The sequence below is a fragment of the Carcharodon carcharias genome, chromosome 13 (assembly GCF_017639515.1).
Source record: "Carcharodon carcharias isolate sCarCar2 chromosome 13, sCarCar2.pri, whole genome shotgun sequence".
Classification (NCBI taxonomy): Eukaryota; Metazoa; Chordata; class Chondrichthyes; order Lamniformes; family Lamnidae; genus Carcharodon; species Carcharodon carcharias.
In genome coordinates, this window is record NC_054479.1 from 77,601,834 (window position 1) to 77,673,922 (window position 72,089).

The 72,089-nt window shown below is 39.6% G+C and overlaps 1 protein-coding gene across 1 annotated transcript; it reads right to left on the reverse strand.

Moving 5' to 3' along the window:
* Nucleotides 1-10,957: 10,957 nt before the first annotated feature.
* On the reverse strand, nt 10,958-49,606 carry LOC121286088 (NUAK family SNF1-like kinase 1). Its single transcript, XM_041203083.1, has 7 exons — nt 49,595-49,606; nt 47,813-47,933; nt 37,068-37,219; nt 36,506-36,564; nt 34,654-34,675; nt 14,655-14,874; nt 10,958-12,060 (listed from the first exon to the last, which is right to left on the reverse strand). The coding sequence occupies exons 1-7, from the start codon at nt 49,604-49,606 to the stop codon at nt 10,958-10,960; spliced, it is 1,689 nt and encodes a 562-aa protein (XP_041059017.1).
* Between the last annotated feature and the right edge of the window lie 22,483 nt (nt 49,607-72,089).

The window sequence follows — 72,089 nt, forward strand, 5'->3', positions numbered from 1 at the left end:
TAGGGTGAAAGACAGGAGATCTTAAATGACTAAAAGGATGATGGTGCAATGGAAATTACTCAGATAAAGATAGATTCACAGGAGGTGTAAATATAAAAATGCAAAATCATTAGCAAAAGATACTGTTCAAAAACAAAAAAAAAGGAAAGCAGAGATTTGACTTGAAATTGATTAGCTTGATACTGAGTGTGGAAGACTCTAAAGTGACCAACTGAAAAAGTGGCCTGGTTACCTGTGGGTCAATGTCTATGGTATCTCACCATCATGGCATTTTTCAGTGCTTCCTCCTGATCCTCCTCAAACTGGTACGGAGAAATGACACAGAGAAAGATTTTTTGAGGGTGAGGCAATCTCCAAAATTAGAGTGAGCAGCCAGCTCCTTCTCAAGTTCACATCAAAATGTTATTGATCAGGAAACAGGAACAAAGAAGCTGAATGTGCACATGGTCCAGCTCCACTAGTAATGGTGTAATATTTTGGCAATGGGGAGGCATATTAATGGGGAATTCAGTGATACTAATGCAAAAATGTAAAATATTTCTGGACTGGCAAGATTCAATGCTGATCCTCCCCACCTAATCATCCTTTGTGTAATTTCCAGAAGCTGCCAGGAACAAAGATAAGGGTCTACTTCCTGATGATGCAACCTTCCATACCAGTGCTTCTGAAATGGTTTCTCTTTCCCCTCACTATGGTTACCTGGGCCCTCGACCCTGTCTGTTCCACTTCCCCCAGACCTCCCTCCCAGAGCCATGATGGGGTTCCTCTTGGCCTCACCTTCCACCTCACTGATCTCTGTATTCAACAGATCATACCCCACCACTTCTGCCACCAGTATGATTCCACCACCAAACAGATCTTCCCATCCCCCCACTTTAGCAGTCCAAAGGGACTGCTCCCTCAGTGACATCCTGGTCTACTCCTCGATCATCCCAAACAGCCCCTCCCCTTCCCATAACACCTTTCCATTAAAGTGCAGGAGATGCAAGATCTGCCCTTTCGCCTCCTCCCTTATCTTCATCCAGAAGAAACAGTTATTTACGCATATTTCTTTCAAATTAGTTTACTGTATTTGCTGCTCATGGAGTGGTCTCTTCAATGAGGAGACCAAACGTAAATTGAATGATGAATTTACAGGACAACTCCATTGTATGATCCAAGCTAATCAATACTTCTGTTTAACTTATTCATCCATCCTACTATGTTCAAACTTGCTGATAACCTCTATTCTAATCCTGTGTCCTTCATTTTAGTTACAAGGTCAGGTTGGAAAAGCTGGCCTTGTTCTCCTTGGAGCAAAGGAAAGTATGGGGAGATTTGATAGAAGTGTACAAGATTATGACAGGTTTATAAAGGTAGACAAAGAAAACTTAGCAACATAGGATTTAGGAGCAGGAGTAGCCCTTCGAGCCTGCTCCAATATTCAATAAGATCGTGGCTGATCTGGATGTGTTTTCAACGTCACTTTCCTGTCTGCCCCCTCTTCAACCCTTGAATCCATCTATCAAAAATCTGTTTAACTCTGCCTCAAATAGATTCAATGACCCAGCCTCCACTGCTTCTGGGGAGCAGAATTCCACAGACTAAAAAGCCATAGGGGAGGCTTTTCCCCTCGTCAGGTGGGCCCAGGAATGGCTGCGAGACCATCTGCTGCCTATGATTGGGCTTCGACTGCGATTTCACTCAGGCTGGCCAATAAAAGGCCAGCCTGCATGAAAAGCATGCTAAGAGCCTCAGCGCTGCTGGGGTGGAGGCAGAGGAATGAGAGCGCTGAAGTGTGCACATGCATGGCGGAGCACGCATTGACAGCTCCCTGAAGGCACAGAGCTGCCTCAGGGAGCTGACAGGTTTTAAATACAAAAATAAACTTTTTACATATGGGATAAACATTTCCCTACATGTGATTCAGTCACATGAAGAAGGACATGTAAAAAAAATGTCAAAAACATTTTTTTTTAGTAAGATTTGGAAATCTAATCCTACCTGTGGATGAGATTTCGTTAAAAATGCAAAGGCCACCTGGCCTGTTCGCCCACCCGCCAACCGAACGGTTGAGTCGGTAGCGAAAAATGTAGCTTAATTAATTACTTAAGGGCCTTAATAGGCCTCTTAATTGTCAGCAGGCATGCTGCCGCCTCTTGCATGCCCCCGCCGACCAAAAGATTGCGAGAGTGCGTAATGACGTCGGGTCGCTCGCCCAGGCTTTCTTGAGTCAAAGAAAGAATAAGTTTTAGTGACTAAAAACTTTAGAAAAATTAATAAAAATGCAAGACACACACATACACACACACACACACACAGATCAGAAATTAGAATTGAGTCCAGAAATAAAAGTTTAAAAAGATATACAAATCTTTCGCTTGTCCATGAGGAGTAGATGACAAAATATTGCGGCCTTTAATTTGGGTGATCCTGGTAGAGCTGGCTCTGGTAGTTGAGCAATTGGTTTGGAGGTTAGTTGAAGGAGTTGTCCTGTTTGCTTTTTGTCTGTTACTTTGCTGGTTTGTCTCCAGCCAGAGAGAGACTTTTTGTTTACCTGAAAGCTGCAGGGATGCCTAGTTGATGTTCTTCAGCTGTGACCTTCACAGCGCACACCAGAACTAGCACACACAGACCAGGTTTGCAGCTGGCTTTTTAACCCCTTTTCTTGTGTATTCCTGGAAGGGAAAAAACAAACATGTCTTTCACACAGAATCTGCTTTCTTTTGACCAAACCATTTCTATATTCTGAGATGTAACTCAACAGGAAATGGTTTCTGCTGAGAATAGTATTCAGTCTCTATTGTCTCCGCAATCGCAAGAGATTAAAGTTCAGTTTTTTGCATTGCATCTCTCCCTTTCAAGTGTCTCTGTCTGAAATAGGCCTTGACACCTTTTAGGTACAACATTCCATTCTCTCTGGACTAGTCAGTCAAGTATAATTCACATAGGCATTTTCCAGCAGTGATTACTTTCCATTCTTGGCCAGCTTTTGCTTGTAGGTCATTTTAAAACACACGTCTTCCTTAAAAAAAAGTTCAATGCACCTGTAAGTAATTTGGGATGTGATCTGCTTTCATGCCTTTTCATTCTCGTTTCATTACAAAGGCAGGAAAAAAAATTAAATATTAAACAATAAACACTCACTCAGTCACTGACTCATTCACTCATTCATCTAACCTTGGTCAATATTTTCACCCTTCAGTTCTAACCGGGTCACTTTAAGTTCTGGACAGGGTGTCTGCAATCACATTTGATTTCCTGGCAATGAGGGTGACTTTTAGGTCGTACAGTTGGAGAAACAAACTCCAGTGGAATTACCTGGCATTCTGTGCCTTAAACCTGTCCATAAATGTTAACGGGTTGTGGTCACGATAGACTGTAATCTCTCCATATCAATTTTGAACATGTATCTCAAAGTTTTTGAGAGCCAGTAATAAACCGAGGATTTTTTTCTCCACTGTGGAGCACTGTTTCTGATGTTTGTTTAGTTTTTTGGAGAAGTACCCAATTGGTGTCCCTATCCTTGATTTGTCTTCCTGGAGCAGGACAGTCCCTACCCCAATGTCATTTGCATAGACAGTTACTTTAAATGCTTGGTTAAAGTTCAGAGTTGCAAGCACAGGCTTTCAGCTTTTTGAAAGCTGTTTGGCACATATCAGCCCATACTACCTTTGCTTTTTTCTGTAGTAGGTCTGTCAACGGGGTGGCTACTGTGCTGAAGTTTGGGATGAACATGTGGGAGGACTCACACATGATTTCTTGTTTCCTTATGGGAATGGGGAACCATGCTACATCTTGTACCTTTGCAGCCTTGGGCAGTACTTGTCTTTGACCCACTACGTGTCCTAGATAGGTCACCTAAGCCTTAGCGAACTCACTCTTTCTGGAAAAGGGCTTCCGGTTGCTCTGAGTTTCCTAGGTATCATTGTGGTTGCCTCGGTACACTATGCAATTGGATAAGCCCGCCACTACCTGGTTTATCAGTCTTTGAAAGGTGGCATTTCGGAGTCCAAATGGCATGACTTGACACTGGAATAACCCATCCTGAGTTATGAAGGAGGAGATTTCCTTCACTTGGACAGTCAATGGAACCTGCCTGTATCCCTTGTGTAAATCTCTCTTTGTAATGTAGGCTGCTTTACCTACCCTATCTACGCAATCTTCCAGCCGGGGTATTGGGTAGGAGTCGGCTCTGGTCACTGCATTAACTCTGGTAGTCAATGCAGAACCTTGTGGAGCTGTCCGGCTTGAGCACAAGCACAGCTGGGTAGCTCCAGAAAATGTACATCAGAGCAGTGGGAGTCATTCAAAAAAGAAATAGAGAGAGTGCAGGGCCAATATTCCCATAAAGGTGAGGAGTGGGACCAACAAGTCCAGAGAACCCTGGATGTTGAGCAATGTACCTGATTGGATAAGGAAAAAAAGGGAAGCTCATGGTAGATACCGAGGGCTCAAAACAGTGGAAGCCCTAGAGGAGTATAAAAAATGCAGGAGGTTACTTAAAAAAGAAATTAGGAGAGTGAAGATGGAACATGAAAAAACACTGGCGGGTAAAATAAAGGAAAATCCAAAAGCGTTTTATAAGCATATTAGGGACAAGGGGATAACCAGAGGAAGAGTAGGGCCCATTAGGGACCAAAGTGGCAATCTGTGCGAGGAGCCGGAAGACGGGGTTAGGTTTTAAATGAGTACTTTGCAACTGTGTACACAGGTCTATGGAGAAGGACGATGTAAGTATAGAAATGGAGAAGGACTGTGATATATTGAGAGGGAGGAGGTTTTAGCAGGCTTAAAAGTGGATAGATCCCCAGGTCCCAGGCTGCTGTGGGAGGCAAGGGAGGAGATTGCAGGGGCCCTGACATTATTTTTCAAATCCTCCCAGGCTACAGGAGAGGTGCCAGAGGACTGGAGGAGAGATAATGTGGTACCATTATTCAAGAAGGGTGATAGGGATAAACCAGGGAACTAGAGGCCAGTGAGTCTAACATCAGTGGTAGGGAAATTTTTGGAAAAAACTCTGAGGGACAGAATTAATCTCCACTTGGAGAGGCAAGGTTTAATCAAGAATAGTCAGCATGGCTTTGTCAGGGGGCAATCATGTCTAACAAATTTGATTGAATTTTTCGAGGGGATGACTAGGAGTGTAGATGAGAGTAGTGTAGTTGATGTAGTCTACATGGGCTTCAGTAAGGCTTTTGACATGGTCCCGTTTGGGTGACTGGTCAAGAAGGTAAGAGCCCATGGGATCCAGGGCAATTTAGCAAATTTGATCCAAAACTGGCTTAGTGGCAGGAGGCAGAGGGTGAGGGCCGAAAGCTGTTTTTGTGACTAGAAGTCTGTGTCCAGTGGCGTACCGTAGAGTTTGGTACTGGGTCCCTTGCTGTTTATAGGGTACATTAATGATCTAGACATGAATGTAGGAGGTATGATCAGAAGATTCGCAGATGACATGAAAATTGGTGCTGTGGTAAACAGTGAGGAGGAAAGCCTTAGATTACAGGACGATATAGATGGGCTGATAAGATGGGCAGAACAGTCCCAAATGGAATTTAATCCTAAAAAGTGTGAGGTGATGCATTTTGGGAGGATTAAAAAGGCAAAGGAGTGGACGATGAATGGTAGGACCCTAGGAAGTACAAAGGAACAGAGGGTCTTTGGTGTGCTTATCCATAGATCCTTGAAGGCAGCAGGACAGGTAGGTAAGGTGGTTAAGAAGGCATATGGGACACTTGCCTTTATTATTCGAGGCATTGAATACAAGGGCCGGGAGGTTATGATGGAGCCGTATAAAGCATTGGTTAGGCCACATCTGGTGTACTTTGTTCTGCTCTGGTAGCCACGCCATAAGAAGGATGTGATTGCACTGGAGAAGGTGAAGAGGAGATTCACCAGGATGTTGCCTGGGCTGGAGTGTTTCAGCTATGGGGAGAGACTAGATAGGGTGGGGTTTTTTCCTTAGAGAAGGCTGAGGAGGGACCTGATTGAGGTGTGCAAAATTATGAAGGGCATAGATAGGAATAAACCTTTCCTCTTAATGGAGGGGTCAATAACTAGGGGGCATAGATTTAAGGTAAGGGGCAGGAGGTTTAGAGGGGACTTGTGGAAAAAATATTTCACCCAGAGGGTGGGGAGTGTCTGGAACTCACTACCTGAAAAGGTGGTAAAGGCAGAAACCCTCACAACATTTAAGAAGTATTTAGATGAACACTTGAAATGCCAAAGCGTACAAGGCTATGGGCCAAGTGCTGGAAAATGGGATTAGAGTAGATAGGGGCTTGATGACTGGCACAGACACGAAAGGCCTCTTTCCGTGCCGTAAAACTCGATGGCAAGAATTTTCCCCCGCTCGCCGACGCGGAATAACATTGGGCATAACTCCCGACGTATTTAACTCCATAACTCATTTGCATCTTCAGGTCGGCGGGGGCACAGCCAAGTCAGCTGCACCAACCTGTTAACGGCCTATTGAGGCCATTCAAAAAACAATTAAAGCAATTAGTGGACCTGCCCGTCCAACCTTAAAGTTGGCAGCTACCTGAAAAAGCATGAAACCTCATCCATGGGCGGAATGAGGTTTCATCACTGAATTAAAAAAATTAAGATTCACTTTTACTTAAAGTTATGTCCTTGTCCCAACTCATGTGACATTGTCACATGAGGGGACATAGATGGTAAATGAAATTTTTGAAAGAAAATTTTTCACTTTGGGAGCCAATCTCCCTGAGCCAGCGGCCTTAATTGGCCCGCCCATGAAAAATGGCATCTGAGGGCCGCCCACCCACGTCTGCTCCCGCACTTCCCCTCCCTGAACGGGGGAAAATTTTGCCCTATGACCATAAACGTTCCCCCAGTCTGAAAATCTATCAGCACAACTTTGTATCTAGGCTGTTACTTTCCCTTTTATTCTACAGGCTTCAACTTTGTTATCATGTGGCAATTTATCAAATGCCTTTCTGAAGTCCTTATACACCACATCAACGTCATTTATCCTCTGTTACTTTAGTAAAAGAAAACAAGTTAATTAAACACCATTTGCCCTTATCAAATCCATGTTGGTTTTCCTTAATTAATCTATATTTGTCCAAGTGACTTTTAATTTTTTCCTGGATTATCATCTCTAAAATCTTTCCCACTACCAACGTTAAACTGACCAGCCTCTTGTTGAAGGGTTTATCCTTACACCCTTGTTCAAACAAAAAGTGTAACATTTGTAATTCTCCAGTTCTCTAGCACCCCTGTATTTAAGGAAGATTGGAAAATTATGGCCAGTGCTTCTCCAATATCAACCTTCCCATTGATGATTGAGCTGATGGCTGAGATTCCATATCAGGTGATCTAGAACTCTCAGGATGTTTAAGGAATATCATTCCCACATTGTTCTGATTGTCCTGTTTAGGATGGAAATGATGCAGTGCCTGATTTTACAATGTAGTTGGAAGTGATTATTGTGCAGCTCAGCACTGTAGAAAGCAAATCTACTGAAAAACTTCTACTTTTGCATAATTTCAAACAAATAAAATCCGTAATGACTTTATTCAGCTTAATATTTGATTCAAACTTAAATTAACTTAATTAGGCTAGGCAGATAACAGTCTCCTCTGTAACATTCAGAGGAAAGTTTATCAGGCTGAAACGGTAGCCAGGATTTTTCGGCTCCAACATGGCGGGACACACCGCAAGGGATGCGGTGGGCCAGCCAAAGGTTCATTGACATTCGGCGGACCGGAAGATCTTGGCTGTGGGTGGGGATGGAGAATCCTGGCCATTAACTCTGTTTCTCTCCCCACAGATGTTGCCAGACTGGCTGAGTATTTCCAGCACTTTCTGTTATTATTTCAGATTTCCAACATTAGTATTTTGCTGCTCTTTGACCAGTTTAATGATGATTGGGATTGGTGTGTTGATTATAGAGTGGAACTATCATATATTTGTTGATGTTCGTATTCCATTTACTGTCCTATCAACAATCGGATGAATGGACATTTGTGGCTCTTGATTTTTTAAATCTGTTTTTGGGATGTTAGCATCACTGACTAGGTCAGCATTTGATGTCCGTCTCTAGTTGCCCTTGAGAAGATGGTGATGAGCCACCGCCTTGAACCACTGCACTACATGTGGTATAGAATAGGAGGGGAACACTCTACAATTACACCTTCAAACTTCTGAAAGTATTATCAAATGCACATTAGAGGAATGAAATGTAGTCTATTTCTGAGACAAGCGTGGGCTAGGATGAGGAAAATATCCATGAAAACTCAGCTGCTCATAAAATCTCAACCGGGAAGGGAAGCCCCTACCTTTACCGTGTCTAGATCTAAATGTGACTCAAGTCTCATACTCACTCATAAGCAAGGGTGATAAACACTGCCTTGCTTTTGTCACCCACATCCTGAGAGCAAGTTTAGACAAGTGACCAGTTGATCTGCTCTTTGAGGGTTGATTGAGGGCTAAGTGTTGGCTGTGACATAAGCAAATAATCAGCACCCAGATACAGCAGTGCAATGACGAGGATGTTTGTAATTTCTCACTGATATGTTATGGGTATGAGCGTATCATGCTTTACCTCTGTGTTGATGAATTGTAAGGATTAATTAAAGACATAACTGTGATTGTCCCAGCAAGAACATGACCAAGTGACTAGGCATTCAGGGTTTAAATTGAAGTTGAGGCAATTACTTCCTACAAACTGCTGCCAGAGAATGAGAGCCAAAGTCTTCCTCCTATAATGAAATAAAAGTAAAATTCTGTGAATGTTGGAAATCTGAAACAAAAACAGAAAATGCTGGAAAAACTCAGCAGGTCTAACAGCATCTGAGGAGAGAAAGACAGAGTTAACGTTTCGAGTCTATATTACTTTTCAGAGTTAAAAAGCTCTGAAGAAGAGTCACAGGGACTCAAAACGTTAGTTGTCTTTCTCTCCACAGATGCTGTTAGACCTGCTGAGTTTTTCCAGAATTTTCTGTTTTTGCTCCTGCCCTTTCTACCTTTGTTCGACTGGATGAAAGATGGTGATTCAGAATGTGTCAAAGACCAAAACCTGCAATCAGCACTTGGTAACACCTCCTCTGAAAGAAATCTAAATAGTTTTGTTCAGATTTACATCTGTCTAGTGAAAAATAAATGTTTAATCAGATCGACATCAAAGAACTATTACCCTGCTCTCATGCCCACATGTCCGTCCTTGGCCTGCTGCAATGTTCCAGTGAAGCTCAACGCGAACAACACCTCATCTTTCGACTAGGTACTTTACAGCCTTCCGGACAGAATATTGAGTTCAACAACTTTAGATCATGAACTCTGTCCCCCATCCCCACTCCCTTTCTGATCCCCCCTTTTCCAATAATTTATATATATTTTTCTTTTCCCACCTATTTCCATTATTTTAAAATGTATTCCCATCCATTGTTTTATCTCTACCTTTTAGCCTATTTTGATCTCCTCCCCACCCCATCCCCACTAGGGCTATCTTGTCCCTTGCTCGTCCTGCTTTCTACCCTTAATGTCCCCATTAGCACGTTTCTTAGCTAATATCACCACTGTCAACACCTCTTTGTCCTTTTGTCTATGACATCTTTTGGCAATCTCCACCTATCACTGGCCCTCTATCCAGCTCTACCTGTCCTCCCCCCCTTAAACCAGTTTACATTTCACCTCTTTTCTATTTTTCCTTAGGTCTGATGAAGAGTCATTCGGACTCGAAATGTTAACTGTGTTCATCTCCGCAGCTGCTGTCAGACCCGCTGAGTTTTTCCAGGTATTTTTGATTTTGTTGAACTATTTTCCTGGATTCGAAACATACATTTGCCTTTGGCTCGGGGGAGTTGTAAATTCATTATTACTCCTGATTTAGTAAAGCACAGATTACAGAGCACAGCGAATGGTCACATGATGAACTGATATCATTTGTTTTGCAAAGGAAACAGACAACGCCTTTCATTCATAACTAGATTTAATGCATTGAAATTGGAAGTGACAGTTCTGGTGTTATTACTTTTCCTTAGTCAATGATAACTGTAAAGATTGAAGCCAGGATTTTCCGGCCCCGTTGTGGGTGGGACCCGCTGTGCTTGAGGCGATGTCCCAGCCAGAAATCCATTGGCTTGCTGCGGGACCAGAAGATCGTGGCGGCAGGTGGGTGCGGAAAACCCCGCAGTGAGTGTTTTCCCAGTGACACCCTCTGCAGAAACAGACAAATTAAAGGGATTAGCCACTGTAAACTCTGATTTAGGAGTAAAACATTGGCACAGATTTCTCATTTGATACAATATATTACATCTCACAAAAGGCTGAGACACCAATAAATAAAAAGCACACTGAAGCACATAACATCACATCCAACCGGAATATTATCGAGTCAAGTTTCATATAGGAATAACAAGATATTAGTGAGATTCTCCACACGCTGATTCCTGGCTGACACTCACTGGTTTCAGTTTATGAATATACACATGAAGTGCCTTGTTCATTCTCTTATTAATTACAATATCTTTAGTCTTCTCCCAGGAGTTTCACCTTTTTCAAATCTTATTACAGTAGATACATCTATATTGTTCTCCAATCTTTTGTGGTTTTAGCTGCTCCCAACACTAGAGAGAGCATTTGTTAAAAGAAGAAGTTTATACGAACCATATCCCAATAACCAGTATAACCAGTTGTTGGTTTCAAGAGCATAATTCTGTCAGTCCAATTCTTGTTCAAACCTTGAAGAGTTCCTCACATAACTCAATATTCAAAACTTCTTTATAACCACCAGACTTTGCTCACATCGACAAATTCACTTGGTTTTCAGATCCTGCTACTGGCATTGATCTTCCAACCTCCTCCCTCCTCACACACATACTGCAAAGAATGGACTATCAGTGCTGCTGCAAGGATTCTTCACTACCTCAAATAGAAACACTAACACTGAGAAACTAGTTAATTTTATAGGTCTGATGGTTAACCCATGCACTCAGCTGTCTCTCACACACACTTCTCAGTCCAACTTGCTGCTTATCTCTAGAGCTTTCTTGTAGACCTGAGTGAAATTATCCAAGTCTGTGAGCAGTGAAGAGCTGCTGTCCACCAGCTGTTGGTGGAAACACTTCATGTGGCAAATCTGTGGGTGATTCCTGAGATCCTCAAAGTCCTCGAGATGCAGCAGGTTTTCTGCAGATATGCAGCTGCGAATCGGCCTGTCCTCTGGTAAATAATGCAGGTGAAACAATTCTTTAGAAAGGAGGCTGCACTCATTTTTTGTGGTGGGTGTGTGGTCGCAACCTTCAGCCCCCATCATCTGCTCTGCTGATTCTGTAAGCCCTGGTGATAAAGTGGCTGATTGAGTGTTAACATCACAAGCTGAAAATCTGCCAGCGTGCTTCAGAATTCCTTTCTTTCGATATGTAATTATGCCAGGGCCCTTCAATTCTGCACCATGTTTAGTTGAGGAGTTGGAGTTGGTACTAGCATCACCAACTGGGTGCAGGAACTCCGAGGATTCACTGTGTTCTGGTGAGGAGTAGTAGCCGGACTCTCTCTGCTGTGTTTTCTTCAGGATTCTCTTCTTCAGCGTCACAATGGAGTGGTCTGCAGCTTGTGTGGACAGAGGAGTTGGTTCAATCCTCCCACTGGCTCCAGCAGATGGACCATCCCTGTCAAGTTCATGCCCCAACACTCCTATCACAGCCGCTGAACTGTGAGAGCGATAGTCATTGTTAATCTTCTTTAAAATTCCTTTGGGCCTTTTGAAAATGCACTTGGCTGGAGTGTTAGTGGACACTCCTTCATGCAGACTGGATGCAATGTCATTCCCTTTCTTGGATTTCTTCACAGATGTCTGGACTGCTAGCATCCCTTTGTATTTATAATGCTTGATTGGGCATTTTACCTTTGACTCTCCCTCTGACTGTACACAGCGTGAGTGATGTTGCCGATTGATAAACTGAGCGAGGAGTGGAGAGTCCGAGCTTGCAGCTGGATCACAGTCACACACACTCACTTGATAACCCCAGTTCACCCACCAGTGATTAGCAATGTCCTCGATTGTGGCTCGGCGTTCTGGATTCACCATCAGCATCCACCTGATGAGGCCATGGGCATCTGTCACAGACAAAGAGCAGGTAGTTATTTAGATCATTGCTCTACAGTCTCACTAGTTATAGGGCTGCTCTTGGGTTTTTCTTAATTGGTCACTGTGTATGTCCTACTTTTGTGCTCTGACATTCATCAGTACAAATGGCCTCAGTCACTTTATCCCTTTGATGTGTTAAACAGTCCTGTCCTGCCTGAGAGTATAGGTATACAAGGAAGAATAGCCATAGGAAGCTTTTAAAATATATAGCCATATTGGCTTTGTCAGATTTGATTGAATTTTTTGAGGCGGTGACCAGGTGTGTAGCTGAGGGTAATGCAGTTGATGTAGATATGGATTTCAGCAAAGCCTTTGACAAGGTCCCACATGGGAGACTTATAAAGAAGGCAAATGCATATGGGATACAGGGTAATTTGATAAGGTGGATTCAAAATTGGCTTAGTATTAGGAGGCAGAGGGTGATGACAGAAGGATGCTTTAGTGACTGGAAGCCAGTGTCCAGTGGTGTACCACAGGGCTCAGTCCCCTATTATTTGTCATTTATATAAACGACATAGATGACTATGTGGGGAGTCGGATTAGTAAGTTTGCCAATGGCACAAAGATTGGCTGGTGGTTAACAGTAAGGGTGAGTGTCTTGGGCTACAGGAAGATATAGACGGGATGGTCAAATGGGCAGATAAGTGGCAGATGGAATTTAACCCTGAAAAGTGTGAGGTGATACACTTTGGAAGGAGTAATTTGACAAGGAAGTATTCAATGTACGGCATGACACTAGGAAGTTCTGAGGAACAAAGGGACCTTGGCGTGTGTGTCCATAGATCTCTGAAGGCAGAGGGGCACTTTTAGTTAGTGGGGTGATGAAAAAGGCATATGGGACACTTGCCTTTATCAATCGAGGCATATATTACAAAAGTAGGGAAGTCATGTTGGAGTTGTATAGAACCTTGGTGAGGCCACAGCTGGAGTGTACAGTTCTGGTCGCCACATTATAGGAAGGATGTGATTGCACTGGAGGGGATACAGGAGAGATTCACCAGGATGTTGCCTGGGATGAAACATTTAAGTTATGAAGAGAAGCTGGATAGACTTGGGCTGTTTTCGATGGAGCAGAGAAGACTGAGGGGCGACCTAATCGAGGTGTACAAGATTATGAGGGGCATGGACAGGGTGGATAGGGAGCAGCTGTTCCCCTCAGTTGAAGGGTCAGTCACAAGGGGGCATAAGTTCAAGGTGAGGGGCAAGAGGTTTAGGGGGCATGTGAGGAAAAACTTTTTTACCCAGTGGGTGGTGACGGTCTGGAATGCACTGCCTGGGAGGGTGGTGGAGGCAGGTTGCCTCACATCGTTTAAAAAGTACCTGGATGAGCACTTGGCACTGTCATAACATTCAAGGCTATAGGCCAAGAGCTGGTAAATAGGATTAGGTAGGTAGGTCAGGTGTTTCTGACGTGTCAGTGCAGACTCGATGGGCGGAAGGGCCTTTTCTGCACTGTGATTCTGTGATTCTATCCTTCAATGGCTAAACAGGCCTGGAGTATGAGAAACAAAATCATCTTGGAGGAGAGGTAAGGAGTATCATGAGTGTGTGGTAAATCAGTCAATTGACTGTAGGGAGGCAGCTGCATGAATAAGCTTGTGTTCTGGATGTACTGGGAAGACCCAAACTGGGTCCACCAAGGCCTCTCAGCTCCCCCAGAAGTTCCCACTTAGACTGGACACAAGTCGCCTTTAAGCTACATGTGTGCGTGGCCGTGTAAAAAAATTAAAGGGCTCATCTACATAAACGAATAGACCGCAAACATCAAAAAAAACATTGATGGGGTGTTGATCTCAGCCCCAGGACATTGCTGCAGGAGTTCCTCAGAGTAGTGTCTGAGATCCAACTATCTTCAGCTGCTACATAAATGACCTTCCTTCCATCATAAGGTCAGAAGTGGGGATGAATGCACAATGTTCAGCACCATTTGCAACTCCCCACATACTGAAGTCATCCGTGGCCACATGTGGTAAGGCTGGACAAAGTTTGGCCTGACAAGTGGCAAGTAACATTGTGCCACACAAGTGCCAGGCAATGACCATCTCCAACAAGAGAGCATCTAACTATCGTCCCTTGACATTACCATCAGTATCTCAAGTCTCTTCTCATAAATATAATTTTCCATTCCTAGCACTTTAGGAATCCTGAAGGTATGGAAGGAGCTACATAAATGCAATTTCTTTCTCTCTTTTATTTTGATAAATATATATAATAGAAAAAGGGAGCACATTTAAGGGCTAAAGCCATCCCTGTACTCCCCCGAGAGACTATTTCTGACCAGTCCCAACCCGCCACCCCCTGCCATTTCTGACACCTGTTTACCCTGACTCTGTTTCCTGCACTCTGTCCACTCATTACACTTGCGTTTTTCAAAATGGTTTGGTGGTACACCTTTCAGTCACTCTCTGAAAATCCATGGTCACCAATATTGCATTCTGATTATCCATCCAGTCACCTCCTCAGAAACACTTTAACTCAAATTATGGATTCTAAATGGTTCCACAATTGGCATTAGACTTAGCAATATAATTTTAATAGCATCTTCACATCAAGACCCCCATACCTGATGGTGGAGTGGGTTCATGGTAATCCCTACTGCTAATCTGCCTGACGAGGTTTCTGTGGTTGCAACCATCAAATGGCATAGTCCCATAAACCAGAGTGTAGAGCAGCACACCAAGGGCCCAGCTGTCTACCTTTGATAGGTAGGGAGAGAAACACATAATTACATACACCATGCAGCTACATATAACAGATTGTGACAGCTTCCACAGATACACAAGCTCACAAACATTTTTAGATTGAAAATCCTGCAGTATTAAGCACACATATAACCAACGGAGCTCCTGGCTTGTTGTTTGCATTGCAATGGTGCTTTGAGATTGAGCTATTGACCTGTGTGTCTAGTCATTACTGACCTATCTCCCACAAACTCTGTATTGTGGTTCATCTGGCATCTGTCCACCTGAGTCTGATGTTACATTCTTCATGTACAGTTTTTCAATCTAGAGCTTTGGGAACATAGTTTATGCACGTTTATTATAAAAACTGACAAAAGGAAAGATACTTCCATAAATCCCTCACACGGAAGATGCTGTAATACCTTTCTCAAATCAAATCTCAAGGATAATTCAGTAGCATCGTCGTGATTGTGACAACTTCTAACAGTATTTTCACTGTTGAAAGCTCCAAGATTCCTTCCCATTTACCCCTGTTGTTCAGTTTCTTGCTCAATCTGGTGCAGCAGGGTAGAAGTAGGAATCCTCACTACCTCTCTCTACTAGTCTACACAATCCATTTCTTTATCAAATTGTTTGGACTAACTGAATGAGTCACAGTAAACCATTACCTGTTCCATTCGCATGGTTGGTGTTACATTGACTAGACAGGCTTTCCAGCAATACTTAAAATGTAATTACAAAGAATTCCAAAATTATAATTAAAAGACCCTTAAATAAACTGACTGAGAATTAAAAACAATTGACTGCCAATAAATTAAAAATGTCAAATGTTTCATCAGCGAATATCTATTCCATAAGAAGAGAAGGACATTTTTCTTATTCTCTGACACTAACCTGGCAACACACTGGTAAATTCTCCAGCTTCTGGCCCTAACCCAGCAATACACTGGTTAATTCTCCAGCCTCTGGCCCTAACCCGGTAATACATTGCAGCATTCAGTGATATCGCAATGCAGTGTTACAATATATCAGTGTTCAGTGAGCGTGCAGTGCAGTGTTACTATATATCAGTGTTCAGTGAGATCGCAGTGTAGGGTTGCTATATAAATGTTCAGAGTGATTGCAGTGTATGATTACTATATATCAATGTTCAGTGAGAACGTTGTGTGGTGTTACTATATATCAGTGTTCAGTGTAATCGCAGTGCAGTATTACTATATATCAGTGTTCAGCATAATTGCAATGCAGTGTTACTACATATCTGCGATCAGTGATATCGCAATGCAGTGTTACAATATATATCAGTGTTCAGCGAGATTGCAGCATAATGTTACTATATATCAGTGTCCACTGAGATCGCAGTGAAGTGTTACTATATAACAGTGTTCAGAGAGATCACAGTGCAGTATTAATATTTTTCAGTGTTCAGTGAGATCGTAGTGTGGTGTTACTATATATCAGTGTTCAGTGTAATTGCAGTGTAGTGTTACTATATATCAGTGTTCAGCATAATTGCAATGCAGTCTTACTATATATCTGTGCTCAGTGAGATCGCAATGCAGTATTACAATATATCGGTGTTCAGTGAGATCGCAATACAGTGTTACAATATATCAGTGTTCAGTGAGATCGCAATGCAGTGTTACAATATATCAGTGTTCAGTGAGATCGCAATGCAGTGTTATAATATATCAGTGTTCAGTGAGTGCGCAGTGCAGTGTTACTATATATCAGTGTTCAGTGAGTTTGCAGCATTGTGTTACTATATATCAGTGCTCACTGAGATCACAGTGTAGTGTTACTATATATCAGTGTTCTGGAAGATCGCAATGCAGTGTTACAATATATCAGTGTTCAGTTAGATTGCAGCATAGGGTTACTATATATCAGTGTGGACTGAGACGGCAGTATATTGTTACTGCATAACAGTGTTCAGAGAGATCGCAGTGTAGTAGTACTATATATCAGTGTTCAGTGAGAACGTATTGTGGTGTTAATATATATCAGTGTTCAGTGAGATGGCAGTGTAATGTTACGATATATCAGTGTTCAGAGAGATCACAGTGTAGTATTAGTATATATATCAGTGTTCAGTGAGATCGCATTGCAGTGTTACAATATATCAGTGCTCAGTGAGATCGCATTGCAGTGTTACAATATTTCAGTGCTCATTGAGATTGCAGCATAGTGTTACTATATATCAGTGTTCAGTGAGATCGTAGTGTGGTGTTACTATATGTCAGTGTTCAGTGTAATTGCAGCATGGTGTTACTATATATCAGTGTTCAGGGAGATTGGAGTGCATTGTTCCTATATATCAGTGTTCAGTGTAATCGCAGTGTAGTGTTATTATATATCAGTGTTCAGTGAGATCATAGTGTGGTGTTAATATATATCAGTTTCAGTGTGATCGCATTGTAATGTTACTATATATCAGTGTTCAGAGATATCGCAGTGTAGTATTAACATATATCAGTGTTCAGTGAGTGCGCATTGCGGTGCTACTATATATCAGTGTTCAGTGAGTGCGCAGTGTAGTGTTACTATATATCAGTGTTCAGTGAGATTGCAGCGTAGTGTTACTATATATCAACGTTCACTGAGATTACAGTGTAGCGTTACTATATATATGAGTCCAGTGAGATCGCAATGCAGTGTAGTAGTACTAGATACAGTGTTCAGTGAGAAAGTACTGTGGTGTTACTATATATCAGTGTTCAGTGAGATCGCAATGCAGTGTTACTATATATCAGAGTTCAGTGAGCGTGTAGTGTATTGTTACTATATATCAGTGTTCACTGAGATCGCAGTGAAGTGTTACAATACAGCAATGTTCAGAGAGATCGCAGTGCAGTATTACTATATATCAGTGTTCAGTGAGAACGTAGTGTGGTGTTACTATAAATCAGTGTGCAGTGTAATCGCAGTGTATTATTACTATATATCATTGTTCAGAGAGATCGCAATGCAGTGTAACTATATATCAGTGTTCAGCATAATTGTAATGCAGTGTTACTATATCTCTGTCTTTATTGAGATTGCAATGCAATGTTACAATATATCAGTGTTCAGTGAGAACGCAATGCAGTGTTACTATATATCAGTGTTCATGGAGATTGCAGTGTAGTGTTACCATATAAGTGTTCAGAGAGATTGCAGTGTAGTATTACTAGATACAGTGTTCAGTGAGAAAGTACTGTTGTGTTACTATATATCAGTGTTCAGTGAGATCGCAATGCAGTATTACTATATTTCAGTGTTCAGTGAGATCGCAGTGTAGTGTTACTATATAAGTGTTCAGAGAGATTGCAGTGTAGTATTACTAGATACAGTGTTCAGTGAGAAAGTACTGTGGTGTTACTATATATAACTGTTCAGTGAGATCGTAGTGTAGTGTTACTATATATCAGTGTTCAGTGAGATTGCAGCATAGTGTTACTATATATCAGTGTTCACTGAGATCGCAGTGTAGCGTTACTATGTATACGTGTCCAGTGAGATCGCAATGCAGTGTAGTAGTACTAGATACAGTGTTCAGTGAGAAAATACTGTGGTGTTACTATATATCAGTGTTCAGTGAGATCGCAATGCAGTGTTACTATATATCAGTGTTCAGTGAGCGTGCAGTGTATTGTTACTATATATCAGTGTTCACTGAGATCGCAGTGAAGTGTTACAATACAGCAATGTTCAGAGAGATCGCAGTGCAGTATTACCATATATCAGTGTTCAGTGAGAACGTAGTGTGGTGTTACTATAAATCCGTGTTCAGTGTAATCGCAGTGTATTATTACTATATATCAGTGTTCAGAGAGATCGCAATGCAGTGTAACTATATATCAGTGTTCAATGAGAACGCAATGCAGTGTTACTATATATCAGTGTTCATTGAGATCGCAGTGTAGTGTTACTAGAAACATGTTCAGTGAGAAAGTACTGTGGTGTTACTATATATAAGTGTTCAGTGAGATCGTAGTATGGTGTTACTATATATCAGTGTTCAGCGTAATTGCAGTGTGGTGTTACTATAAATCAGTGTTCAGTGTATTCGCATTGTAATATTACTATATTTCAGTGTTCAGAGAGGTCGCATGCAGTGTTACTATATTTCAGTGTTCAGTGAGATCTTAGTGTGCTGTTACTATATATCAGTGTTCAGCGTAATTGCAGCGTGGTGTTACTATATAACAATGTTCAGAGTAATCGCATTGTAATATTAGTATATATCAGTGTTCAGCATAATTGCAATGCAGTGTTACTATATATCTGTGTTCAGTGAGATCGCAATGCAGTATTACAATATATCAGTGTTCAGTGAGATCGCAATAGAATGTTACAAAGTATCAGTGTTCAGTGAGATCGCAATGCAGTGTTACAACATATCAGTGTTCAGTGAGATCGCAATGCAGTATTACAATATGTTAGTGTTCAGTGCGTGTGCAGTACAGTGTTACTATATTTCAGTGTTCAGTGTAATTGCAGCATGGTCTTAGTATATATCAGTGTTCAGTGAGATCGAAGTGCATTGTGACTATATATCAGTGTTCAGTGTAATCGCAGTGTAGTGTTAGTATATATCATTGTTCAATGAGATCATAGTGTGGTGTTACTATATATCAGTGTTCAGAGAGATCTCAGTTTAATATTAACATATATCAGTGTTCAGTGAGTGCGCATTGTGGGTGTTACTTTATATCAGTGTTCAGCGTAATCGTAATGCAGTGTTACAAAAAATCTGGTTGAGTGAGATCGCACTGCAGTGTTACAATATATCAGTGTTAAGTGAAAGCGCAATGCAGTGTTACAATATATCAGTCTTAAGTGAGTGCACAGTGTAGTGTTACTTTCCATCAGTGCTCAGGATGATGGCAGCATAGTTTGACTATATATCAGTGTTCACTGAGATCGCAGTGAAGTGTTGCTCTATAACAGTGTTCAGAGAGATCACATTGCAGTATTACTATATATCAGTGTTCAGTGAGATCGTAGTGTGGTGTTGCTATAAATCAGTGTTCAGTGTAATCGCAATGCAGTGTTATGAGATATCAGTGTTAAGTGAGTGCACAGTGTAGTGTTACTATACATCAGTATTCAGTGTGATGGCAGCATAGTGTGACTATATATCAGTGTTCACTGAGATCGCAGTGAAGTATTGCTCTATAACAGTGTTCAGAGAGATCACATTGCAGTATTACTATATATCAGTGTTCAGTGAGATCGTAGTGTGGTGTTGCTATAAATCAGTGTTCAGTGTAATCGCAATGCAGTGTTATGAGATATCAGTGTTAAGTGAGTGCACAGTGTAGTGTTACTATACATCAGTATTCAGTGTGATGGCAACATAGTGTGACTATATATCAGTATTCACTGAGATCGCAGTGAAGTGTTGCTCTATAACAGTGTTCAGAGAGATCACAGTGCAGTATTACTATATATCAGTTTTCATTGAGATTGTAGTGTGGTGTTACTATATGTCAGTGTACAGAAAGATCACAGTGTAGTATTAATATATATCAGTGTTCAGTGAGTGCGCATTGTGGTGTTCCTATATATTAGTGTTCAGAGAGATCACAGTGTAGCATTTCTATATATCAGTGTTCAGTGAGAACGTAGTGTGGTGTTAATATATATCAGTGTTCAGTGAGATCGCTGTGTGATATTAATATATATCAGTGTTTAGTGAGTGCGCATTGCGTTGTTACTATATATCAGTTTTCAGTGAGATCGCAGTATAGTATTATTATATATCAGTGTTCCATGAGATCGTAGCGTGGTGTTACTATATATCAGTGTTCAGTGTAATCGCAGTGTATTATTACTATATATCAGTGTTCAGAGAGATTGCAATGCAGTGTAACTATATGTCAGCGTTCAGCATAATTGCAATTCAGTGTTACTCTATCTCTGTGTTCAGTGAGATTGCAATGCAATGTTACAATATATCAGTTTTCAGTGAGATCGCAATGCAGTGTTACAATATATCGGTGTTCAGTGGGTGTGCAGTTTAGTGTTACTATTTAGGAGTTCAGTGAGATTGTAGTGTAGTATTACTATATATCAGTGTTCAATGAGAACATAGTGTGGTGTTACTGTACATCAGTGTTCAGTGTAATCGCAGTGTAGTGTTATTATAAATCAGTGTTCAGTGAGATCGTAGTGTGGTGTTACTATATATCTGTGTTCAGTGAGAGCTTAGTGTGGTGTTACTATTCAGCGTAATTGCAGCATCGTGTTATTATCTATTAGTGTTCGGGGAGATTTGATTGCATTGTTACTATATATCAGTGTTCAGTGTAATTGCAGTGTAGTGTTATTATATATCAGTGTTCAGTGAGATCGTAGTGTGTTGTTCATAGAAAACAGTGTTTAGTGTGATCGGAGTGTAATGCAACTATATATCAGTGTTCAGAGAGATCGCAGTGTAGTATTAATATATATCAGTGTTCAGTGAGTGCACATTGTGGTGTTACTATATATCAGCGTTCAGTGAGTGTGCAGTGTACTGTTACTATATTTCAGTGTTCAGTGAGATCGCAATGCAGTGTTACAATATATCAGTGTTCAGAGAGCGTGCATTGTATTGTTACCATATATCATTGTTCAGTGACATTGCAGCATAGTGTTACTATATATCAGCGTTCATTGAGATCGCAGTGAAGTGTTACTATATATCAGTGTTCAATGAGAACATAGTGTGGTGTTACTGTATATCAGTGTTCAGTGTAATCGCAGTGTAGTGTTAGTATATATCATTGTTCAATGAGATCATAGTGTGGTGTTAATATATGTCAGTGTTCAGTGAGATTGCGGTGTAATGTTACTTTATATCAGTGTTCAGAGAGATCGCAGTTTAATATTAACATATATCAGTGTTCTGTGAGTGCGCATTGTGGGTGTCACTATATATCAGTGTTCAGCCTAATCACAATGCAGTGTTACAAAAAATCACTGTTGAGTGAGATTGCAGTGCAGTATTACCATATATCAGTGTTAAGTGAGTGCAGAGTGTAGTGTTACTTTCCATCAGTGTTCAGTGTGATGGCAGCATAGTTTGACTATATATCAGTGTTCACTGAGATCGCAGTGAAGTGTTACTGTATAACAGTGTTCAGAGAGATCACATTGCAGTATTACTATATATCAGTGTTCAGTGAGATCGTAGTGTGGTGTTACTATAAATCAGTGTTCAGTGTAATCGCAAGTGTTATGAGATATCAGTGTTAAGTGAGTGCACAGTGTAGTGTTACTATACATCAGTATTCAGTGTGATGGCAGCATAGTGTGACTATATATCAGTGTTCACTGAGATTGCAGTCTAGTTAGTGGGTGTGCAGTGTATTGTTACTATTTAAGAGTTCAGTGAGATCGCAGTGTAGCATTACTATATATCAGTGTTCAGTGAGAACATAGTGTGGTGTTACTATATATCAGTGTTCAGTGTAATTGCAGTGTAGTGTTATCATAAATCAGAGTTCAGTGAGATCATAGTGTGATGTTACTGTATATCTGCGTTCAGTGAGATCGTAGTGTGGTGTTACTATATGTCAGTGTTCAGCGTAATTGCAGCATCGTGTTACTATCTATTAGTGTTCGGGGAGATCGGAGTGCATTGTTACTTTATATCAGTGTTCAGTGTAATTGCAATACAGTGTTACTATATATCTGTGTTCAGTGAGATCACAATGCAGTGCTACAATATATCAGTGTTCAGTGAGATCGCAATGCAGTGTTATAATATATCAGTGTTCAGTGTAAATGCAGTGTAGTGTTAGTATATATCATTGTTCAATGAGATCATAGTGTAGTGTTAATATACCAGTGTTCAGTGAGATTGCGGTGTAATGTTACTATATATCAGTGTTCAGAGAGATCGCAGTTTAGTATTAACATATATCACTGTTCAGTGAGTGTGCATTGTGGGTGTTACTATATATCAGTGTTCTGCATAATCGCAATGCAGTCTTACAAAAAACCAGTGTTGAGTGAGATCGCGATGCAGTGTTACAATATATCAGTGTTCACTGAAATAGCAATGCAGTGTTACAATATATCAGTGTTAAGTGAGTGCACTGTAGTGTTACTATACATCAGCGTTCAGCGTAATTGCAGCATCGTGTTACTATCTATTAGTGTTCGGGGAGATTGGAGTGCATTGTTACTATATATCAGTGTTCAATGTAATTGCAATACAGTGTTACTATATATCTGTGTTCAGTGAGATCACAATGCAGTGTTACAATATATCAGAGTTCAATGAGCGTGCAATGTATTGTTACTATATATCAGTGTTCAGTGACGTTGCAGCATAGTGTTACTATAAATCAGTGTTCACTGAGATCGCAGTGAAGTGTTAGTATATAATATTGTTCAGAGAGATCACAGTGCAGTATTACTATATATCAGTGATATGTGAGATCGTAGTGTGGTGTTACTATGTATCAGTGTACAGAGAGATCGCAAGTCAGTGTTATTATATATCAGTGTACAAAGAGATCGCAATGCAGTGTTACTATATATCAGTGTTTAGGGCGATCGCAATGCAGTGTTACAATATATCAGTGTTCGGTGAGGGCGCAGTGCAGTGTTAATATATATCAGTGTTCAGTGAATTTGCAGCATAGTGTTACTATTTCTTAGTGCTCACTGAGATCACAGTGTAGTGTTACTATATATCAATGTTCAATGTAATCACAGTGCAGTGTTACTATATATCAGTGTTCTGTGAGATCACAATGCAGTGTTACAATATATCAGTGTTCAGTGAGATTGCAGCATAGTGTTCCTATATATCAGTGTTGACTGAGACCGCATTGTGGTGTTACTACATAACAGTGTTCAGAGAGATCGCAGTGTAGTATTACTATATATCAGTGTTCAGTGAGGGCACATTGTGGTGTTACTATATATCAGCATTCTGTGAGTGCGCAGTGTACTGTTACAATATATATCAGTGTTCAGTGAGATTGCAGCATAGTGTTACTATATATCATTGTCCACTGAGATCACAGTGAAGTGTTACTACATAACACTGTTCAGGGAGACCACAGTGCAGTATGAATATTTTTCAGTGTTCAGTGAGATCGTAGTGTGGTGTTACTATATATCAGTGTTCAGTTTAATTGCAGTGTAGTGTTATTATATATCAGTGTTCCATGAGATCGTAGTGTGGTGTTACTATATATCAGTGTACAGAGAGATCACAATGCAGTGTTACTATATATCAGTGTTCAGCATAATTGCAATGCAGTGTTACTATATATCTGTGTTCAGTGAGATCGCAATGCAGTATTACAATATATCAGTGGTCAGTGAGATCACAATGCATTGTTACAATACATCAGTGTTCAGTGAGATTGCAATGCAGTATTACAATATATCATTGTTGAATGAGATCATAGTGTGGTGTTAATATATATCAGTGTTCAGTGAGATTGCAGTGTAATGTTACTATATATCAATGTTCAGAGAGATCGCTGTTTAATATTAACATATGTCAGTGTTCAGTGAGTGCGCATTGTGGGTGTTACAATATATCAGTGTTCAGTGAAAGCGCAATGCAGTGTTACAATATGTCAGTGTTAAGTGAGTGCAGAGTGTAGTGTTACTTTCCATCAGTGTTCAGTGTGATGGCAGCATAGTTTGACTATATATCAGTGTTCACTGAGATCGCAGTGAAGTGTTACTATATAACAGTGTTCAGAGAGATCACATTGCAGTATTACTATATATCAGTGTTCAGTGAGATCGTAGTGTGGTGTTACTATAAATCAGTGTTCAGTGTGATGGCAGCATAGTTTGACTATATATCAGTGTTCACTGAGATCGCAGTGAATTGTTACTATATAACAGTGTTCAGAGAGATCATATTGCAGTATTACTACATATCAGTGTTCAGTGAGATCATAGTGTGGTGTTACTATAAATCAGTGTTCAGTGTAATTGCAATGCAGTGTTATGAGATATCAGTGTTAAGTGAGTGCACAGTGTAGTGTTACTATACATCAGTATTCAGTGTAATGGCAGCATAGTTTGACTATATATCAGTGTTCACTGAGATCTCAGTCTAGCGTTACTATATTTCAGTGTTCAGTAAGAACAAAATGCAGTGTTACAATATATCAGAATACAGTGAGCGTGCAGTGTATTGTTACTATACATCAGTGTTCAGTACGAACACAATGCAGTGTTACAATATGTCAGAATACAGTGAGCGTGCAGTGTATTGTTACTATATATCAGTGTTCAGTGAGATTGCAGCATACTGTTACTATATCAGTGTTCACTGAGATCTCAGTGAAGTGTTACTATATAACAGTGTTCATAGAGATCACATTGCAGTATTACTATATATCAGTGTTCGGCGAGATCGCAATGCAGTGTTACAATATATCAGTGTTCAGAGAGCGGGCAGTGTATTGTTACTATATATCATTGTTCAGAGAGATTGCAGCATAGTTTTACTATATATCAGTGTTCACTGAGATCGCAGTGAAGTGTTAGTATATATCAGTGTTCAGTGAGAACATAGTGTGGTGTTACTATATATCTGTGTTCAGAGAGATCGCAGTGTAGTGTTATATATCAGTGTTCCGTGAGATCACAGTGTGGTGTTACAACTTTTCAGTGCTCAGTGAGAGCACAATGCAGTGTTACAATATATCAGTGTTCAGTGAGATAGCAATGCAGTGTTACAATATATCAGCATTCAATGAGTAAGCAGTGCAGTGTTACCATATATCAGTGTTCAGTGAGATAGCGATGCAGTGTTACAATATATCAGTGTGCAGTGAGTGCGCCTTGTGGGTGTTACTGTATATCAGTGTTCAGCGTATTCGCAATGCAGTGTTACTGCTTCAATGTTCAATGTATTCGCAGTGTAGTGTTACTATATTTCAGTGTCCAGAGAGATCGCAATGCAGTGTGACTATATGTCAGTGTTCAGCATAATTGCAATGCAGTGTTACTATATCTCTGTGTTCAGTGAGATCGCAATGCAGTGCGAAAATATATCAGTGTTCAGTGAGATCGCAATACAGTGTTACAATATATCAGTGTTCTGTGAGTACGCAATGCAGTGTTACTATATATCAGTGGTCAGTGAGATCTCAATGCAGTGTTACAATATATAAGTGTTCAGTGAGCATGCAGTGTAGTGTTACTATACATCAGTTTTCAGTGTGATGGCAGCATAGTGTGACTATATATCAGTGTCCACTGAGATTGCAGTGTAGTGTTACTATATATCGGTGTTCAGTAAGAACGCAGTGCAGTGTTACAATATATCAGAGTTCAGTATGCGTGCAATGTATTGTTACTATATATCAGTGTTCAATGAGATTGCAGCATAGTGTACTATATCAGTGTTCAGTGAGATCACAATGCATTGTTACAACATATCAGTGGTCAGTGAGATCGCAATGCAGTGTTATAATATATCAGTGTTCAGTGAGATTGCAATGCAGTATTACAATATATCATTGTTGACTGAGATCATAGTGTGGTGTTAATATGTATCAGTGTTCAGTGAGATTGCAGTGTAATGTTACTATATATCAGTGTTCAGAGAGATCGCTGTTTAATATTAACATATATCAGTGTTCAGTGAAAGCGCAATGCAGTGTTACAATATATCAGTGTTCAGTGAGTGCAGAGTGTCGTGTTATTTTCCATCAGTGTTCAGTGTGATGGCAGCATAGTTTGACTATATATCAGTGTTCACTGAGATTGCAGTGAAGTGTTACTATATAACAGTGTTCATGGAGATCACATTGCAGTATTACTATATATCAGTGTTCAGTGAGATCGTAGTGTGGTATTGCTATATATCAGTGTTCAGTGTAATTGCAGTGTAGTGTTATTATATATCAGTGCTCAGTGTGATCGCAATGTAATGTAACTATATATCAGTGTTCAGAGATATTGCAGTGTAGTATTACTATATATCAGTGTTCAGTGAGTGCGCATTGTGGTGCTCCTATATATCAGTGTAGAGAGTGCGCAGTGTACTGTTACTATATATCAGTGTTCAGTGAGATTGCAGCATAGTGTTACTATATATCAGTGTTCACTGAGATTGCAGTGTAGCGTTACTATGTATATGTGTCCAGTGAGATCGCAATACAGTGTAGTATTAGTAGATACAGTGTTCATGAGAAAGTACTGTGGTGTTACCATATATCAGTGTTCAGTGAGATCGCAATGCAGTGTTACTATATGTCAGTGTTCAGTGAGCATTCAGGGTATTGTTACTGTATATCAGTGTTCAGTGAGTGTGCAGCATAGTGTTGCTATATCAGTGTTCACTGAGATCTCAGTGAAGTGTTACTATATAACAGTGTTCATAGAGATCACATTGCAGTATTACTATATATTAGTGTTCAGTGAGATCGTAGTGTGGTGTTACTATAAATCAGTGTTCAGTGTAATCACAATGCAGTGTTATGAGATATCAGTGTTAAGTGAGTGCACAGTGTAGTGTTACTATACATCAGTATTCAGTGTGATGGCAGCATAGTTTGACTATATATCAGTGTTCACTGAGATCGCAGTCTAGCGTTACTATATTTCAGTGTTCAGTAAGAACACAATGCAGTGTTACAATATATCAGAATACAGTGAGCGTGCAGTGTATTGTTACTATATATCAGTGTTCAGTGAGATTGCAGCATAGTGTTACTATATCAGTGTTCACTGAGATCTCAGTGAAGTGTTACTATATAACAGTGTTCATAGAGATCACATTGCAGTATTACTATATATCAGTGTTCAGTGAGATCGTAGTGTGGTGTTACTATAAATCCGTTTACATCAGTGTTCACTGGGATCACAGTGTTGCGTTAAGATATATCAGTGTTCAGCGAGATCGCAATGCATTGTTACAATATATCAGTGTTCAGTGAGATCGCAATGCATTGTTACAATATATCAGTGGTCAGTGAGATCGCAATGCAGTGTTACAATATATCAGTGTTCAGTGAGATCTCAGTGAAGTGTTACTATATATGAGTTTTAAGCATAACTGCAATGCAGAGTTACTATATATCTGTGATCAGTGATATCGCAATGCATTGTTTACAATATATATCAGTGTTCAGTGAGATTGCAGCATAATGTTACTATATATCAGTGTCCACTGAGATCGCAGTGAAGTGTTACTACATAACACTGTTCAGGGAGATCACAGTGCAGTATTAATATTTTTCAGTGTTCAGTGAGATCGTAGTGTGGTGTTACTATATATCAGTGTTCAGTGTAATTGCAGTGTAGTGTTATTATATATCAGTGTTCCGTGAGATCGTAGTGTGGTGTTACTATATATCAGTGTACAGAGAGATCACAATGCAGTGTTACTATATATCAGTGTTCAGCATAATTGCAATGCAGTGTTACTATATATCTGTGTTCAGTGAGATCGCAATGCAGTATTACAATATATCAGTGTTCAGTGAGATCGCAATGCATTGTTACAATATATCAGTGGTCAGTGAGATCGCAATGCAGTGTTACAATATATCAGTGTTCAGTGAGATTGCAATGCAGTATTACAATATATCATTGTTGAATGAGATCATAGTGTGGTGTTAATATATATCAGTGTTCAGTGAGATTGCAGTGTAATGTTAATATATATCAGTGTTCAGAGATATCGCTGTTTAATATTAACATATATCAATGTTCAGTGAGTGCGCATTGTGGGTGTTACAATATATCAGTGTTCAGTGAAAGCACAATGCAGTGTTACAATATGTCAGTGTTAAGTGAGTGCAGAGTGTAGTGTTACTTTCCATCAGTGTTCAGTGTGATGGCAGCATAGTTTGACTATATATCAGTGTTCACTGAGATCGCAGTGAAGCGTTACTATATAACAGTGTTCAGAGAGATCACATTGCTGTATTACTATATATCAGTGTTCAGTGAGATCGTAGTGTGGTGTTACTATAAATCAGTGTTCAGTGTGACGGCAGCATAGTTTGAATATATATGTGTTCACTGAGATCGCAGTGAAGTGTTACTATATAACAGTGTTCAGAGAGATCATATTGCAGTATTACTATAAATCAGTGTTCAGTGAGATCGTAGTGTGGTGTTACTATAAATCAGTGTTAAGTGAGTGCACAGTGTAGTGTTACTATACATCAGTATTCAGTGTGATGGCAGCATAGTTTGACTATATATCAGTGTTCACTGAGATCGTAGTCTAGTGTTACTATATTTCAGTGTTCAGTAAGAACAAAATGCAATGTTACAATATATCAGAATACAGTGAGCGTGCAGTGTATTTTTACTATATATCAGTGTTCAGTGAGATTGCAGTATAGTGTTACTATATCAGTGTTCACTGAGATCTCAGTGAAGTGTTACTATATAACAGTGTTCATAGAGATCACATTGCAGTATTACTATATATCAGTGTTCAGTGAGATCGTAGTGCGGTGTTACTATAAATCCATATACATCAGTGTTCACTAGGATCGCAGTGTTGCGTTAAGATATATCAGTGTTCAGCGAGATCGCAATGCAGTGTTACAATATATCAGTGTTCAGTGAGATCGCAATGCATTTTTACAATATATCAGTGGTCAGTGAGATCGCAATGCAGTATTACAATATATCAGTGTTCAGTGAGATCACAATGCATTGTTACAATATATCAGTGGTCAGTGAGATTGCAATGCAGTGTTACAATATATCAGTGTTCAGTGAGATTGCAATGCAGTATTACAATATATCATTGTTGACTGAGATCATAGTGTGGTGTTAATATGTATCAGTGTTCAGTGAGATTGCAGTGTAATGTTACTATATATCAGTGTTCAGAGAGATCGCTGTTTAATATTAACATATATCAGTGTTCAGTGAAAGCGCAATGCAGTGTTACAATATGTCAGTGTTAAGTGAGTGCAGAGTGTCGTGTTATTTTCCATCAGTGTTCAGTGTGATGGCAGCATAGTTTGACTATATATCAGTGTTCACTGAGATTGCAGTGAAGTGTTACTATATAACAGTGTTCAGAGAGATCACATTGCAGTATTACTATATATCAGTGTTCAGTGAGATCGTAGTGTGGTGTTACTATAAATCAGTGTTCAGTGTGATGGCAGCATAGTTTGACTATATATCAGAGTTCACTGAGATCGCAGTGAAGTGTTACTATATAACAGTGTTCAGAGAGATCACATTGCAGTATTACTATATATCAGTGTTCAGTGAGATCGTAGTGTGGTGTTACTATAAATCAGTGTTCAGTGTAATCGCAATGCAGTGTTACGAGATATCAGTGTTAAGTGAGTGCACAGTGTAGTGTTACTATACATCAGTATTCAGTGTGATGGCAGCATAGTTTGACTATATATCAGTGTTCACTGAGATCGCAGTCTAGCGTTACTATATTTCAATGTTCAGTAAGAACACAATGCAGTGTTACAATATATCAGAATACAGTGAGCGTGCAGTGTATTGTTACTATATATCAGTGTTCAGTGGGATTGCAGCATAGCGTTACTATATCAGTGTTCACTGAGATCTCAGTGAAGTGTTACTATATAACAGTGTTCATAGAGATCACATTGCAGTATTACTATATATCAGTGTTCAGTGAGATCGTAGTGTGGTGTTACTATAAATCAGTATACATCAGGGTTCACTGGGTCACAGTGTTGCGTTAAGATATATCAGTGTTCAGCGAGATCGCAATGCATTGTTACAATATATCGGTGTTCAGTGAGATCGCAATGCATTGTTACAATATATCAGTGGTCAGTAAGATCGCAATGCAGTGTTACAATATATCAGTGTTCAGTGAGATCTCAGTGAAGTGTTACTATATATGAGTTTTAAGCATAATTGCAATGCAGAGTTACTATATATCTGTGATCAGTGATATCGCAATGCAGTGTTTACAATATATATCAGTGTTCAGTGAGATCGCAGTGAAGTGTTACTACTTAACACTGTTCAGGGAGATCACAGTGCAGTATTAATATTTTTCAGTGTTCAGTGAGATCGTAGTGTGGTGTTACTATATATCAGTGTTCAGTGTAATTGCAGTGTAGTGTTATTATATATCAGTGTTCCGTGAGATCGTAGTGTGGTGTTACTATATATCAGTGTACAGAGAGATCACAATGCAGTGTTACTATATATCAGTGTTCAGCATAATTGCAATGCAGTGTTACTATATATCTGTGTTCAGTGAGATCGCAATGCAGTATTACAATATATCAGTGTTCAGTGAGATCGCAATGCATTGTTACAATATATCAGTGGTCAGTGAGATCGCAATGCAGTGTTACAAAATATCAGTGTTCAGTGAGATTGCAAAGCAGTATTACAATATATCATTGTTGAATGAGATCATAGTGTGGTGTTAATATATATCAGTGTTCAATGAGATTGCAGTGTAATGTTACTATATATCAGTGTTCAGAGATATCGCTGTTTAATATTAACATATATCAGTGTTCAGTGAGTGCGCATTGTGGGTGTTACAATATATCAGTGTTCAGTGAAAGCGCAATGCAGTGTTACAATATGTCAGTGTTAAGTGAGTGCAGAGTGTAGTGTTACTTTCCATCAGTGTTCAGTGTGATGGCAGCATAGTTTGACTATATATCAGTGTTCACTGAGATCGCAGTGAAGTGTTACTATATAACAGTGTTCAGAGAGATCATATTGCAGTATTACTATATATCAGTGTTCAGTGAGATCGTAGTGTGGTGTTACTATAAATCAGTGTTCAGTGTGACGGCAGCATAGTTTGACCATATATCAGTGTTCACTGAGATCGCAGTGAAGTGTTACTATATAACAGTGTTCAGAGAGATCACATTGCAGTATTACTATAAATCAGTGTTCAGTGAGATCGTAGTGTGGTGTTATGAGATATCAGTGTTAAGCGAGTGCACAGTGTAGTGTTACTATACATCAGTATTCAGTGTGATGGCAGCATAGTTTGACTATATATCAGTGTTCACTGAGATCGCAGTGAAGTGTTACTATATAACAGTGTTCAGAGAGATCATATTGCAGTATTACTATATATCAGTGTTCAGTGAGATCGTAGTGTGGTGTTACAATAAATCAGTGTTCAGTGTGACGGCAGCATAGTTTGACCAAATATCAGTGTTCACTGAGATCGCAGTGAAGTGTTACTATATAACAGTGTTCAGAGAGATCACATTGCAGTATTACTATAAATCAGTGTTCAGTGAGATCGTAGTGTGGTGTTATGAGATATCAGTGTTAAGCGAGTGCACAGTGTAGTGTTACTATACATCAGTATTCAGTGTGATGGCAGCATAGTTTGACTATATATCAGTGTTCACTGAGATCGTAGTCTAGTGTTACTATATTTCAGTGTTCAGTAAGAACACAATGCAGTGTTACAATATATCAGAATACAGTGAGCGTGCAGTGTATTGTTACTATATATCAGTGTTCAGTGAGATTGCAGCATAGTGTTACTATATCAGTGTTCACTGAGATCTCAGTGAAGTGTTACTATATAACAGTGTTCATAGAGATCACATTGCAGTATTACTATATATCAGTGTTCAGTGAGATCGCAATGCAGTGTTACAATATATCACTGTTCAGTCAGATCTCAGTGAAGTGTTACTATATAACAGTGTTCATAGAGATCACAGTGCAGTATTACTATATATAAGTTTTCATTGAGATCGTAGTGTGATGTTACTATATATCAGTGTACAGAAAGATCTCAGTGTGGTATTTATATATATCAGTGTTCAGTGAGTGCGCATTGTGGTGTTCCTGTATATTTGTGTTCAGAGAGATCACAGTGTAGTATTACTATATATCAGTGTTCAGTGAGAATGTAGTGTGGTGTTAATATATATCAGTGTTCAGTGAGATCGCAGTGTAATGTTACTATATATCAGTGTTCAGAGAGATCGCAGTGTGGTATTAATATATATCAGTGTTCAGTGAGTGCGCATTGCGTTGTTACTATATATCAGTTTTCAGTGAGATCGCAGTGTAGTATTATTGTATATCAGTGTTCCGTGAGATCGTAGCGTGGTGTTACTATATATCAGTGTTCAGTGTAATCGCAGTGTAGTTATACTATATATCAGTGTTCAGAGAGATCGCAATGCAGTGTAAATTTATGTCAGCATAATTGCAATTCAATGTTACTATATCTCTGTGTTCAGTGAGAATGCAATGCAGTGTTACAAAATGTCAGTGTTCAGTGAGATCGCAATGCAGAGTTACAATATATCAGTGTTCAGTGAGTACGGAGTGCAGTGTTACTAAAGGGTGTGGCGGTGCTGCTGGAGGGAGAGGTTGAGTGTGTTCATATGGCGGTGCATGGCACTGGGTGTGGATCTCAGAATGTGACGAGAACAGCAGTCTGAGGAGCGTTGTATGTCCCAGAGATACCTGTAATCCTGGGTGGGTTCAAAATATGAGGGATGGAACTTTAGTTGAAATCCACGTGGGGTAAGTCGGAGACGGAGACAGTCACTGAGGAAGGAAATATGGCTGTGAAAGCGGGTGTTAGTAAACACCTTGTCAAACACCAGGAGAGAAATGGAAAGCAACAAAGGTGAACAAGGCAAAAGAGAGATATGAAAATACTGTCAGAGAGAAGAGCAATACTTCTTCAAGGTAGGCATTCCTTGAAGAGAAGTGGCAGTTAATTAAACAATAAGACAAATGCAAAAAACTGTGGATGCTGGAAATCCAAAACAAAAACAAAAGTATCTGGAAAAACTCAGCAGTTCTGGCAGCATCTGCGGAGAGGAACACAGTTAAAGTTTTGAGTCCGTATGACTCTTCAACAGAACTAAGTAAAACTAGAAAAGAGGTGAAATATAAACTTGTTTAAGGTGGGGAGGTGGGACAGGTAGAGCTGGATAGAGGGCCAGTGATAGGTAGAGATAACCAAAAGATGTCATAGACAAAAGGACAAAGAGGTAGAAAGCAGGACAAGCAAGGTACAGATAGCCCTAGTTGGGGTGGGGTGAAGGAATTGAAATAGGCTAAAAGGTAGAAATAAAACAATGGATGGAAATATATTTAAAAATAATGGAAATAGGTGGGAAAAGAAAAATCTATATAAATTATTGGAAAAACGAGGGGGTGGGATTGGAAAGGGGGTGGGGATGGAGGAGAGAGTTCATGATCTAAAATTGTTGAACTCAATATTCAGTCTGGAAGGCTGTAAAGTGCCCAATTGGAACATGAGGTGTTGTTCCTCCAGTTTGCGTTGAGCTTCACTGGAACAATGCAGCAGGCCAAGGACAGACATGCGGGCATGAGATCGGGCAAGAGACAGGGAGGTCTAGGTCATGCTTGCGGACAGACCGAAGGTGTTCTGCAAAGTGGTCACCCAGTCTGCATTTGGTCTCTCCAATGTAGAGGAAACCGCATTGGCAGCAACAAATGTAATAGACTAAACTGAGGGAAGTGCAAGTGAAATGCTGCTTGTCCTTGACCCCTCTGGGACATCCTTTTTCCGCATTACTGCAATGCACTCCTTAATTGATACCACCACCCCTCCCCACTTTCCTTCCTTTCCTATCTTTCCTGAACGCATTGTATCCAGGAATATTTAACACCCAGTCCTGCCCTTTTTTGATCGAGGTTTCTGTTATAGACACAACATCATATTTCTACATGGCAATATATGCCTGTAACTCCCAAATCTTATTTACTACACTCCATGCACTCACAATCATGCACAGTAACCCTGACTTAGACTTTATTACTCTCTCCCTTACTCTGAACGCATATGCCCATATGCAGCAAGATCTAGACAACATTCTGGCTTGGGCTGACAAGTGGCAGATAACATTCATGCTAGGCAATGATCATCTCCAACAAGAGAAATTCTATCACCCCTTGACGTTCAATAGCATTACTATTGCTGAATTCCCCACTATCAACATCCTGGGGGTTACCATTACCCAGAAACAGAAGTGGGCCAATCATATAAACACTGTGGCCACAAGAGCAGGTCAAAGACCCAGAATCCTGTGCTGAGTAACTCACCTCCTGACTCCCCAAAGCCTGTCCACCATCTACAAGGCACAAGTAGGGAGTGTGATGGAATACTCTCCTCTTGCCTGGATGAGCGCAGCTCCAACAATATCCAAAAAGCTCAACACCATCCAGAATGAAGCAGCCTGCCTGATTGGCACCCCATCCACAAATATTCACTCCCTCCACCACCGATGCACAGTGGTGCAACATCTACAGGATCTCACCAAGGCTCCATGGTGTATCATCTACAGGAACTCACCAAGGCTCCTTCCAAACCCATGACTACTACCATCTAGAAGGACAAGGGCAGTAGATACATGGGAACACCACCACCTGGAAGTGCCCCTCCAAGCCACTCACCATGCTGACTTGGAAATATATTGCTGCTCCTTCACTGTCGCCGGGTCAAGATCCTGGAACTCCCTCCCTAACAGCACTGTGGGTGTATCTACACCACATGGGCTGCAGCGGTTCAAGAATGCAGCTCACCACCTTCTCAAGGACAATTAGGCATGGGCAATAAATGTTGGCCTAGCCAGCGAAGCCCACATTCCATGAATGAATTTAAAAAAATACCAGGAACAGTGTGAAACAGTCAGGAGAAGTGTGAAGCTGACTGGGAGAAGTGATCTCTGCTAACTCAATCAAAAAATTCAATCAAATTAGTTAACTATGATATGGCCTTAACAAATTTGTGCTGGCTTTCCTTAATTAATTTTTTATTAAGATTATTTAAGGAAATTAATTTATTTGTCTAAGTGACTGATTATGTAGTCCTGATTATCTAAAGCTTTCCCATCAGCAAGGTTAAACTGACTGGCCTGTAGTTGCTGGGTTTATCCTTACATTCTTTTTGAACAATGGTGTAACCATTTACAATTCTCCAGTTCTCTGGAACCATCTCTGTATCTAGGGAGGATGGAGGATTATGGTCAGTGCTTCCCCAGTGTCCACCCTCGCTTCTCTCAATAAAGTCCGATGCATCTGATCCGCTCCTGGTGACTCATCAACTTTAAGTACAGTCAACCTTTCTATTATCCCCGCTTTATCAATTTTAGCTCATCCAGCATCTTAAGTATCCCTCTTTTACTATTAGTTTGGCAGCATCTTCTTGTTGGTAAAGACGGATTCATTTAGTACCTCGGCCAAGCTCTCTGCCTCCAGGCATAGGTCTTTATTTTCGTTCCTAATCGACCCCACCCCTTCCTTTATTAGGTGAGGTCTTTAGGTTCCCTTTTATGTTAACTGCCAGTCTCTTCTCATACTCTTCTTTGTCCATCTTAGAGAGTCACTCATCAACGATTGCTGATGACACAAAGATAGGCAGCATTGCTGGCAGTGTAGATGGAAGGGAAGCATAAAATTACAACAGGCATTGATAGATTAAGTGAATAGACAAAACTATGGCAAATAGATTTCAATGTTAGCAGATGTGATGTCATTCACTTTGGACCTAGAAAGGGTAGAACAGGGTGGTTTCAGAATGATAAAAAGCTAGAAACAGTGGAGGTCATCTATGTAGATCATTAAAATGGCTTGGACAGGTATAAATAATAACATAATGCAGGCCTTTGTATTTAGAAGGATAGAACACAAAGTGGATAGCCGTCACTTCTCAGCTATTCAAAGCCCTGGTTAAACCACACCTTAATATCTGGACACGACACCATAGAAAGGAAAATGTTGATTTACTAGAATGTTACCTGGACTTCGAGGGTTAAATTACATGGAGATATTACACAAAAGAAGGTTCTGTTCTTTGAAATTCAGAAGGGTAAGTGGTGACTTGATCAAAGTTTTCAAGATATTGAGGGAACTGCTGGGCTAAATAGAGGGAATCTAGAACCTCGGAGACATAGAATCATAGAGTGGTTACAGCACAGGAGGAGTCCATTTGGCCCATCCTATCCGTGCTGGCTCTCTGCAAGAACAACTCGGCTAGTCCCACTCTCCCACCCTTTCCCTGTAGCCTTGCAAGTTTTTCAAGTAATTATGAATTCTCATTTGCAAACCATAGAAAGGCAGAGTTTAAACATTAGAACCGGACCTTCCATGAGGGAAGTTGAGAAAAACCTGTTTGTGCAAACGGATGACAGGAGATTGGAACTCTCTTCCACAAGTAATAGTTGATCCTGATCAATTGTTAATTTTAAAAATCAGGTTATTAAGATTTTTGTTAACCAAGTGCATTAAAGGACAAGGGTTGGTATATGGAGTTAGGTCATTGAGTGATCGAACAGACTTCTCTAGCTCCTATGGTCCTTATGACTGCAGTTACAATCTCTTACCTTGTGACAGCAGTGAACTGCAGCTACAATCTGCCTGAAGAACATTCTGGTCTCCCTTTCACTTAACTTGTGTCTCTCACTGATGTAATTGTATAACTCGCCTTTGCTTGCACACTCCATGACTATCACAATTTTATCCTTGTTCTCGAAAACTGCTGAGACAAACAGAACAAGATGTACTGGGACCAATAACACTGGTCCAGTTTGAACAAAAACAGATTGGCTTAAAAAGAATATAGGATCAAACACCAAATGCATCATCCAGAAAATTCTGACACAAGTGGGATAACTCTCGGTGGAACAATTAGGGCTAAAATTAGTGTAGGTTAGATTAGGATTACAGTTAAGATTAGGGTTGAAGTTACAGAATCAAATAAATTTACAGTACAGAAGGAAGCCATTCAGTCCATCGTGTCAGTGCTGGCCAACAAGTAGCCACCCAGCCTAATCTCATTTTCCAGCTCTTAGGTCCATAGGCTGATAGGTTACAGCACTTCAAGCATGTCCAACTACTTATTAATTGTGATGAGGGTTTCTGCCTCTCCCACCCTTTCAGGCAGCTAGTTCCAGACCCTCACCACCCTCTGGGTAAAAAAAAAATCCCCCTCGAATCCCTTGTAAACCTCCTACCTCTTCCCCAAAATCAATGCCTCCTTTTTATGGATTCCTCAACCAATGGGAACAGGGCCTTCCTATCACTCTGTCTAGACCCCTCATTATTTTCTACATTTGAATTAAATCTCCCCTCAGCCTATCCAATCTTTCCCCAGACCTAAAACCCTCCAGTTTCCAATCTCAGAAATCTCTCTAGCGCGATCACATCTGTCCTCCAGCACAGTGAGCAGAACTGCACACAGTATTCCAGCTGTGGCACACCCAAGGTTTTATCCAGTTCCAGCTTCACCTCCCTGCTCTTATATTTCATGCTTGGGAAAATAAAGGCAAGTATCCCACATACACCTTCCTGACCACCTTATCTACCTGCACTGCTACCTTTGGGGATCTGTGGACCTACAGTCCAATCTCTCTCTATAAAATCCCCCTCGAATCCCTTGTAAACCTCCTACCTCTTCCCCAAAATCAATGCCTCCTTTTTATGGATTCCTCAACCAATGGGAACAGGGCCTTCCTATCACTCTGTCTAGACCCCTCATTATTTTCTGCATTTGAATTAAATCTCCCCTCAGCCTATCCAATCTACACTTCTCAGTATCCTAACATTTATTTTTTCTTGCTTTTCATTTTTTAAATTCATTCACAGGATGTGGGTTTCGCTGGCTGGGCCAGCATTTATTGCCTATCCCTAGTTGCCCTTGAGAAGGTAGTGGTGAGCTGCCTTCTTGAACTGCTGTAGTCCATGTGGCGTAGGTACTCCCACAGTGCTGTTAGGAAGGGAATTCCATGATTTTGATCCAGCAACACTGAAGGAACGGTGATATTTTTCCAAGTCAGGATGGTGAGTGACTTGGAGGGGAACTTCCAGGTGGTGGTGTTCCCATCTTTCTGCTACCCTTGTCCTTCTAAATAGTAGTGGTTGTGGATTTGGGAGATGCTGTCTTAGGAGCCTTGGTGAATTCCTGCAGTGCAGCTTGTAGAGGGTACACACTGCTGCTACTGTGCGTTGGTGGTGAAGGGTGTGAAAGTTTGTGGATCTGGTGCCAATCAAGTCGACTGCTTGTCCTGGACGGTGTCAAGCTTCTTGAGTGTTGTGGGAGCTGCACTTGTCCAGGCAAGGGGAGAGTATTCCATCACACTCCTGACTTGTGCCTTGTAGATGGTGAACTGGCTTTAGGAGAGGTCAGAAGGTGAGTTACACGTTACAGGATTCCCAGCCTCTGACCTGCTTTGGTATCCACAGTATTTATATGGCTAGTCCAGTTCAGTTTCTGGTCAATGGTAGCCCCCAGGATGTCGATAGTGAGGGATTCAGTGATGGTAATGCCATTGAATGTCATGGGCTGTTGGTTAGATTCTCTCTTGTTGGAGATGGTCATTGCCTGAAACTTGTGTGGCGTGAATATTACTTGCCACTTGTCAGTCCAAGCCTGGATATTGTCCAGGTCTTTGCTGCATTTGGACACAGACTGCTTCAGTATCTGAGGAGTCGCAAATGGTGCTGAACATTGTGCAATCATCAGCGAACATTCTGACCTCTGACTTTATGATGGAAGGAAGGTCATTGATGAAGCAGCTGAAGATGGTTGGGCCGAGGGCACTACCCTGAGGAACTCCTGCTGTGATGTCCTGGAGCTGAGATGACTGACTTTCAACAATCACAACCATCTTCCTTTGTGCTAGGTATGACTTCATCCAGTGGAAAGTTTTCCCCCTGATTCCCATTGACTCCAGTTTTGCTAGGGCTCCTTGATGCCACATTTGGTCTAATGAGGCTTTGATGTCAAGGACAGTCACTCTCACCTCACCTTGGGAGTTCAGCTCTTTTGTTCGTGGTTGAACCAAGGCTGTAATGAAGTCAGGAGCTGAGTGACCCTGGCGGAATCCAAACCGGGCGTCAGTGAGCAGGTTATTGCTAAGCAAGTGCCGCTTGATAACACTGTTGATGACCCCTTCCATCACTTTACTGATGATGGAGAATAGACTGATGGGGCAGTAATTGGCCGGGTTGGATTTGTCCTGCTTTTTTGTGCACAGCACATACCTGGGCAATTTTTCACATAGCCAAGTAGAAGTCAGTGTTGTAGCTGAACTGAAACAACTTGGCTAGGGGTGTGGCAATTTCTTGAGCACAAGTCTTCAGTACTATTGTCGGAATATTGTCAGGGCCCATAGCCTTTGCACTATCCAGTGCCTTCAGCCATTTCTTGATAACACGTGGAGTGAATTGAGTTGGCGGAGGACTGACATCTGTGATGTTAGGGTTTCTGGAGGAGGCTGAGATGGATCATCCACTCGGCATGTCTGGCTGAAGTTTGTAGCAAATGCTTCAGCCTTATCTTTTGCACTGATGTGCTGGGCTCTTCCATCAATGAGGAGGGGGATATTTGTGGAGCCTCTTCCTCCAGTGAGCTGTTTAACTGCCACTACCATTCACAACTGGATGTAGCAGGATTGCAGAGCTTAGGTCTGATCCGTTGGTAATGGGATCGCTTAACTCTGTCTATTGCTTGCTTCTTATGCTGTTTGGCACTAGGGTAGTGGCACTAGGTAGTGCCACACATCATGATGGATAGTATTGTCAATGTGAAGGTGGGACATCGTCTCCACAATGCCTGTGCGGTGATCGCTCCCATCGATACTGTCATGGACAGATGCATCTGTGATCTGTGGCAGGCAGGTTGGTGAGGATGAGGCCAAGTATGTTTTTCCCTCTTGTGGTTCTCTCACCATCTGTCGCAGACCAGTCTAGCAGCTCTGTTCTTTAGGACTTGGCCAGCTGCTCAGTATTGGTGTTACTGAGCCACTCTTGGCAATGGACATTGAAGTCCCCACCCAGAGTACATTCTGTGCCCTTGCCACCCCCAGCGCTTCCTCCAAGTGGTGTTCAACATGGAGGAACACTGATTCATCAGCTGAGGGAGGGCAGTACTTGGTAATCAGTAGGAAATTTCCTTGCCCATGTTTGACCTGATGCCCTTGTTACCCTTCCCCAAATGTATTATGCCACATTTCTCCAGATGAAATTACATTAGCTATGTATCTGCCCCCAACCAGTCCATTGATATCTTCCTGCAATCTACAGCTTTCTTTCTCACTGTCAACCACAAACAATTTTTGTATCATCTGCAAACTTCTTAATTATATGTCCTAGATGCAAGACCATATCATTGATATAGAGCACAAACAGCAAGGGACCCAGTACTGAGCCCTGTGGAACCCCACTGGAAGCAGCCCTCTAGTCACAAAAACACCCTCCCTGCCACTGAGCCAATGTTGGATCCAACTTATCACTTTGCCTTGGACCCCATGGGTTTTTACTTTCATGACTTCTGCCATGTGGGACCTTATCAATGTTAAGATAAGGCTTTGGTTAAGAGGGTTAGGTTAAGTGGATTGGGTTAAGATGATTAGCATCATCCTTTGCTACATGCATTTGTATCTCGCCAGGAATGAAAGTCATCCACCAAAGCCACAAGTGAATTTGGTTTCAAACCAGATAGATATTGCACATAACAGATCTAAATTCAGTGCAACTTCTGACCATATCAGCAACCTAACTAGAAAGTATGCTCGCAGATTTGGGAAGAGGAAACATTACAATGATTATAATCCCCTGATACCTCCCCCTCCTTTCCCCAGACTTTTTCATTGTGGACCAAGACCCACAGCCTAAAGCTGCCTGGGAGAGGAGCAGCATTTGCATTGGGACTGGACTTGTTCTTGGATCATCAACAGCAAAGACCCAAAAGGGCACAACCCTTCCCCATCCTGTACCCCTCCCAGTGCAGCCTGCACCTTGACCCAGCTTGCATCTGCATCCCCAATCTAGTCTTTGACAAGAACTACCCTCTCTCAACCCAGCCTGTGCACCCATTGCCATGACTCAAGCTCTAACTCGCCCATACCAAGCCTGCGCCCAATCCATCCTATTCGTCTCTGTCCTAAAACAACTCCTGACCCAGCCTGTGCCACCATTTGCTCTGCATTTCCACCCACCTGGACCAGTGCCGACTTACCCCCCCTCAATCCAGCTTCCATCCTTACCCACCCTACTAATCCACCCTGAAGAGTGCAGCTAGAGCCAAGTCCAGGGCCCATGAGTGGCTCTATTGCATGGGGGATGGAGGAGGATGAAGATTGCAAAAACAGCAACTAGAGGGGAAATCCTATAGTTAGGGGTACAGAAGGGCTCTCCCAATTTTGGCACAAGATCCCAGATGTTAGTAAGGAGGACTTTGCTGGATTAACAGGGCTTGGGTTACCATTGTTATTTCTGGTGCCTAGGTCAATGCTAGGTGGTCCATCCAGTTTTATTCCTTTTAGATGTTTTAGCCGTTTGATACAACTGAGTGGTTTGCTAGGCCATTTTAGAGGGCATTTAAGAGTCAACCACATTGCTGTGGGTATGGAGTCACCAGGGCCAGATCAGGACAGCAAATTTCCTTCCTTTAAGGACATTAGTGAACCACGTGGGTATGACAATGGTTTCAAGGTCACCATTACTGAGACTAACTCTTAATTCCAGATTTATTAATTGAATTTAAATTTCACCAGTTGCCGTAGAGGGATTTGAACCCGTGGCCCTGAGTGTTAGCCTGGGCCTCTGGATTACTAGTGCAACAACATTGTCAATATGCCACTACCTCTCCTTAGTTATACATTACAAACCTGTACCCCCTCACCCAATAATCACAGTTTCAGTCTGTTCCCATTTAGAACTTGGGGTCCAAGAAACTGAAGGCACAGCCACCAATGGTGGTTGAATTGAAGTTGGGATGCTTAAGAAGCCAGAATTAGATGAGCACAGAGATTTCAGAGTGTTATGGGGTGGAGGAAATAACAGAGATAGGGAGGGGATGGAGAGACTTGAAGACAAATATGAGAATTTTAAAATAGAGATGTTGCTTGACTGGGAGCCAATGAAGATCAGTGACCAGAGGGGTGATAGGGGAATGAGACTTGATGTGAGTTTACACACAGGCAGCAGAGTTTTGGATGATCTCAAATTCACAGAGAATATGGGAGAGCAGCCAGTGCATTGGAATATTTGAATCTAGAAGTAACAAAGGAACAAACGAGGGTTGTGGCAGCAGATGAGCTGGGCGAGGGCAAATCTGTGATGTTATGGAGGTGGGAAGAGGTGGTGTTAGTGATGGAAGGTCAAGAAGGAGGAGAAGGCAGTGCAAATGCAAGGCAGAGAAACGTTGCAAATTGTGTTACCACACAGTCCTTACAGCATGTATTGGGGTGGGTTCCTGGCTATCAAGTTTAAATATAGAAACAAAAACAGAAAATTCTGGAAAAACTCAGCAGGTCTGGCAGCATCTGTGGAGAGAGAAAAACAAAGTTAACGTTTCGAGTCTGTATGATTCTTCTTCAGATTTCCAGCATCCACAGTATTCTACTTTTATCTTAGGTTTAAATATAGAATGTGTTCCAACTCCACAACCAGTATCACGAGCCTGGGGAAATGGATCAAAATTGCCCAGGATTTACAAAACAAAAACAGAAACAGAAATACCTGGAAAAACTCAGCAGGTGTGGCAGCATCGGCGGAGAAGAGCACAGTTGACATTTCGAATCCTCATGACCCTTCAACAGAACTAAGTAAGAATAGGAAAGGGGTGAAATATAAGCTGGTTTAAGGTGGGGTGGGGTGGGGGGGTGGGGGGGGCTGCTGGTGGTGGTGGCGGTGGGGTTCAGGACAAGCAGCCAGTAAAAGATGTCACAGACAAAAGGACAAGGAGGTGTTGAAGGTGGTGATATCTAAAGGAATGTGCTAATTAAGAGTAGAAAGCAGGATGGACAAGGTACAGATAGCTCTAGTGGGGGTGGGGTGAAGGAATACGAAAAGGGCTAAAAGGTACGGATAAACAATGGGTGGAAATACATTTAAAAATAATGCAAATAGGTGGGAAAAGAAAAGTCTATATAAATTATTGGAAAAAACAAAAAGGAGGGGAAAGAAATAGAAAGGGGGTGGGGATGGAGGAGAGAGGTCAAGATCTAAAATTGTTGAACTCAATATTCAGTCCGGAAGGCTGTAAAGTGCCTAGTCGGAAGATGAGGTGTTGTTCCACCAGTTTGTGTTGAGCTTCACTGGAACAATGCAGCAAGCCAAGGACAGAGATGTGGGCATGAGAGCAGGGTGGAGTGTTGAAATGGCAAGGAACAGGGAGGTCTGGGTAATGCTTGCGGACAGACCGAAGGTATTCTGCAAAGCGGTCACCCAGTCTGTCCAATGTAGAGGAAACCGCATTGGGAACAACGAATGCAGTATACTGGGTTGAGGGAAGTGCAAGTGAAATGCTGCTTCACTTGAAAGGAGTGTTTGGGCCCATGTACGGTGAGGAGAGAGGAAGTGAAGGGGCAGGTGTTACATCTTCTGTGGTTGCACGGGAAGGTGCCGTGGGAGGGGGTTGAGGAGCAGTGGGTGATGGAGAAGTGGACCAGGATGTCATGGAGGGAATGATCCCTACGGAATGCCGCTGGGGGGTGAAGGGAAGATATGTTTGGTGGTGGCATCATGCTGGAGTTGGCAGAAATGGCGGAGGATGATCCTTTGAATGCGGAGGCTGGTGGAGTGATAAGTGAGGACAAAGGGGACCCTATCATGTTTCTGGGAGGGAGGAGAAGGCATGAGGGCGGATGCGCGGGAGATGGGCTGGACACGGTTGAGGGCCCTGTCAACCACCGTGGGTGGAAAACCACGGTTAAGGAAGAAGGAGGACATGTCAGAGGAACTGTTTTTGAAAGTGGCATCATCAGAACAGATGCGACGGAGGCGAAGGAACTGAGAGAATGGGATAGAGTCCTTACAGGAAGCGGGGTGTGAGGAGCTGTAGTCAAGGTAGCTGTGGGAATCGGTAGGCTTGTAATGGATATTGGTGGACAGTCTATCACCAGAAATTGAGACAGCGAGGTCAAGGAAGGGAAGGGAAGTGTCAGAAATGGACCATCTGAAAATGATGGAGGGGTGGAGATTGGAAGCAAAATTAATAAATTTTTCCAGGTCCCGACAAGAGCATGAAGCAGCACCGAAGTAATCATCGATGTACCGGAGAAAGAGTTGTGGGAGGGGGCAGGAGTAGGACTGGAACAAGGAATGTTCCACATACCCCATAAAGAGACAGGCATAGCATAGCCACACCTTTTATTTGGAGGAAGTGAGAGGAGTTAAAGGAGAAATTGTTCAGTGTGAGAACAAGTTCAGCCAGACGGAGGAGAGTAGTGATGGATGGGGATTTTTCGGGCCTCTGTTTGAGGATGAAGCGGAGTGCCGCCAGACCATCCTCTTGGGGGATGGAGGTGTAGAGGGATTGGACGTCCATGGTGAAGAGGTGGTGGTTGGAGCCAGGGATCTAGAAATTGTTAGGTGTCAGAGGAATCACGGATGTAAGTGGGAAGGGACTAGACAAGGGGAGAGAGAAGGGAGTCGAGATAACGAGAAATGAGTTCCGTGGGGCAGGAACAGGCATCCTCCCATGGCACCTTCCCATGCAACCACAGAAGATGCAACACCTGCCCCTTCACTTCCTCTCTCCTCACCGTCCAAGGTCCCAAACACTCCTTTCAAGTGAAGCAGCATTTCACTTGCATTTCCCTCAACTTAGTCTACTGCATTCGTTGCTCCCAATGCGGTTTCCTCTACATTGGAGAGACCAAATGCAGACTGGGTGACCGCTTTGCAGAACACCTTCGGTCTGTCCGCAAGCATTACCCAGACCTCCCTGTTCCTTGCCATTTCAACACTCCACCCTGCTCTCATGCCCACATCTCTGTCTTTGGCTTGCTGCATTGTTCCAGTGAAGCTCAACACAAACTGGAGGAACAGCACCTCATCTTCCGACTAGGCACTTTACAGCCTTCCGGACTGAATATTGAGCTCAACAATTCTAGATCTTGACCTCTCTCCTCCATCCCCACCCCCTTTCCATTTCTTCCCCCTCCTTTTTGTTTTTTCCAATAATTTGTATAGATTTTTCTTTTCCCACCTATTTCCATTATTTTTAAATGTATTTCCACCCATTGTTTATCTGTACCTTTTAGCCCTTTTCGTATTCCTTCACCCCACTCCCACTAGAGCTATCTGTACCTTGTCTGTCCTGCTTTCTACTCTTAATTAGCACATTCCTTTAGATAATATCACCACCTTCAACACCTCTTTGTTCTTTTGTCTGTGACATCTTTTGGTTATCTCCACCTATTACTGGCTGCTTGTCCCAACAACACCCCGTGCCCCTCCCACTCCGCCCTTAAACCAGCTTATATTTCACCCCTTTCCTATTTTTACTTAGTTCTGTTGAAGGGTCATGAGGACTCGAAATGTCAACTGTGCTCTTCTCTCCCGATGCTGGTAGAGCTGCTGAGTTTTTCCAGGTATTTCTGTTTCTGTTTTTGTTTTAGATTTCCAGCATCCGCAGCTTTTTTGCTTTTATGCCCAGGATTTACTGCAGGTCTTCTTCAAATTGAGAGTTGTACTGAGTTTGAGTGAGAAGTTGAAAACTTTACACTGGTGCACAAGAGAAGGTGCTTCTCTGGTTGTGACATAAGATTTATTGTTAGAGTGGAGCGAGCTTTCTCTTGTATCTAACCAAGCTAAACCTGTTCTGCTACTCTGAACACTTTGTGTAGTGTTGAGTGGTTTAATTGTTCTATATTTGATTGGTTAGTCTTGTTCACTGATCCTTGTACCTATTCTTGATTGTTTAAACCTGTAGGTGGAGCTAGACAGTTAAGTACTGACACCAGATTGGGAATGTTCTGGAAAGGATCTGGGATCTATCAAAGACTGTGTGTATTGGAAATCCTGTAAGTGCTGAGATGTTCTAAAGTTCTGTAACTAAACAGTTTGGATTTAGAACTAGAGTCATCTTTGCATTGCTTTAACGAAAAATATGTATGCAGCAACCTGGTGAAAACATAAGTCGCACTGGTGTCCAGTGTATAATCATCGACAATCGGTCAGCACAAATTCACAAAAGAAAATGATAACAATGGGAAAGATTTTTTGGGGTGTAGCAGGTGGATTTTTGTGCAGAGAGAACAGCAAACTGACACCCTGCAAACACACCAAAAATACACTCCAAACAATAATGTAAGAACAAAGGTATTTTAAATTACTGACAGTATACTTTTGCCTCTCTTTGTATCCTACTGCAGTCAGGTGTGAGCCACAGGCAACCTACCAATATATAGTATGTTATTCATATGGGGTTATCGCACGGTCATCATAGGGTCATCGCAGGGTTATCGCAGGGTTATCACAGGGTCATTAAAGCTGTAAATATGCAATGTTGTACATTGGAAAATGCTGGGAATGAGGTCAAGTCAAGAAAAGCTTCTTATGGTGAATTATAATTCACCTACAATCGATGGAGGGGGGAGATGGAAGGTGTTAAAATTTAAACATTGTGCAAATCTATTGTGTACATGCCTGTTGACATTTTAACAGTAGCAGTTGCGAGGTGGGTCTGTGTCTCACTCTCGAAAGGAACGACACCTCATTGTAATATTTAAATCCAACTCCCAGTATATTTGGATTTAAATTCAATGCTGCCTGGGATTCACTGGGTTTGGGAAATCTGTCAGTGAAATGGAGATGGTGGATCCAGCAGGTTAGTGTATTATATATTCTAGCAATGCTTGTGCAGTAGGGGAAACAGTGCACCTTCAACCGCCTGTCATAAAATTCTGCTGCTGCAATCAACCACACCTTCCCAAATCCATGATCCCAAGCCGTCTGCCCCCAATTGTTCCCCTTGCCCCCATAACACCTGACAATTTCTCCCAGTGTCCCCTCTATCACATGCCCATCATCCCCAATTTCCCCCAGTGCTCCCTCCATCACCAACAATCTCTGCCACTCCTCTCATTGCCTGACATTCTCTTGCACTTCCCCCTTCCTCGTGATTGCCACTCTAACTACACCCACCCCCCTGATCTTTCCAGTTTTTGAGGACCATCCCCCAGGGTTTTTTAATGTTGTCCAAGAACCAGGCTCCCCATTTCCTTGCAATAGCCATCAGGAGTCTTGGAACCCTTGTTTCTGTAATGAAGGCCCACCATGCCAGTGGAATTGTATCAACTGCCACAGACAGAACAGCAAATTGAATAAAGTCACAAACCTTCATAAATGCTGATGATATGGGGGTGATTTAGAGATGACATGATCTCAATATCTTCTCTGATGTGTATCATGTCCTGCACATTCTTAATTCGATCTTTCCAGATTGATTTTATTGCAACCTGTTAAACAAAAAATGGCAGACTAACATTAATGGCACAGAATCTCACAGTGCAGAAGAGGGCCTTTGGCCCATCTAGTCTGCACTTGACACGTGAGAAACACCTGACCTACCTACCAGCACTTGGCCCATAGCCTTGAATGTTATGATGACCAAGTGCTCATCCAGGTACTTTTTAAAGGATGTGAGGCAACCGGCCTCCATCACCCTCCCAGGCAGTGCATTCCAGACCGTCACCACCCACTGGGTAAAAAAGGTTTTCCTCACATCCCCCCTAAACCTCCTGCCCCTCACCTTAAACTTACGTCCTCTTGTGACTGACTCTTCAACTAAGGGGAACACCTGCTCCCTATCCACCCTGTCCATGCCCCTCATAATCTTGTACACCTCGATCAGGTCACCCCTCAGTCTTCTTGGCTCCAATGAAAACAACCCAAGTCTATCCAACCTCTCTTCATAACTTAAATGTTTCATCCCAGGCAACATCCTGGTGAATTTCCTCTGCATCCTCTCCAGTGCAATCACATCCTTCCTATAATGTGGCGACCAGAACTGCACACAGTACTCCAGCTGTGGCCTCAGCAAGGTTCTGTACAAGTTCAACATGACTTCCCTACTTTTGTAATCTAAGCCTTGATTGATAAAGGCAGGTGTCAAAAAATGCCTTTATCACCATCCCACTAACATGCCCCACTGCTTTCGGAGATCTATGGATACACACACCAAGGTCCCTTTGTTCCTCAGAACTTCCTAGTGCCATGCCATTCATTGAATACTTCCTTGTCAAATTACTCCTTCCAAAGTGTATAACCTCACACTTTTCAGGGTTAAATTCCATCTGCCACTTATCTGCCCATTTGACCATCTTCCTGTAGCCCAAGACACTCAACCCGGCCAATCTTTGTGTCATCCATAAACTTACTAATCCTACCTCCCACATAGTCATCTATGTCATTTATATAACTGAAAAATAATAGGGGACCCAGCACAGATCCCTGTGGTATGCCACTGGACACTGGCTTCCAGTCAATAAAGCATCCCTCTGTCATCACCCTCTGTCTCCTACAACTAAGCCAATTTTGAATCCACCTTGTCAAATAACCCTGTATCCCATGTGAATTTGCCTTCTTTATAAGTCTCCCATGTGGGACCTTGTCAAAGGCTTTGCTGAAATCCATATAAACTACATCAACTGCACTACCCTCATCTACACACCTGGTCACCTCCTCAAAAAATTCAATCAAATTTGTTAGGCATGACCTCCCTCTGACAAAGCTATGCTGACTATCCCTGATCAAACCTTACCTCTCCAAGTGGAGATAGATTCTCTCCTTCAGAACTTTCTCCAGTAGTTTCCCTACCACTGATGTGAGACTCACTGGCCTGTAGTTCCCTGGCTTCTTTCTACAACCCTTCTTAAATAGTGGATCCACATTAGCTGTTCTCTAGTCCTCTGGCGCATCCCCCCGTGGCCAGAGAGGAATTAAAAATTTGGGTTAGAGCCCCTGCGATCTCCTCCTTTGCCTCTCTCAGCAGTCTGGGACACAAATCATCTGGACCTGGACATTTGTCCACTTTTAAGCCTGCCAACACTTCCAATACCCTGTCACTCCCTATATCAATTTGCTTAAGAACCTCAGTCTCTCTTCCTGAGTTCGATACCTTCATCCTCATTCTCTTGGGTGAAGATGGATGTGAAGTATTCATTCAACACTAGCGATGTCTTCTGGCTCCATCCATAGATTGCCCCCATTGTCCCTTATGGGCCCTACTCTTTCCCTGGTTATCCTCTTCCCATTGATAGACTAATAGAATATCTTGGGATTTTCCCTACTTTTGCCAGCCAGAGCTTTCTCAAATCCCCTCTTTGCTTTCCTAATTGCTTTCTTAAGCTCCACCCTGCACTTTCTGTACTCCTCTAATGCCTCCACTGATTTGCATCCCTTGTACCTGCTAAAAGCCTCTCTTTTCCTTGTCATCGTAACCTGAATATCTCTGGTCATCCATGGTTCTCTGGGCTTGTTACTCCTTCCTATCACCCTAGAGACATGCTAACATAACAGCATACGTCATACAAATGTAACGCGCCAAATCAAGGTATTGAAGGGGAAAGTAACATACAAAGCCCCATTCACTGAAATAAACAACCCGCTCACTGAAATACACAAAACACAGAGCAGTAAAATATACAAAAGCCCCCTCTCTGAAATATGAAAATCACCTCACCACTGGAAAAAAAGCCCCATTACTAAAATATGCAAAAACACCTCATGGAAATATATATAGGCCACTCACTGAAATATACAAAACCTCCTCACCAAAATGTACAAAACCCACTCAATAAAATACACAAAAATCCCTCACTGAAATGTCTATACGCCACTCACTGCAATATACAAAACCTCATCACTGAAATATACAAAACCCCACTTACTGAAAAATAACCACACCCTCACTGAAATGTACAAAACACCTTCACTGAAATGAACAAAACCCTTTCACTGACATGTACAAAACCCACTCAATGAAATGTATAAAACCCACTTAATGAAATGTACAAAACCCACTCAATGAAATGTAAAAATCCCACTCGATGAAACGTACAAAAACCACTCAATGAAATGTACAAAAGCCCCTGACTTAAATGTAAAAAATACTCTCAATGAAATGTACAAAACCCCCTCACTGAAATGAACAAAGCCCCAACGCTGAAATGTACAAAATTCACCTCAATGAAATGTACAAAATCCACTCAATTAAATGTACAAAATACACTCAATTAAATGTACAAAATATACTCAGTGAAATGCACAAAATACACTCAATTAAATGTACAAAATACACTCAGTGAAATGTACAAAACCTGCTGAATGAAATGTACAAATCTCACTCAATGAAATATAAAAAAACCCAATCAATGAAATGTACAAAACTCACTGAATGAAATATACAAAACCCACTAACTGAAATGTAAAGAACCCACTCAATGAAAATATACAAAACCCACACAATGAATTGTACAAAACCCCCTCACTGAAATGTACACAACTCACTCAATGAAATATAAAAAAAACCCAATCAATGAAATGTACAAAATTCACTGAATGGAATGTACAAAACCCACTAACTGAAATGTAGAAAACCCACTCAATGAAAATGTACAAAACCCACACAATGAATTGTACAAAACCCCCTCACTGAAATGTACAAAACTCATCTCAATGAAATGTACAAAACCCCCTCCTGAAATGTAAAAAAAACCCTCCTGAAATGTACAAAACCCCCTGCTGAAATGTACAAAACCTACCCAATGAAATGGCCAAAACACACTCAATGAAATGGATAAAACCCACTGAATGAAATGTACAAAACCCACTCAATGAAATGCACAAAACCCACTCAATGAAGTATACAAAACTCACTCATTGAAATGTACAAAATTAACCTCATTGAAAAATACCTTCCTGAAATGTACAAACCCCCCTCACTGAAATGTACAAAACTCAGCTAAATGAAATGTACAAACTCACTCACAGAAATATACAAAACACCCTCACAGAAATGTACAAAACACCCTCACTGAAATGAACAAAACCCGCTCACTGAAATGTACAAAACCCGCTCACTGAAATGTACAAAACCCACTCATGAATTGTACAAAATCCACTCAATAAAATACACAAAATTCACTCAATGAAATGTACAAAACTCCCTCCTGAAATGTAAAATAACCCCTCCTGAAATGCACAAAACACCCTCAGTGAAATGCACAAAACCCACTCAATGAAATATACAGAACTCACACACTGAAATGTACAAAACCCATGCACTGAAATGTACAAAAATGTACAAAAACCCTCACTGAAATGTACAAATCTCAGTTCAATGAAATGTAAAAAACCCACTCAACGAAATGTACAAAACCCACTCAACGAAATGTATAAAACCCACTCAATGAAATGTAAACAAACCCACTCAATGAAATGTACAAAACTCAATGAATGAAATTTACAAAACCCACTTACTGAAATGTAAAAAACCTACTCAATGAAATGTACAAAACCCACACAACGAAATGTACAAAACCCCCTGACAGAAATGTACAAAACTCACCTCAATGAAATGTACAAACCCCCTCTGAAAATGTAAAAAATACCTTCCTGAAATGTACAAACCCCCCTCACTGAAATGTACAAAACTCAGCTAAATGAAATGTACAAACTCACTCACAGAAATGTACAAAACACCCTCACTGAAATGAACAAAACCCGCTCACTGAAATGTACAAAACCCGCTCACTGAAATGTACAAAACCCACTCATGAATTGTACAAAATCCACTCAATAAAATACACAAAATTCACTCAATGAAATGAACAAAACTCACCTGAATGAAATGTACAAAACCCAATCAATGAAATGTACAAAATCTCCTCACTGAAATGTACAAATGCCACTCACTGAAATAAACAAAACCCCTCAATGAAATGTACAAACCTGCTCACTGAATTGTACAAAACCCACTCATGAAATGTACAAAACTCACTCCATAATATGTACAAAATTCACCTCAATGAAAATTAGAAAAACCACTCAATCAAATCTACAAAACCGACTCAATGAAATGTGCAAAACCCACTCAATGAAATGTACAAAACTCACTGAATGAGATGTACAAAACCCACTTACTGAAATGTATAAAACACACTCAATGAAATGTACAAAACCAGATCAATGAAATGTACAAACCTAACCTCAATGAAATGTCCAAAACCTCCTCACTGAAATATACAAAACCCCACTAAGTGAAAATAACCCCACCCTCAATGAAATGTACAAAGCACATCTCAATGGAATGTACAAACCCCATTTAATGAAATGCACAAAACAGCCTCACTGAAATGTAGAAAAACCAGTAAACAAAATGTACAAAACCCACTCAATGAAATCCACAAAACCCAATCAATGAAATCCACAAAACTCACTCACTGAAATGAACAAAACCCCTCACTGAAATGAACAAATCCCCCTCATTGAAATGTACAAAACCTACTCAATCAAATTTACAAAGCCCATTCAATGAAATGTACAAAACCCACAAAATGAAATGCACAAAACCCACTCAATGAAATATATGAAACTCACTCACTGAAATGTACAAAACCCCTGCACTGAAATGTACAACCCCCCCCCCCTCACTGAAATGTGCAAAACTCAGCTCAATGAAATGTACAAAACTGACTCACTGAAAGGTACAAAACCCCGTCACTGAAATGTACAAAACCCGCACAATGAAATGTTCAAAACCCGCTCACTGAAATGAACAAAACCCACTCATGAAATGTACAAGACCCACTCAATGAAATGCACATAATTCACTGAATGAAATGTACAAAAGTCACCTCAATAAAATGTAAAAATGCCACTCACTGAAATGAACAAAACACCTAAATGAAAAGAAAAAAACACCCTCGCTGAAATGTACAAAACTCACGTCAATGAAATGCACAAAACCCACTAAATGAAATCCACAAAACTCACTCACTGAAATGAACAAAACCCCTCACTGAAATGAACAAATCCCCCTCATTGAAATGTACAAAACCTACTCAATCAAATTTACAAAGCCCATTCAATGAAATGTACAAAACCCACAAAATGAAATGCACAAAACCCACTCAATGAAATATATGAAACTCACTCACTGAAATGTACAAAACCCCTGCACTGAAATGTACAACCCCCCCCCCCCTCACTGAAATGTGCAAAACTCAGCTCAATGAAATGTACAAAACTGACTCACTGAAAGGTACAAAACCCCATCACTGAAATGTACAAAACCCGCACAATGAAATGTTCAAAACCCGCTCACTGAAATGAACAAAACCCACTCATGAAATGTACAAGACCCACTCAATGAAATGCACATAATTCACTGAATGAAATGTACAAAAGTCACCTCAATAAAATGTAAAAATGCCACTCACTGAAATGAACAAAACACCTAAATGAAAAGAAAAAAACACCCTCGCTGAAATGTACAAAACTCACGTCAATGAAATGCACAAAACCCACTAAATGAAATCCACAAAACTCACTCACTGAAATGAACAAAACCCCTCACTGAAATGAACAAATCCCCCTCATTGAAATGTACAAAACCTACTCAATCAAATTTACAAAGCCCATTCAATGAAATGTACAAAACCCACAAAATGAAATGCACAAAACCCACTCAATGAAATATATGAAACTCACTCACTGAAATGTACAAAACCCCTGCACTGAAATGTACAACCCCCCCCCCCTCACTGAAATGTGCAAAACTCAGCTCAATGAAATGTACAAAACTGACTCACTGAAAGGTACAAAACCCCGTCACTGAAATGTACAAAACCCGCACAATGAAATGTTCAAAACCCGCTCACTGAAATGAACAAAACCCACTCATGAAATGTACAAGACCCACTCAATGAAATGCACATAATTCACTGAATGAAATGTACAAAAGTCACCTCAATAAAATGTAAAAATGCCACTCACTGAAATGAACAAAACACCTAAATGAAAAGAAAAAAACACCCTCGCTGAAATGTACAAAACTCACGTCAATGAAATGCACAAAACCCACTAAATGAAATCCACAAAACTCACTCACTGAAATGAACAAAACCCCTCACTGAAATGAACAAATCCCCCTCATTGAAATGTACAAAACCTACTCAATCAAATTTACAAAGCCCATTCAATGAAATGTACAAAACCCACAAAATGAAATGCACAAAACCCACTCAATGAAATATATGAAACTCACTCACTGAAATGTACAAAACCCCTGCACTGAAATGTACAACCCCCCCCCCCCTCACTGAAATGTGCAAAACTCAGCTCAATGAAATGTACAAAACTGACTCACTGAAAGGTACAAAACCCCGTCACTGAAATGTACAAAACCCGCACAATGAAATGTTCAAAACCCGCTCACTGAAATGAACAAAACCCACTCATGAAATGTACAAGACCCACTCAATGAAATGCACATAATTCACTGAATGAAATGTACAAAAGTCACCTCAATAAAATGTAAAAATGCCACTCACTGAAATGAACAAAACACCTAAATGAAAAGAAAAAAACACCCTCGCTGAAATGTACAAAACTCACGTCAATGAAATGCACAAAACCCACTAAATGAAATCCACAAAACTCACTCACTGAAAAGAACAAAACCCCCTTACGGAAATGAAGAAAAGCCCCTCATTAAAATGTACAAAATTCACCTCATTGACATGTACAAAACCTGCTGAATGAAATGTACAAATCTCACTCAATGAAATGTACACAAGTCGCTCAATGAAATGTAAAAAAAAACCCAATCAATGAAATGTACAAAACTCACTGAATGAAATGTACAAAACCCACTTAGTGAAATGTAAAAAACCCACTCAATGAAATTTACAAAACCCAAACAACGAATTGTACAAAACCCCCTCACTGAAATGTACAAAACTCACCTCATTGAACTGTAAAAAACCCCCTCCTGAAATGTACAAAAACGCCTCCTAAAATGTACAAAACCCACTCAATTAATTCTACAAAACCCACTCAATGAAATATACAAAACTCACTGAATGAAATGTACAAAACCCACTTACTGAAAAGTAAAATACCCACTCAATGAAATGTACTAAACTCACTCACTGAAATATACAAAATTCACCTCATTGAAATGTACAAAACCTACTCAATGAAATGTACAATACCACCTCACTGAAATGTACAAAACCCACTCATGAATTGTACAAAACCCACTCAATGAATTGTACAAAATCCACTCAATGAAATGTACAAAACTCACCTGAATTAAATGTACAAAACCCAATCAATGAAATGTACAAAGTCTCCTCACTGAAATGTACAAATGCCACTCACTGAAATGAACAAAACACCTCAATGAAATGAAAAAAAAAACACACTGAAATGTACAAAACTCACTCCATAATATGTACAAATTCAGCTCAATGAAGAGTAGAAAAACCATTCAATCAAATCTACAAAACCGACTCAATGAAATGTGCAAAACCCACTCAATGAAATGTACAAAACTCACTGAATGAAATGTACAAAACCCACTTACTGAAAAGTAAAAAACTCGCTCAATGAAATGTACAAAACCCACTTTCTGAAAAGTGAAAAACCCACTCAATGGAATGTACACAATTCACTCACTGAAATGTACAAAATTCACCTCAATGAAATGTACAAAACCCACTCAATGAAATGTACAAAAACCCCTCATTGAAATGTACAAATCTCACTCACTGAAATGTACAAAACCCCGTCACTGAAATGTACAAAACCCGCACAATGAAATGTTCAAAACCCGCTCACTGAAATGAACAAAACTCACTCATGAAATGTACAAGACCCACTCAATGAAATGCACATAATTCACTGAATGAAATGTACAAAAGTCACCTCAATAAAATGTAAAAATGCCACTCACTGAAATGAACAAATCACCTAAATGAAAAGAAAAAAACACCCTCGCTGAAATGTACAAAACTCACGTCAATGAAATGCACAAAACCCACTAAATGAAATCCACAAAACTCACTCACTGAAAAGAACAAAACCCCCTTACGGAAATGAAGAAAAGCCCCTCATTAAAATGTACAAAATTCACCTCATTGACATGTACAAAACCTGCTGAATGAAATGTACAAATCTCACTCAATGAAATGTACACAAGTCGCTCAATGAAATGTAAAAAAAAACCCAATCAATGAAATGTACAAAACTCACTGAATGAAATGTACAAAACCCACTTAGTGAAATGTAAAAAAACCCCTCCTGAAATGTACAAAAACGCCTCCTAAAATGTACAAAACCCACTCAATTAATTCTACAAAACCCATTCAATGAAATATACAAAACTCACTGAATGAAATATACAAAACCCACTTACTGAAAAGTAAAATACCCACTCAATGAAATGTACTAAACTCACTCACTGAAATATACAAAATTCACCTCATTGAAATGTACAAAACCTACTCAATGAAATGTACAATACCATCTCACTGAAATGTACAAAACCCACTCATGAATTGTACAAAACCCACTCAATGAAATGTACAAAACTCACCTGAATTAAATGTACAAAACCCAATCAATGAAATGTACAAAGTCTCCTCACTGAAATGTACAAATGCCACTCACTGAAGTGAACAAAACACCTCAATGAAATGAAAAAAAAAAACACACTGAAATGTACAAAACTCACTCCATAATATGTACAAATTCAGCTCAATGAAGAGTAGAAAAACCATTCAATCAAATCTACAAAACCGACTCAATGAAATGTGCAAAACCCACTCAATGAAATGTACAAAACTCACTGAATGAAATGTACAAAACCCACTTACTGAAAAGTAAAAAACTCGCTCAATGAAATGTACAAAACCCACTTTCTGAAAAGTGAAAAACCCACTCAATGGAATGTACACAATTCACTCACTGAAATGTACAAAATTCACCTCAATGAAATGTACAAAACCCACTCAATGAAATGTACAAAAACCCCTCATTGAAATGTACAAATCTCACTCACTGAAATGTACAAAACCCCGTCACTGAAATGTACAAAACCCGCACAATGAAATGTTCAAAACCCGCTCACTGAAATGAACAAAACCCACTCATGAAATGTACAAGACCCACTCAATGAAATGCACATAATTCACTGAATGAAATGTACAAAAGTCACCTCAATAAAATGTAAAAATGCCACTCACTAAAATGAACAAATCACCTAAATGAAAAGAAAAAAACACCCTCGCTGAAATGTACAAAACTCACGTCAATGAAATGCACAAAACCCACTAAATGAAATCCACAAAACTCACTCACTGAAAAGAACAAAACCCCCTTACGGAAATGAAGAAAAGCCCCTCATTAAAATGTACAAAATTCACCTCATTGACATGTACAAAACCTGCTGAATGAAATGTACAAATCTCACTCAATGAAATGTACACAAGTCGCTCAATGAAATGTAAAAAAAAAACCCAATCAATGAAATGTACAAAACTCACTGAATGAAATGTACAAAACCCACTTAGTGAAATGTAAAAAAACCCCTCCTGAAATGTACAAAAACGCCTCCTAAAATGTACAAAACCCACTCAATTAATTCTACAAAACCCATTCAATGAAATATACAAAACTCACTGAATGAAATATACAAAACCCACTTACTGAAAAGTAAAATACCCACTCAATGAAATGTACTAAACTCACTCACTGAAATATACAAAATTCACCTCATTGAAATGTACAAAACCTACTCAATGAAATGTACAATACCACCTCACTGAAATGTACAAAACCCACTCATGAATTGTACAAAACCCACTCAATGAAATGTACAAAACTCACCTGAATTAAATGTACAAAACCCAATCAATGAAATGTACAAAGTCTCCTCACTGAAATGTACAAATGCCACTCACTGAAGTGAACAAAACACCTCAATGAAATGAAAAAAAAACACACTGAAATGTACAAAACTCACTCCATAATATGTACAAATTCACCTCAATGAAGAGTAGAAAAACCATTCAATCAAATCTACAAAACCAACTCAATGAAATGTGCAAAACCCACTCAATGAAATGTACAAAACTCACTGAATGAAATGTACAAAACCCACTTACTGAAAAGTAAAAAACTCGCTCAATGAAATGTACAAAACCCACGTACTGAAAAGTGAAAAACCCACTCAATGGAATGTACACAAATCACTCACTGAAATGTACAAAATTCACCTCAATGAAATGTACAAAACCCACTCAATGAAATGTACAAAAGCCCCTCATTGAAATGTACAAATCTCACCTCAATGAAGTGTAAAAAATACCCTCCTGAAATGTAAAAAAACCCTCCTGAAATGTACAAAACCCCCTCAGTGAAATGAATAAAACCCACTCAATGAAATGCACAAAACCCACTCAGTGAAATGCACAAAACCCACTCTATGAAATATACAGAACTCACACGCTGAAATGTACAAAACCCGTGCACTGAAATGTACAAAAATGTACAAAAACCCTCACTGAAATGTACAAATCTCAGTTCAAAGAAATCTAAATAACCCACTCAACGAAATGTACAAAAACCCCTCACAGAAATGTACAAAACTCACCTCAATGAAATGTACAAAACCCCCTCCTAAAATGTAAAAAATACCCTCCTGAAATGTACAAACCCCCTTCACTGAAATGTACAAAACTCAGCTCAATGAAATGTACAAACTCACTCACAGAAATGTACAAAAAACCCTAATTGAAATGAACAAAACCCGCTCACTGAAATGTACAAAACCTGCTCACTGAAATGTACAAAACCCACTCATGAATTGTACAAAACCCACTCAATGAATTGTACAAAATCCACTCAATGAAATGTACAAAACTCACCTGAATTAAATGTACAAAACTCACCTGAATGAAATGTACACAACCCAATCAATGAAATGTACAAAATCTCCTCACTGAAATGTACACAAGCCACTGACTGAAATGAACAAAACACCTCAATGAAATGAAAAAAAACTCACTGAAATGTACAAAACTCACTCCATAATATGTACAAAATTCACCTCAATGAATAGTAGAAAAACCATTCAATCAAATCTACAAAACTGACTCAATGAAATGTGCAAAACTCACTCAATGAAATGTACAAAATTCACTGAATGAAATGTACAAAACCCACTTACTGAAAAGTAAAAAACCCACTCAATGAAATGTACAAAACAAACACAACGAATTGTAGAAAACACCTTCATTGAAATGTACAATGCTCACCTCAATGAAATGTACAAAAGCCCATCCTGAGACGTAAAAAATCCCTCCTGAAATGTACAAAACCCCCTCAGTGAAAGGTACAAAACCCATTCAATGAAATATACAAAACTCGCTCACGGAAATATACAAAATTCACCTCATTGTAATGTACAAAACCTACTGAATGAAATGTACAATACCACCTCACTGAAATGTACAAAACCCAATTAATGATAGGTACAAAACCCACACAATGAAATGTACAAAACACACTCAATGAAATGTACAAAAACCCCTCATTGAAATGTTCAAATCTCACCTCAATGAAGTGTAAAAAATACCCTCCTGAAATTTAAAGAAACCCTCCTGAAATGTACAAAACCCCCTCAGTGAAATGTATAAAACCCATTCAATGAAATTTACGAAACTCAAATAATGAAATGCCTAAAACCCAATCACTGAAATGCCCAAAAATCACTCAATGAAATATACAAAACTCACTCACTGAAATGAACAAAACCCCTGCACTGAAATGTACAGACCTCCCTCACTGAAATTTACAAAACTCAGTTCAATGAAATGTAAAAAACACAGTAAATGAAATCTATAAAACTCACTTAATGAAATGTATAAAACCCACTTAATAAAATGTACAAAACCCACTCAATTAAGTGTACAAAACACGCTCAATGAAATGTACAAAACTCACTGAATGAAATGTACAAAACCCATTCAATGAAACGTACAAAACACACACAACGAATTGTAGAAAACACCCTCATTGAAATGTACAATACTCAGCTCAATAAAATGTACAAAAGCCCATCCTGAAACGTAAAAAATCCCTCCTGAAATGCACAAAACCCCCTCAGTGAAAGGTACAAAACCCATTCAATGAAATATACAAAATTCACTCACTGAAGTGTATAAGATCCCTGCACGGAAATGTACAAACCCTGCCTCACTGAAATGTACAAACCTCTGCTCAATGAAATGTACAAACTCACTCACTGAAATGTACAAAACCCCTCACTGAAATGTACAAAACCCCTCACTGAAATGTGCAAAACCCGCTCACTGAAATCTACAAAACACAGTTCAATGAAATGTACAAAACTCACTCACAGAAATGTACAAAACACCCTCACTGAAATGAACAAAACCCGCTCACTGAAATGTACAAAACCCCTGCACTGAAATGCACAGAACTCCCTCACTGAAATTTACAAAACTCAGTTCAATGAAGCTACTTAATAAAATGTACAAAACCCACTCAATTAAGTGTACAAAACACGCTCAATGAAATGTACAAAACTCACTGAATGAAATGTACAAAACCCATTCAATGAAACGTACAAAACACACACAACGAATTGTAGAAAACACCCTCATTGAAATGTACAATACTCAGCTCAATAAAATGTACAAAAGCCCATCCTGAAACGTAAAAAATTCCTCCTGAAATGCACAAAACCCCCTAAGTGAAAGGTACAAAACCCATTCAATGAAATATACAAAACTCACTCACTGAAATGTATAAGATCCCTGCACCGAAATGTACAAACCCCGCCTCACTGAAATGTGCAAACCCCGCCTCACTGAAATGTACAAACTCACTCACTGAAATGTACAAAACCCCTCACTGAAATGTACAAAACCCGCTCACTGAAATCTACAAAACACAGTTCAATGAAATGTACAAAACTCACTCACTGAAATGTACCAAAACCCCTCAATGAAATGTACATATCTGCTCACTAAATTGTACAAAACCCACTCATGAAATGTACAAAACTCACCTCATTAAAATGTACTAAACCCCCTCCTGAAATGAACAAAAACCCCTCCTAAAATGTACAAAACCCAATCAATTAATTGTAAAAAAACTCCCTCAATGAAATGTACAAAACTCACTGAATGAAATGTACAAAACCCACTTACTGAAAAGTAAAAAACTCACTCAATAAAATGTACAAAACCCACTTACTGAAAAGTGAAAAACCCACTCAATGGAATGTACACAATTCACTCACTGAAATGTACAAAATTCACCTCAATGAAATGTACAAAACCCACTCAATGAAATGGACAAAACCCAAACAATGAAATGTACAAAAACCCCTCATTGAAATGTACAAATCTCACCTCAATGAAGTGTAAAAAATAACCTCCTGAAATGTAAAAAAACCCTCCTGAAATGTACAAAAACCCCTCAGTGAAATGAATAAAATCCACTCAATGAAATGCACAAAACCCACTCAGTGAAATGCACAAAACCCACTCTATTAAATATACAGAACTCACACGCTGAAATGTACAAAACCCGTGCACTGAAAAGTACAAAAATGTACAAAAACCCTCACTGAAATGTACAAATCTCAGTTCAAAGAAATCTAAATAACCCACTCAACGAAATGTGCAAAACCCCCTCACAGAAATGTACAAAACTCACTGAATGAAATGTACAAAACCCACTTACTGAAAAGTAAAAAACCCACTCAATGAAATGTACAAAACAAACACAACGAATTGTAGAAAACACCTTCATTGAAATGTACAATGCTTACCTCAATGAAATGTACAAAAGCCCATCCTGAGATGTAAAAAATCCCTCCTGAAATGTACAAAACCCCCTCAGTGAAAGGTACAAAACCCATTCAATGAAATATACAAAACTCGCTCACGGAAATATACAAAATTCACCTCATTGAAATGTACAAAACGTACTGAATGAAATGTACAATACCACCTCACTGAAATGTACAAAACCCAATTAATGATAGGTACAAAACCCACTCAATGAAATGTACAAAACCCACTCAATGAAATGTACAAAACACACACAATGAAATGTACAAAAACCCCTCATTGAAATGTTCAAATCTCACCTCAATGAAGTGTAAAAAATACCCTCCTGAAATGTAAAAAAACCCTCCTGAAATGTACAAAACCCCCTCAGTGAAATGTATAAAACCCATTCAATGCAATTTACGAAACTTAAATAATGAAATGCCTAAAACCCAATCAATGAAATGCACAAAAATAACTCAATGAAATATACAAAACTAACTCACGGAAATGTACAAAACCCCTCACTGAAATGTAGAACACCCGCTCACTGAAATCTACAAAACACAGTTCAATGAAATGTACAAAATGCACTCACTGAAATGTACCAAAACCCCTCAATGAAATGTACAAACCTGCTCACTGAATTGTACAAAACCCACTCATGAAATGTACAAAACTCACCTCATTAAAATGTACAAAATCCGCTCCTGAAATGAACAAAAACCCCTCCTAAAATGTACAAAACCCAATCAATTAATTGTAAAAAACTCCCTCAATGAAAGGTACAAAACTCACTGAATGAAATGTACAAAACCCACTTACTGAAAAGTAAAAAACCAACTCAATGAAATGTACAAGACCCACCTACTGAAAAGTGAAAAACCCACTCAATGAAATGTACAAAACTCACTCAGTGAAATGTACAAAATTCACCTCAATGAAATGTACAAAACCCACTCAATGAAATGTACAAAACCCAAACAATGAAATGTACAAAAACCCCTCATTGAAATGTACAAATCTCACCTCAATGAAGTGTAAAAAATACCCTCCTGAAATGTAAAAAAACCCTCCTGAAATGTACAAAATCCCCTCAGTGAAATGAATAAAACCTACTCAATGAAATGCACAAAACCCACTCAGTGAAATGCACAAAACCCACTCTATGAAATATACAGAACTCACACGCTGAAATGTATAAAACCCGTGCACTGAAAAGTACAAAAATGTACAAAAACCCTCACTGAAATGTACAAATCTCAGTTCAAAGAAATCTAAATAACCCACTCAACGAAATGTACAAAACCCCCTCACAGAAATGTACAAAACTCACCTCAATGAAATGTACAAAACCCCCTCCTAAAATGTAAAAAATACCCTCCTGAAATGTACAAACCCCCTTCACTGAAATGTACAAAACTCAGCTCAATGAAATGTACAAACTCACTCACAGAAATGTACAAAAAACCCTAATTGAAATGAACAAAACCCGCTCACTGAAATGTACAAAACCTGCTCACTGAAATGTACAAAACCCACTCAGGAATTGTACAAAACCCACTCAATGAATTGTACAAAATCCACTCAATGAAATGTACAAAACTCACCTGAATTAAATGTACAAAACTCACCTGAATGAAATGTACTAAACCCAATCAATGAAATGTACAAAATCTCCTCACTGAAATGTACAAATGCCACTCACTGAAATGAACAAAACACCTCAATGAAATGAAAAAAAACTCCCTGAAATGTACAAAACTCACTCCATAATATGTACAAAATTCTCCGCAATGAAAAGTAGAAAAACCACTCAATCAAATCTACAAAACCGACTCAATGAAATGTGCAAAACCCACTCAATGAAATGTACAAAACTCACTGAATGAAATGTACAAAACCCACTTACTGAAAAGTAAAAAACCCACTCAATGAAATGTATAAAACAAACACAACGAATTGTAGAAAGCACCTTCATTGAAATGTACAATGCTCACCTCAATGAAATGTACAAAAGCCCATCCTGAGACGTAAAAAATCCCTCCTGAAATGTACAAAACCCCCTCAGTGAAAGGTACAAAACCCATTCAATGAAATATACAAAACTCGCTCACAGAAATATACAAAATTCACCTCATTGAAATGTACAAAACCTACTGAATGAAATGTACAATACCACCTCACTGAAATGTACAAAACCCAATTAATGATAGGTACAAAACCCACTCAATGAAATGTACAAAACACACACAATGAAATGTACAAAAACCCCTCATTGAAATGTTCAAATCTCACCTCAATGAAGTGTAAAAAATACCCTCCTGAAATGTAAAAAAACCCTCTTGAAATGTACAAAACCCCCTCAGTGAAACGTATAAAACCCATTCAGTGAAATTTACGAAACTTAAATAATGAAATGCATAAAACCCAATCAATGAAATGCACAAAAATAACTCAATGAAATATACAAAACTCACTCACTGAAATGAACAAAACCCCTGCACTGAAATGTACAGACCTCCCTCACTGAAATTTACAAAACTCAGTTCAATGAAATGTAAAAAACACAGTAAATGAAATCTATAAAACTCACTTAATGAAATGTATAAAACCCACTTAATAAAATGTACAAAACCCACTCAATTAAGTGTACAAAACACGCTCAATGAAATGTACAAAACTCACTGAATGAAATGTACAAAACCCATTCAATGAAATGTACAAAACCCACTCAACGAATTGTTGAAAACACCCTCATTGGAATGTACAATACTCACCTCAATAAAATGTACAAAAGCCCATCCTGAAACGTAAAAAATCCCTCCTGAAATGCAAAAAACCCCCTCAGTGAAAGGTACAAAACTCAGTCAATGATATATAGCAAAATCAGTCACTGAAATGTCTAAAATCCCTGCACTGAAATGTACAAAAACCCCCCTCACTGAAATGTACAAAACTCAGCTCAATGAAATGTACAAACGCACTCACGGAAATGTACAAAACCCCTCACTGAAATGTACAAAACCCGCTCACTGAAATCTACAAAACACAGTTCAATGAAATGTACAAAACGCACTCACTGAAATGTACCAAAACCCCTCAATGAAATGTACAAACCTGCTCACTGAATTGTACAAAACCCACTCATGAAATGTACAAAACTAACCTCATTAAAATGTACAAAATCCGCTCCTGAAATGAACAAAAACCCCTCCTAAATTGTACAAAACCCAATCAATTAATTGTAAAAAACTCCCTCAATGAAAGGTACAAAACTCACTGAATGAAATGTACAAAACCCACTTACTGAAAAGTAAAAAACCAACACAATGAAATGTACAAGACCCACCTACTGAAAAGTGAAAAACCCACTCAATGAATTGTACAAAACTCACTCACTGAAATGTACAAAATTCACCTCAATGAAATGTACAAAATCCCCTCAGTGAAATGAATAAAACCTACTCAATGAAATGCACAAAACCCACTCAGTGAAATGCACAAGACCCACTCTATGAAATATACAGAACTCACACGCTGAAATGTATAAAACCCGTGCACTGAAAAGTACAAAAATGTACAAAAACCCTCACTGAAATGTACAAATCTCAGTTCAAAGAAATCTAAATAACCCACTCAACGAAATGTACAAAACCCCCTCACAGAAATGTACAAAACTCACCTCAATGAAATGTACAAAACCCCCTCCTAAAATGTAAAAAATACCCTCCTGAAATGTACAAACCCCCTTCACTGAAATGTACAAAACTCAGCTCAATGAAATGTACAAACTCACTCACAGAAATGTACAAAAAACCCTAATTGAAATGAACAAAACCCGCTCACTGAAATGTACAAAACCTGCTCACTGAAATGTACAAAACCCACTCATGAATTGTATAAAACCCACTCAATGAATTGTACAAAATCCACTCAATGAAATGTACAAAACTCACCTGAATTAAATGTACAAAACTCACCTGAATGAAATGTACAAAACCCAATCAATGAAATGTACAAAATCTCCTCACTGAAATGTACAAATGCCACTCACTGAAATGAACAAAACACCTCAATGAAATGAAAAAAAACTCCCTGAAATGTACAAAACTCACTCCATAATATGTACAAAATTCACCTCAATGAAGAGTAGAAAAACCATTCAATCAAATCTACAAAACCGACTCAATGAAATGTGCAAAACCCACTCAATGAAATGTACAAAACTCACTGAATGAAATGTACAAAACCCACTTACTGAAAAGTAAAAAACCCACTCAATGAAATGTATAAAACAAACACAACGAATTGTAGAAAACACCTTCATTGAAATGTACAATGCTCACCTCAATGAAATGTACAAAAGCCCATCCTGAGACGTAAAAAATCCCTCCTGAAATGTACAAAACCCCCTCAGTGAAAGGTACAAAATCCATTCAATGAAACATACAAAACACGCTCACAGAAATATACAAAATTCACCTCATTGAAATGTACAAAACCGACTGAATGAAATGTACAATACCACCTCACTGAAATGTACAAAACCCAATTAATGATAGGTACAAAACCCACTCAATGAAATTTACAAAACACACACAATGAAATGTACAAAATCCCCTCATTGAAATGTACAAATCTCACCTCAATGAAGTGTAAAAAATACCCTCCTGAAATGTAAAAAAACCCTCCTGAAATGTACAAAACCCCCTCAGTGAAATGAATAAAACCCATTCAATGAAATGCACAAAACCCACTCAGTGAAATGCACAAAACCCACTCTATGAAATATACAGAACTCACATGCTGAAATGTACAAAACCCGTGCACTGAAAAGTACAAAAATGTACAAAAACCCTCACTGAAATGTACAAATCTCAGTTCAAAGAAATCTAAATAACCCACTCAACGAAATGTACAAAACCCCCTCACAGAAATGTACAAAACTCACCTCAATGAAATGTACAAAACCCCCTCCTAAAATGTAAAAAATACCCTCCTGAAATGTACAAACCCCCTTCACTGAAATGTACAAAACTCAGCTCAATGAAATGTACAAACTCACTCACAGAAATGTACAAAAAACCCTAATTGAAATGAACAAAACCCGCTCACTGAAATGTACAACACCCGCTCACTGAAATCTACAAAACACAGTTCAATGAAATGTACAAAACGCACTCACTGAAATGTACCAAAACCCCTCAATGAAATGTACAAACCTGCTCACTGAATTGTACAAAACCCACTCATGAAATGCACAAAACTCACCTCATTAAAATGTACAAAATCCGCTCCTGAAATGAACAAAAACCCCTCCTAAAATGTACAAATCCCAATCAATTAATTGTAAAAAACTCCCTCAATGAAAGGTGCAAAACTCACTGAATGAAATGTACAAAACCCACTTACTGAAAAGTAAAAAACCAACTCAATGAAATGTACAAGACCCACCTACTGAAAAGTGAAAAACCCACTCAATGAAATGTACAAAACTCACTCACTGAAATGTACAAAATTCACCTCAATGAAATGTACAAAACCCACTCAATGAAATGTACAAAACCCAAACAATGAAATGTACAAAAACCCCTCATTGAAATGTACTAATCTCACCTCAATGAAGTGTAATAAATACCCTCCTGAAATGTAAAAAAACCCTCCTGAAATGTACAAAACCCCCTCAGTGAAAGGTACAAAACCCATTCAATGAAATATACAAAACTCGCTCACGGAAATATACAAAATTCACCTCAGTGAAATGTACAAAACCTACTGAATGAAATGTACAATACCACCTCACTGAAATGTACAAAACCCAATTAATGATAGGTACAAAACCCACTCAATGAAATGTACAAAACCCACTCAATGAAATGTACAAAACCCACTCAATGAAATGTACAAAACCCAAACAATGAAATGTACAAAAACCCCTCATTGAAATGTACAAATCTCACCTCAATGAAGTGTAAAAAATACCCTCCTGAAATGTAAAAAAACTCTCCTGAAATGTACAAAAACCCCTCAGTGAAATGAATAAAACCCATTCAATGAAATGCACAAAACCCACTCAGTGAAATGCACAAAACCCACTCTATGAAATATACAGAACTCACATGCTGAAATGTACAAAACCCGTGCACTGAAAAGTACAAAAATGTACAAAAACCCTCACTGAAATGTACAAATCTCAGTTCAAAGAAATCTAAATAACCCACTCAACGAAATGTACAAAACCCCCTCACAGAAATGTACAAAACTCACCTCAATGAAATGTACAAAACCCCCTCCTAAAATGTAAAAAATACCCTCCTGAAATGTACAAACCCCCTTCACTGAAATGTACAAAACTCAGCTCAATGAAATGTACAAACTCACTCACAGAAATGTACAAAAAACCCTAATTGAAATGAACAAAACCCGCTCACTGAAATGTACAAAACCTGCTCACTGAAATGTACAAAACCCACTCATGAATTGTACAAAACCCACTCAATGAATTGTACAAAATCCACTCAATGAAATGTACAAAACTCACCTGAATTAAATGTACAAAACTCACCTGAATGAAATGTACAAAACCCAATCAATGAAATGTACAAAATCTCCTCACTGAAATGTACAAATGCCACTCACTGAAATGAACAAAACACCTCAATGAAATGAAAAAAAACTCCCTGAAATGTACAAAACTCACTCCATAATATGTACAAAATTCACCTCAATGAAGAGTAGAAAAACCATTCAATCAAATCTACAAAACCGACTCAATGAAATGTGCAAAACCCACTCAATGAAATGTACAAAACTCACTGAATGAAATGTACAAAACCCACTTACTGAAAAGTAAAAAACCCACTCAATGAAATGTATAAAACAAACACAACGAATTGTAGAAAACACCTTCATTGAAAAGTACAATGCTCACCTCAATGAAATGTACAAAAGCCCATCCTGAGACGTAAAAAATCCCTCCTGAAATGTACAAAACCCCCTCAGTGAAAGGTACAAAACCCATTCAATGAAATATACAAAACTCGCTCACGGAAATATACAAAATTCACCTCATTGAAATGTACAAAACCTACTGAATGAAATGTACAATACCACCTCACTGAAATGTACAAAACCCAATTAATGATAGGTACAAAACCCACTCAATGAAATGTACAAAACCCACTCAATGAAATGTACAAAACCCAAACAATGAAATGTACAAAAACCACTCATTGAAATGTACAAATCTCACCTCAATGAAGTGTAAAAAATACCCTCCTGAAATGTAAAAAAAACCCTCCTGAAATGTACAAAACCCCCTCAGTGAAATGAATAAAACCCATTCAATGAAATGCACAAAACCCACTCAGTGAAATGCACAAAACCCACTCTATGAAATATACAGAACTCACATGCTGAAATGTACAAAACCCGTGCACTGAAAAGTACAAAAATGTACAAAAACCCTCACTGAAATGTACAAATCTCAGTTCAAAGAAATCTAAATAACCCACTCAACAAAATGTACAAAACCCCCTCACAGAAATGTACAAAACTCACCTCAATGAAATGTACAAAACCCCCTCCTAAAATGTAAAAAATACCCTCCTGAAATGTACAAACCCCCTTCACTGAAATGTACAAAACTCAGCTCAATGAAATGTACAAACTCACTCACAGAAATGTACAAAAAACCCTAATTGAAATGAACAAAACCCGCTCACTGAAATGTACAAAACCTGCTCACTGAAATGTACAAAACCCACTCATGAATTGTACAAAACCCACTCAATGAATTGTACAAAATCCACTCAATGAAATGTACAAAACTCACCTGAATTAAATGTACAAAACTCACCTGAATGAAATGTACAAAACCCAATCAATGAAATGTACAAAATCTCCTCACTGAAATGTACAAATGCCACTCACTGAAATGAACAAAACACCTCAATGAAATGAAAAAAAACTCCCTGAAATGTACAAAATTCACTCCATAATATGTACAAAATTCACCTCAATGAAGAGTAGAAAAACCATTCAATCAAATCTACAAAACCCACTCAATGAAATGTACAAAACCCACTCAATGAAATGTACAAAACCCAAACAATGAAATGTACAAAAACCACTCATTGAAATGTACAAATCTCACCTCAATGAAGTGTAAAAAATACCCTCCTGAAATGTAAAAAAACCCTCCTGAAATGTACAAAACCCCCTCAGTGAAATGAATAAAACCCATTCAATGAAATGCACAAAACCCACTCAGTGAAATGCACAAAACCCACTCTATGAAATATACAGAACTCACATGCTGAAATGTACAAAACCCGTGCACTGAAAAGTACAAAAATGTACAAAAACCCTCACTGAAATGTACAAATCTCAGTTCAAAGAAATCTAAATAACCCACTCAACGAAATGTACAAAACCCCCTCACAGAAATGTACAAAACTCACCTCAATGAAATGTACAAAACCCCCTCCTAAAATGTAAAAAATACCCTCCTGAAATGTACAAACCCCCTTCACTGAAATGTACAAAACTCAGCTCAATGAAATGTACAAACTCACTCACAGAAATGTACAAAAAACCCTAATTGAAATGAACAAAACCCGCTCACTGAAATGTACAACACCCGCTCACTGAAATCTACAAAACACAGTTCAATGAAATGTACAAAACGCACTCACTGAAATGTACCAAAACCCCTCAATGAAATGTACAAACCTGCTCACTGAATTGTACAAAACCCACTCATGAAATGCACAAAACTCACCTCATTAAAATGTACAAAATCCGCTCCTGAAATGAACAAAAACCCCTCCTAAAATGTACAAATCCCAATCAATTAATTGTAAAAAACTCCCTCAATGAAAGGTGCAAAACTCACTGAATGAAATGTACAAAACCCACTTACTGAAAAGTAAAAAACCAACTCAATGAAATGTACAAGACCCACCTACTGAAAAGTGAAAAACCCACTCAATGAAATGTACAAAACTCACTCACTGAAATGTACAAAATTCACCTCAATGAAATGTACAAAACCCACTCAATGAAATGTACAAAACCCAAACAATGAAATGTACAAAAACCCCTCATTGAAATGTACTAATCTCACCTCAATGAAGTGTAAAAAATACCCTCCTGAAATGTAAAAAAACCCTCCTGAAATGTACAAAACCCCCTCAGTGAAAGGTACAAAACCCATTCAATGAAATATACAAAACTCGCTCACGGAAATATACAAAATTCACCTCAGTGAAATGTACAAAACCTACTGAATGAAATGTACAATACCACCTCACTGAAATGTACAAAACCCAATTAATGATAGGTACAAAACCCACTCAATGAAATGTACAAAACCCACTCAATGAAATGTACAAAACCCAAACAATGAAATGTACAAAAACCCCTCATTGAAATGTACAAATCTCACCTCAATGAAGTGTAAAAAATACCCTCCTGAAATGTAAAAAAACCCTCCTGAAATGTACAAAAACCCCTCAGTGAAATGAATAAAACCCATTCAATGAAATGCACAAAACCCACTCAGTGAAATGCACAAAACCCACTCTATGAAATATACAGAACTCACATGCTGAAATGTACAAAACCCGTGCACTGAAAAGTACAAAAATGTACAAAAACCCTCACTGAAATGTACAAATCTCAGTTCAAAGAAATCTAAATAACCCACTCAACGAAATGTACAAAACCCCCTCACAG

Excerpts from the sequence above, each read along its gene's own strand:
- LOC121286088 (XM_041203083.1), bottom strand. Across the intron at positions 36,565-37,067 it reads CAGTTCACTGCTGTCACAAG|TCACCACTTACCCTTCTGAA; the intron begins GTAAGAGATTGT and ends ACTTTGATCAAG. Across the intron at positions 12,061-14,654 it reads TGAACCCACTCCACCATCAG|ATGCCCATGGCCTCATCAGG; the intron begins GTATGGGGGTCT and ends TGTCTGTGACAG.